The sequence below is a fragment of the Rhinatrema bivittatum genome, chromosome 16, assembly GCF_901001135.1.
Source record: "Rhinatrema bivittatum chromosome 16, aRhiBiv1.1, whole genome shotgun sequence".
In the NCBI taxonomy this organism is placed as follows: Eukaryota; Metazoa; Chordata; class Amphibia; order Gymnophiona; family Rhinatrematidae; genus Rhinatrema; species Rhinatrema bivittatum.
The window spans coordinates 33,836,852-33,900,147 of NC_042630.1; the positions used below are offsets into that span (position 1 = coordinate 33,836,852).

A 63,296-nucleotide genomic window follows, 5' to 3' on the forward strand; every position below is an offset into this window, starting at 1 on the left:
GCAAAGGATTTATTTAGGGCTAAATCTTGTGATCCAGATTTATGGGCCAGTGAAAAAAACCCCAAAAACCCTACAATGCCAAACGGCCTTCTGAAAAGTTCCAGATTATGAAAGCCACGGCCAGAGGATGCGCCCTTACAAAATGTGCCAATTATTAGCTCTGATTTTCCCCACTCCCTCAATCTGGCCCTATAGATCTCAAATCATGCTATTCCCAAAACAAGTACAAACATTTATTAAAATATGTCCTTTTTTTTTTTTTTTTACCACAGTTTAACAGAATTTGTGAATCTCTCTCTAATCTACCTAAAATTACATCCATCACTGAAACCTAAAGGTTTCAGTGATGTACGGACTTTGAATCTTTTTCCATTGGAAAGAAAACAATAGAACTAGGGGTCACGAAATGAAACTCCAGGGGGGACGACTCAGAACCAACGTCAGGAAATATTTCTTCATGGAGAGGGTGGTGGGTGCCTGGAATGCCCTTCCGGAGGAGGTGGTGAAGATGAAAACTGTGAAGTAATTCAAGGGGCATGGGATAAACACTGTGGATTAAAGGTTAGAGGATAGAAATGAGATTAGCATGCAGGGAGGTTACTTGCTGGTGCGATGGTTACTGCCCTCTTAACCAATAAGACTTGATACTTTTGATGCAACTGCAACATTGCTCTCTGCTTCAATGGTAGGGGAATAGGAAAATTGGGTTCAGACAGCAATAGAGGGCCCCAACTTTTACAGTCTGGGGAACTGGATCAGCATGGGAGTAACCTGCACAGAGCAGCAGTTACTGCCCTTAACAGAAGGCTTAGGGATTACTACCCTTAACCAATAAGCCTTCATACCATTGATGCATCTCCATCATTGCTCTTCACTTCAGCGGCAGGGGGGAAAGGGAATTGGGTTCAGGCAGCAAGCACCGAGACCCCTGCATGTACGATCTGGGGAGCTGATCAGCATGGGGGTAACCTGCACAGAGCAGCAGTTACTGCCCTTAACAGAAGGCTTAGGGATTACTACCCTTAACCAATAAGCCTTGATGCTTTGATGCAACTCCAACCTCGCTCTCCGCTTTGACGGAGGGGGTTGGGGGTGACTGGAAGAGGAATTGGATTCAGAGACAGCCAACACGAGCCATGACCTTTTTACAGTCTGGGGCACTGCTGCTCAGACATTAAAGAAAAAAACACAGGACGGCTTCTGCGGCCAAGTCCATAAGCAAAGCCTGTCAAGCAGCACTGACTGATACATGGGGGGTAACCTGCACGGCGCGGCAGATCCTACCATGGGCAGACTGGATGGACCATCGGTCCTTTTCTGTCATCATTTCTATGTTAATATGTTCTCCCTCTTGAGACTAGCAACGTGTCGAAATGCAAATAAGGAGCTTCGTGAGCACTTCATGACACCTCATTTCCTTCTTTGGTACACAAATTTGCATATGGTTATGAAAACGTCCATTATATTCATTCCCGTGTAATAAGTACATCACTAAAACGTTCGAGATGGTTTTCCCCCTAGGGGCATCTAGGCAAGAAATGGAGTCAGCTGCTGACCACGGGCACTAACCAATGGCAGGGAAGCTTTAGAAATGGTCGACGTCAACCAATGGCAGGGCAGTTTTAGAAATGCTCTGTGACATCACAGTGTGCTCTGCCTTCCCTGAGATTTCGCGTGAACTGAACCGAGCCCACACGTAACCCAATATGAAATGTAAAAAAGGGGATGGATTTTAAGTGTTGGGGGCATCCAGGGCACAGAAAAAGCATGAACTGGGGGGGGGGGGTTTGTCACTGGGCGCTCTGAATGAAATTGGCTGAATGATTCACAGGTTCCTAGAGGGGGGGGGGGCAGATAGGGTTATTGAGGGGGAGGGGAGGCGAGGAAGACATACAGTAGACATAGACGTGGTTGCCTTATAAGACCAGTTCCCCTACCAAAAATTAGGTAGGAAAAAAAAAAAAAGAGAGAGAGAAGGTCATTGAGGTCAGCTTGTCTCCTGGAGAGAGAGAGAGAAAACTCAGCAGACACGAGCAGAGCTGAAGTGCTTTAGCAGGCGCAGCTTTCCCAAGACAAACAGAGGCTCTCATTCAAGGGCCTTCGCCTCCTTCCACCTCGCTCCTCAGCGTTCGCCGGGCGAGATTTACCGCGTTACCTCATCGCAGGGACGTCGCTCGCCAAAGGGGCCGGAGCCATCGCTGAAATAAACGGATGGGGAGGGGGGAATGACAGCGCTTCAAAGACGCCAAGGAAAAGGATTTGTACATTTATCATAACCTTGGGTGCTTTTTTTTTTTTTTCCCAATACAGAAGAAAATGACATTGTTATCTTGCCAGTATTTCCTTTTCCATTCATTTGTCCATATAGGGGCAGGCAACGGAGTATGAAAATACTCTGCCAGCAGCTGTCTCTGCGCTGGTTTCCTCTCACCTTCCTGAGATGCTCGGAAGACGAGCCAGGAGCAGCTTGGAGGCAGGGAAAGGAGCAGGAAGCTCAGGTCCATGGCTAGGGCTGTGCCATTGTAGGCTGGCTTCCTGGTGAGCCGAGAGAAAAGGGCCGCATATCCCAGCTTCTTCAGATCTCAGCCGACCCTGCATGAGCTCAAAACTATGGTTGGACAACCGGTTCCATTTTTTTTTTTTTCAGGACTGGCTAATCCAGTCCTGGTGTTCCCCCTCACCCCTCACTCCCGTTCCAGCAGGCCTAGTTCCCTTGGGAAAAACAGGAACTACAAGTCCCTACATGCTCTTGGGGGGGAGGAAAGAGAAAAACCAGGACTGAACCAGCCTGTCTCGAAAACAAATGGAGCCCGCTGACATCCCCAACTCAATTCAAGTCTTCCAAGGCCCCCCCTTATCTAGAATGACGCTCCCTCATTTTTAGCTGAAGGCTCAATCCTTGGCTTGGTCCACTCCAACAAAGGGACTGCATATCACAATTAACATTACATCTCGCTTGCATGAAATCACCAAGAGTCGCTCCACAGATTTAGCTGATAAAAGTTGCCACAGTTATGAGCCGAAGAGAACCGGGAACCTGGGAAGGATTATCTTCTTTGATCTAGCAATTTGTAACTGATCGCTTTTCAAGGTTATTTTGAAAGCCTTTATTGTCTGTAAGTCATTCAGCGGCAGGGCCAGTGCGTGAGTAGGCAAGCCTTTGGTCATACAACCCCCTCCCCCTATCTATTGTTGGCAGCTCCAGCACAGAGCCTCCCTCCTACCAGGCCACAGTGGCTTCAGCACAGCACTTTCTTCTTTGGTTGAATTGGCTTTGGCACAGCATCCCTCTATGCCTCCTGCTGGCAGGGTTTTTCCACCTCTAAAATGTTGGTGTTCTAGCTGACGGGCCTAGTTTGCCTAATGGAAGCACTGGCCCTGTTCAGCAGGCTATCGGGTAGTGCGCTCCGACGGAGTGCACTGTTAACCCGCCATTGGACGCGCATTTTCGACGCGCTAGTGTTACCCCTTATTCAGTAAGGGGCCGAAAACGCCCATCCAACCCCCCCGAACCTAATAGCGCCCGCAACATGCAAATGCATGTTGATGGCCCTATTAGGTATTCCTGCGCGATTCAGAAAACAAAATGTGCAGCCAAGCCGCACATTTTGCTTTCAGAAATTAGCGCCTACCCAAAGGTAAGTGCTAATTTCTTCGGGCACTGGGAAAGTGCACAGAAAAGCAGTAAAAACTGCTTTTCTGTGCAACCTCCGACTTAATATCATGACGATATTAAGTCGGAGGTCCAGAAAGTTTCCAAAAGTAAAAAAAAAAAATTGAAGTCGGCCCGTGGCTGTCGGGTCGAAAACCGGACGCTCAATTTTGCTGGCGTCCGGTTTCCGAGCCCGTGGCTGTCAGTGGGCTCGAGAACCGATGCCAGCAAAATTGAGCGTTGACTGTCAAACCCGCTGACAGCCGCCGCTCCGGTCCAAAAGGAGGCGCTAAGGACGCGCTAGTGTCCCTAGTGCCTCCTTTTGCCTGTTTTTACCCTCGGGTCTCATTTGAATAGAGAATCGCGTGCACAGGAGAGCGGGCGTTCGCCCGCTGTCCCGCAGACTTTACTGTATCGGCCCGTATGTGATCTGAGTTAGTGAGCTTTGCCCAGCTGCCAAGGGACAAGTGTGTAGGTTATTAACCTCCCCCCCCACAAAAAACCCCCAAAACATATATTTATTGGTTCCAAAGTTAGCTGTCAGGAGAGAGGTCATCAGGAAATCTCAATTACCCTCATAACCAAGATGGGATGGGAGGGAGAGAGTGTCTTACCTAAGAAAGGCAGTGTTGAGAAGAAGGTTGCATTGCTTCTTAAATTCATCAGAAAGCTTTAGCATAAATTTCAAGTAATCTAAGACAAATAAGTGTGTGCTTGCTGCGTTGGTTAACCTGATGCAGGGAGATCAGCTCCTGACAGCCAGTTGAGAAATGTATTCATGGTCCAATGAAAATGTACATGATTTATTTTTTTGTTGACCATTAATTCCATGCTATGTAATCTTATCAATTCTGAATATGATACACCATTCATACAATCCTGGGGGAGCACTTTCGTTTGTTGAAACCTGACTGGGGTTCTCTATAGTAAAGCATGTGCACTGAAAGATAGGGGCCGCCATGCTTGGGTCACATCAAGGGTCCATCACGCCCAGTATCCCGTCACCAAAGGTGGCCAATCCAGGTCACGCGTGCCTGGCAGGATCCCAGACAGTACACACAGACTCCATGCTGCTTGTGACCAGGGATAAGCAGAGGCTTTCCCCCCCAGACCTATCTGGTTAATAACGGTTGATGGACTTTTCCTCCATGCAAGAACTTGGCCAAATCCTTTTTTAAAAGAGACTCTGCCCATTCTCTCTTTGTTGCCCTTGTGGCACCAGAGTCGCAGCGGCATGAAATAAATCTTAATTTCTCCTGCTTACTAAAATACATTCCAGCTGGTGCCGTGTCTGCGGGTTGCATCAGCCAAGGTCATGTGGCACATTGTTTAGGCAACCCCCTTCGTAGCTTAAAATAATCCCACCCCCCACCCCCCCGAGTCAGCTGCATTCTGCTCCCTCACAGCTAAACATACACCGTCATGGTATTCCAAAAATGCACAGCAGTTGTGTTGGATAACTCGAGCTCAGGGTTTCCAATAAACGAATCCTAAGACGGTAAAACTCTGAAACAGCCGCGCGGGCGCAGATGTGCGCACATTCGCCGTCTCGCGCCCAGGGACGCGACCAGTTTATAACATCAGCGCGTATACACGCGCACGGCGTAAAATAGACCGTAACACGCGCATGGGCGCACAATTTTACACGGACGCACCCAAATGCTGCTTCTAATGTGTAAGGGGGGGGGGGTTTAGTTGACGCGCACGCTGATACCTGATCCCAGTTCGCGCAGGTAAGGGCCAGGACTTCCTAAACCCCCCCAAACCCAGTTAAATATATTCCATTTTACCCTGTTAACCCCGATCTTTAAAACCCCGGTCACCTCTTTGCTTTTGTTTTCTAACTTACATGGTCTTCCCCCCCAAAAGCCTACACCCCACCGACCACACCCGCACCCCGCCTCCTTCAAAACACGTTTGTCTTGTGCCCCTAGCGGGAGTTTCGCATGTACACGGGCGGCTTATAAAATCCACTCGGCAAGCGCCTTGTGCGTGTATCTCCAGGCTTTTAAAATTCACCTTTAAGTGATGGGCAAGAATCTCTTCCGAACTGTCATCTGCCACAGCCTCATATCTGGGTGCTTTGCCTTGGCTTCTTGTGAGTACCCCCAAAATGTCCTCTAGCAGCCTTGTACCTCCAGCGTACAGACATCGCTGCTGTTTGTGTCTTTTAGGTCATTTTTTTTCCTTTATAACGCTCCCTTGTAGTGCAGAAGTGTGCTAGTAATATTGGTCCTTGGGGGAAAAAAACCAGAGTTCTCTGCAGGTTGTGACACTATTTATTGGATTAATATAAGAATTCTCCAGTGAACCTGATGTGCATTACCACAGAAGCACCGTCTTCTGATGTGATGTCCGAAACACACTATGGTATAGTATTCTTATAGATCACTTCATTTCTTCTTGAACTGCTTTACAGATAGGTTATTAAACAACCATGCATTTGCTGAACCTGGAAAGAGACTTCTGATGACCCCCAAGGTAGCAAAAACTGCACGATAAGGTGGCAGCCAGAGCCAGAGGGAGGCTAGGGATAGGCATAACTAGTAGAGAAAAAATAAGAATGCCTGGCCTCAGGTTGCTGGTGAGTGCCCGATTCTGCAGTCCGTACCTTCACAGGGATGGTGAAAGGGTGGAGGCGGTCCAGAGAGGAGCTGTCAAAATGGTGCAGGGTCTACACTAATAGCCCTATGAGATGAAACTTAAGGACCAAAATATGCATACTGCAGAGGAGAGGGAAGGATTTGTGTGCTGTTATTTACATTGTTTATACAGAAATCACCCTTGTGAGAGGGATTATGGATCTATACCGCTTAAAACAGACTAATAATCAGTGGTAGCAGTACATAAGACTGTCATAATAAATACCTCAAAGATATGAATAAGACACAAGAATGGAACAAATAAGAAGCAACAAATAAGGGTCCTGGGGGTAAACTCAGGAGCAACATTAGAAGGTATTACTTTAGGGAAAGGGTAGTAGATGCATGGAATGGCCTGCCAGGGTAGGTGGTGGAAACCAAAAAAGGTAGCAGGATTAAGAAAGCCTGGGATGAGCCCAGAAGACCCCCTGATTGTGAAAAGGCAAGAGGAAAGGTAGAGATCAGCTGGGGTCGTCTACGGCGTTGCATCAGGAGTGAAAGCGGATAGAGATTGGGATGGGCTTCAACAGGCCTTATCTGCAGTCAGATTCTCTGGTTTCTATACTGCAATTGGTCCTCCTCAGTTTCAGAAAGGAGGATGACTGCTACATCCACTATGCTGGCTTCCATAGAAAGAGGATGACAGATAAGGATGTTAAGGCCCCTACAGTCTACACAACACACATATATAAGGGGTCCAATAACATCAATCTGAGAGTTCTAATACATCATATCCTCATATAACAATTTATTCTTAATTTATTCTTAATTATCTCACTCAATTAAAGAGCAATATTGATACAATACATATACAGAATTTTCATAAATGTATCCATTAATACATACATTAACATTGATGCAAAGACTTGTGCAACCTGATATACATCCCACCATAACATCAATAACCCAAGTACATTAGCAGCAACATCTTAAAATACCCCATTCCAGCCATTCATCCACACACACTCTCCCCCCCCCCCCCCCCCCACGTGGAGGATCGCTCCCACACAAACTGTATTTGAGGTTGAGCAGAATCAAATGAAGAGAATCTCAACTGACAAGTAGTGGTGATCTTAGACAGGAGGTGGTTTTTAAAAAAAAAAAGGGGGGGAGTGTGTGTGGATGAATGGCTGAAATGGGGTATTTTAAGATGTTGCTGCTAATGTACTTGGGTTATTGATGTTATGGTGGGATGTATATCAGGTTGCACAGGTCTTTGCATCAATGTTAACGTATGTATTAATGGATACATTTATGAAAATTCTGTATATGTATTGTATCAATATTGCTCTTTAATTGAGTGAGATAATTAAGAATAAATTGTTATATGAGGATATGATGTATTAGAACTCTCAGACTGGTGTTATTGGACTCCCTATATATGCGTGTTGTGGTGTAATAAGGAGGGGGGTCTGTGCTCTCTTATTTTGTGACTACCCTACAGTCTGCCCCAGTTTACTTCCTGATTCAGTGTCATAGACCAAAGTTGATCTCTGGCTTTCACGTCTTCACCACTAGGACTCCTCTATGCCTCTCCCAGGCTCTCTTGAATTCCATTCTTGGTTTTGTCGCCACCATATCCACCCTTTCTGTGAAGGAATATTTCCTGATGTTGCGGCCTTTGGAACCTCATACTGTGCCCTCTTGTTCTAGAATATTCTATCTGCTGAAAAAGGTTTGGAATCTCCAGCCCGCACCCATATAAGGCTGGTGCCTGGCCTAGACAGCAAAGAAACCTGTCTTACTATAAACCTAAGAGGGTGCTGCAAGAATGCTAGGAGGAAATACCATTCCCTGGTTCACAGAGAAGCTAGCGATGGACGGTGACCATGTCTAGGGAACACCAAACCACACTAAAGGGACATTAAGAGAGGGCAAATCAAACCAGAAAGGGTCTCTCCCATTCAACAGTTCCAAAAGGAAAGGCCTGCTGGCTCCCAGTAAAATCTTTTCTTTGCAGCCTTCCTATAACCTGATGGGTCAAAATTGTCATAATGCAACTTGCCACTGAAGGGTTGATGATGGTTCTTAGGGACCTTCATTTCCAGTTTTTATTTTATTTCACGAGGGAATTTCAATATTATAACAAAAAAAATTACTTTTCCCACTGAGATTTCTCCTGTGCGTTAGAACAAAGTCATTTTTCCGCTGATTTAAAGTATAACATTGAAATTCCCAGATAAAACAAAACATAAACTGAAAACGAAGATCCTAATGATCCTTTTAAATTTTTCCTTTTATTTTTTTTATCTTTCAGAATGAACTCATTAATCACTTGTCATATTTTTGTTTTTTATCTTGCTTTTGGAAGTAAATATAAAATACTTGAAAAATGCCAGTAAGCTTGCGCCAAAACCACAGCCTCTCTGAAAGGGCAGGAAAACCCTATTTTCCAATGGGCTCCCTTACTGGGATGAGTGCCAGGTCCCTGTGATAGGCCGTTCGACTTTTAATCTCTTCATTCCGGGGGCCCCAAGGCTGTGACCAATGTCTTCCGTTGCCCGGGATCATCTTACTGAGAAAGTAGAGCTGTCCCCCACCTCTAAACTCTGAATCCCCCCCCCCCAGATTGTACATACCAGCTCTTCAGAAGGGCCTACCGTCTATCCCTGGCACTTGAAAATCAGACCTGAAGATATAATAGCCAACTTGGTGGTCCAAAGCAGAGGAAACGCTGATTTGATTTGGAACAACTCGGTGACAACAATCTTATCTCAACGTTTCTCGACTGCATGCTCTTTCATGTATCCAAGCTCAGTACTGAAGTAAAAAAAAAAAAAATCATTTGCATCTCTGAGAAAGAGATTAACTAAATTCCCATTTTAATCTTTGTTGACTTGACTAAATTTTAAGAGGGATGACATCATTGGCATTTTAGTCACACTATGTTGTATTATCTATCCAAATTCCAAGTATCTATTTCTAGCTCTCTTTGTCTAGTAGTGTAATGAGTTTTACACCTCAGCTTTGTTGCCCATGGACCCAACCACTATGCTGCTTACCAGAATGATAATTGACCCCGCTCCCATTCCCACATAAAGGGCACAAAATCGAGCCCTGTTCTATCTAGAAAGGGCAATAACAAACATTGAAAAAAAACCTACATCACAGCTGCATTCTTCAAATAAGCCTCCAACAGTAAGGAAAAATACTAACTAAACTATAGCTGGATGCCAGAGCTGCCTACTGAAAGGGCATGATAGCCGTTCCTAAAAAATAGATGTCTGAATCAGAAAACAATATTAAATTCAAAATCTACCCCCATGAACTAAGAGTGCAAGACAAGTGGAAAGCTGGAATCCAAAAAATGGAAATGAACAGAACAGAAGCTCCCAGTTATGACTTAGGGCACCATGAAATAAAAGGGAAGAACACATAATGATTTCAGACACTGAGGCATTTTTAGATAGGACATTGATTGCTTTATTCCATCATGTTCAAGGCACAGAATACATGATACAGTATATATCAGCTGGCGCAGTCCATCTGTCTATTTGCTGGCAAATGGGTTAAAAATACTGCTGAAGTATATAATAGTCCATGCCGACGATGAATATCTGAGCTACTCGATGGAAATTACAGTGTCTCTGTCAATTGCAAATGATAACTGACATCAGCGGGTAAGAAAAATTGGTTAATCTTTGGGTTACACGTTTTCATTCCAATGCTCTTCCTGTTGCTTACAGCAGACCTGTAGCCCTGCTAGGGCTCAACAAAACAAGGCTCATAATGTAAATGCGTACTGTTGCCCAGCTGACGTCAACGAAAAAGCAAACTGGTCTACAAATAGCAAATCAATGCAGTAACCTCCAATTGTATGCCCTACCGCTAAATATACACGTTGCCAATCATGGTAGTTCCCTCTCACATCCTAGGCATCTTCTTTTGCTTGTGTGCACAAAATTTGATGAACTGTGAACTCATCAACTGAATACATGTTGGATATGTGTGCTTATTGGGTAGCTGGGTACCCTTCCAAGGTACCAGGAGAATGCATAAAAGAATAATACTTTGATTTTTGTATTAGTAGCTCAACAGTGCAGGGGTTACTACTCTTAAACTCATTTGGTAATAAAGAAGGCAACTTGGTACAAAAGGCAAAGAGATTTATTTAACCACTGCTACAGTGTACGGGCAGCTGTGCACATGTCAACATCCGAGCAGGCATTCTCTCTAGAAATAGCCCCAGGAAACAGCTGACAGAAGACTAGCCAGCAGAAAAGGCATCACTCTACTCCTTGTTTTGTCTTTCATTGGTTTTAAAGTAACAGCTGGTGAATTCTAAACTACATCTGAAGTTAAAAAAGTAAAAAGGACAGATGCCATATCTTCTTTCATAAAAGATCTAACTCAAATACTCTAAACAAAATAAATATATTTAAAATAAGCATATCTGCTTATGGTCTAAATGCGAAAGGTGTAACCCAATCAACTTCATGCAGGTATAAAATTTCATTTTGCACTAAATGGTTCAATTGCAGTAAAAGAAAAACTGCTTAGTCCTAAGTAGCAAATATAAAATACAATATCTGTACCTCAGAAATTGGGCTGGTCCGGTGGTAGTGCTATGCACTGCCATGTGTGGGGACCCGGGTTCCACGCCCGGGTCAGCTCTCCTGTGCCTCGAGTTAGGGATGCTGCAGAGGCAGCACTCATAGCCCCCTGGGGTAGGAGGGTGTCCCAGTCATCACGCAACGATAACACTTGGTGGTGGGATTTAGGGCTGGCGATTACAGGGCTTCTGGTGCATGGCCCCCTGGCTGAGGATTGTCACTGCAATGACTGGACTACATGAGTTGGGAAGGGATATAAAATGAGGGAATTAAATCCGAGATAGTTGGGAATGAAGGCTCATGGTGCCCTAGCCCAAAGGTCAATTCCAATTGAGCTTGAAGTCCATACATCAGGAGGAAACTGTGGGGCAACCCTTCCCCCAACATCCCTCCATTAAAAAAAAAAAACGACAGTACCTCAGCAATAAAATATAACCTTACCTATCAGGGTAGAGTTTATTTGTAAAGAAATGATCAAGGGGTCAAAAACAAAATGGAGGCTACCCACTGTGTTCTACAAATATCTTTTCTCAAATAAAAGGAAATCCTTTAACCTAAATCCTTAGTCCCTCTGTTTTGTAAATATTGAGGCAATTTTTTTTATATTTCAAAAGTGTAAAAAATTCTTTACTGTGTAAGTACACAGCTTCTTGCATCTTCACAAACTGTGTACAAAAATGGAGATGGTAAGAAACTGTTACAACAAATAACAGGAATCAATATCTGGTTAAGAGTTTGAGAATTCTGCTTCCGATTGTCATTAAACTGGGCTAATAAACTTTCAGGTGAACCGATTGCTAGATCAATAATATAATAACACCTCATCCCACACGTGTAATTTTAGGTTAAACAAGAACACAAAACTGAAAATATGGAGTAAGCCTCAGTCGTCTTCCGATGACCACGAATCTTCATTCTCCTGATGAAACCTTGTGCCTGGCCTTCCAAGTGTCTCATCTCCTTGATGATTTGTCCCTGTTCTGTGATGCTGATCATAAACATATTTTCCTTTGACATATGGGGTTTCAATTATGTTGGAGAGATCATCTTCTGTTCCTTCAATTTCAGGACACCTATGACCTTCGGGACCATACTGGGTTTCCTCATCATCTGAGGCCAAGAAGAGGGCCTCTTCTACCTTTTTCTCTTCTTTGTCTGATGTTTCAAACAGTGTCTGGAAAAGACCATCACTCTTTACTTCTGATGTGGGAAATGGAAGAATGTTGTCTTCCTGTAGTTCTTGGGTTAATATGGTCTTTGCAAATACCTCTTCCCTAGAAGTATTTATGTCACCGTCAAGTTTTTCAGTGCTTCCCTGATCATCCACTACTGTTTTTTGATTTTGCTCCAGGTACGAATAGCCATTCAGTATTTCAGTATGCAGTATACTTGGCTCTTTAGAGTTATTCTTTTCCTCAAAATTATTTTCCATTGTAAACTCCATTTCACTCAACAAAGCTTTCTCAGTGGGTTGGACAACTAGTTGCTCCAGAATTGTCCCCGTTTCCAATGTATTGAATAAAGAGTCTCTCAGAACCTCCTCTTGTTTTGTAGCAATGTCTTCAGTTTGTGTTGGATGTTCAGTTTCATCAGATTGGTTCAAAATATCAGAACTTGACAATAAGTCTGCATGGATGCCGACCGCTTGCTCTTCTGTTGGTAATGGGTCACAGTCTTCCACATTTTCTGAGGTTTTATCTTCCAGCTCATGGGAAGGGCTTGAAGCATGATTATCATCACAATGACTTACTTCATCAAGACCAGTTTTTCCATCTGGGTGACCTCTTTTGCTGACGTCTAGCTCTGAACTGTAATCGATTCTTGTCACATTTTGTGACTCCTCTTCCTCGTCATCAGAGCAAACTAAGCCTTCATAGTCTGGGTTTACAGCCTCATTTTTTTCGTTCAGTTGAAGTGTTTCACTTCTGTGCAAGACATCTTCTAAGGTGTTTGGTGCAGACACACTCTGGGTGTTTTCAGCTTCAACATAACTAGCATAGCTTAAATCTAAAGTGCTTTCTTTTTCAACCTCCACATCATCTGTTCCACTGTACATGGAATCATGTTCTTCTTTGGAAAAATCATCTTGTTTGGATTCCAATCCAAAACTTAGGTCATCTTGCTTACTCTTTTCTGAATATGATTCTTTCACCTTGCTTGCTTCACTGTCTTCAGTTTCTTCAAGGATCTTCTCAATATCGTCATCAGATTTATCAGCCAGAACATCAGACTGCTCCCCATTCTGCTTACACACAATTACTTTACTGGAGGATACTTCAGACACAAGTCTCTCTGTCATTGTTTCTGAAAAATCAAGCTCACTGTCTTTTTTAAGGTCATCTTTTACAGTCGATGGTTCATCCCTTACTAATGAAGCATCTGAGGCTTCAGTATCATCTGAATAATGCATTCCTTGGTGGTGATCAAATGTCAGGTTATCTTCTGCAAGCTCTGTTTTCTTGTTTGAAATCAAGTCAAGTTCATCCTCTAAGTCTTCATCAACTCTGAAAGTTGTCTGGCTAGATGCATTATCTATCTGGAGTTGGGTATCCTTCAATGAAAATGAAAGTTCCTCTGCTGTGGAAACAGAATCCACTGTACCTTTTGTATGAAGATATGCATCATCATCATCATCATCTTTCTTATCTTCGGTCACTGTCAAAGCTTGGTTTGCTTCTATATCTATATCCATTTTCTCATCATCAAAACTAGGGAGGGATGTAGTATCTGGCAAAGTTTGCTCCGATATGTATTCTTTACTGATTTCTAATTCTTGCTCTTTTATTTCGCTTTCATGAAATTCATTTAGTGATAGTTCATCTTGAAATTCAACTGAGTCTTCCATTTCTGAATATCCACTTTTCATCTGATACGCAATGGAGGTTAAGGCACTGCCACCTAATTTCTCCTGTTCTTCATGGAGATCCTCCTGAAACTCCAAGCCTATGGGCATTTCTTTATTCTGCTCTATTATTTGAGAGTCATCCAGTGCCACAGTCTGTTCCTCACTGGCTCTGTGGTCTGAGGTTTCTTTAATGTGTGGTGCACTTTCCTCTTCCTTGTACTGTCTTGTGATATCCATATATTCCTCTAATTGGACTTCTTGAACAAGGCTGGCACTGGTTTCCATTTCCTGCACTGGTTTTCTGTACTCTGTTGTTGGTGTGTCTTCAACATTGTCTTTTGCATCCTCTTTATCAGCAATTACACTCAGTTCTGGACCCAAGCTGTCCAGCCTATCAGTAGCGTTCTCTTTCCTTCTTTCACTTGCTACAAAATGATCTCCCCATGTTGTCTCATGGGGAAAGTTAACATTTGTAGCCTCTTCACTTTCTAAATGGTCTGCTCTACTCTCTTCAGTCTTTGAGTCACTTTCTATTGGCAGCCATCTCTGACACTTATCTTCCTCATCACTTCCAATGGTTTCCGGTTTCAAGGCACTCTCCTTCACTACTATACTCTCATTGCTCAAGATATCCTGCTCAAAGGAACTTTCTATCACATCTGTGTACTCTTTTTCTAAAACAGTCTCATCTGTTTTCAAGGTCTCATGTCCCAAAGCATTACTTGTCTCAGTCTGATTATTTTGTCCCAATACATCATCTTCTAGATCCACATTTTCATGTACTTCAGTACCATCTTTAGTTACGTCTAAGGCCTCTTGAGCCAAAGCATTTTCTCTTCTGCTTTGTACCTTCTGCTCTGAGATCATTTCTATTATGTCTGCTGCACTCTCTACATCAATGTCCTTTTGATCCACCAACATTTCCTGCCTCTGATTTTTATCTTGCTCTGCTACTACATGGAGTGTTTTTTCTTGTGTATCTGCAAGGAATATTTCATGATGTTTGTCAGCTTCATCTGCTTGGATCCCTGCCATCAACAATTCACTTTCTAGTATTTCTTTTTGTACTTCATAGGCATAATCTTCATTTCCCCCTAAAATAGTTGCCTGCTCATCTGTTCTCTCACCTTCTAACACTCCTTTACTTGAATGCTCAAAATCCAACTCTTGCCCATCAAACTTTTCTAAATCTACTTCTGCATTACTTGGACTGTTTTGATCACTCCTGCTCGTATTGGGACTGTCCAGTTCAGTTTCTGCTGATGTCCTGGGGTCTTTGCTCAAAGTTTCCACCACACATTGGCTTATCACTTCGGACTCTGCGTAATTTCCAGTGCTTGACAAGCTAGGCTCTTCCTCATCAAATGCACCTTGCTGAAGGGATCTGACATCCTCGCGGAGATCAGCGAATGGAATGTTTGATGCCACTTCTTTTTGCTCAGAGATATTTTGTGCCTTCGTGCTTTTTTCTATTTTCTCTGGGTAAGTACTTTCCACATCCATGGATTTCTCTGGGTCTGCTTCTTGAGCCCGATTCTCAAAACAGTACCCTTGGTCGCTGGGAACATGCTTGGAAGTCTCGGCTTCTTTAGCCGGCTCTGTTTTTGATTCTGGCATGCTTGTTGCCCTTTGACTCTCCTGCCCTTCCACCTGTTCTTCTTCTCGAGTCATTTCTGTGTGTGTGGGAAATAGATCATGAGTTTCTACTGAATGAGAATCGTAGGCAAATAGCTCATTAAAGGCCTCCTTTGCTATAAGCAAACTAGGTTCAGTCTCGGGCACAAAAGAATTAAGCTGATTAAATTCTTCGTCCCTTTCTTTTTCTCCCTTCAACGTCTCCTCCAGTGGCTCACCGGCTAAACGTGCAGCAGAGGGTGAATCTGGCATCATCTCCCCATTAAGCTGCTCCTCCTTACCACATGGTATCTGATCTTCTTTGCTGCCTCCTTTTGTTTCCTCATGGAATTCCTCCATTAGAGTTTGATGCACCGTTGCTTCTAAAACACTTTCTGCGCTTTCCATTGTGGGGTAAGGAGCTGTGTCAGAGCTTGGCAAGACGCCCATCTCTGTCGCTCCTGGCGGCACCCCATCTGGTGCCGACAAATCCTGGGAGAGTGGCTTGGAAATCATTTCCACTTTAGCCTCGGTGATTGCCTCGTCCGACCCGGCGGCCCCCCGCCCTTTCTCCGTTTTTATGGGGGTATCTTTTCCAAGGCCGGAGGCGCCAGTGGGTTTAAGGCCGTGAGACTGGAGGACAGAGTTCACCTTCTGGAACTCTCGTGTGACTGCGCTTCCGCCCTTCGGCGAAATGGCGGCTCTTATGCTCAGGAAGTCACTCGGGGCTCTCTTAGGCGGCGCTCTCCTTTCTTCCCTCTGGAAGGTGGTGGAGTTCGGTCTGCACTCCCTGGAGACCGCTCTTCTGGCTTTGGGACTCACAGCCGGCAACTTGCTGTAGTTCAGCTCCTGCTTGGCCTCTGAAAATGCACGAAAAGAAAACAAGGACGTTCAGTATCCATTTTACTAGCATTATTTGCATGAATTTAAACTAATAACTCTACATACTGCACATAGATGCAATGCCCATATACTTTATGCAGGACTGGATTTAAGATTATGGCGTCCATAGCAGAAGACTAGAGGTGAAGGTTTTCATCCCCAGAAATCAAAGAGCAGCAGAGATGAGTCCCAGGTTTTGGACACCTTCAGAATTTGGCACCCTAGGTGTTTGACTATGCTAATTATGCCTAAATCCAGCCCTGACTTCATAGGGGCAATTCTGAATCACTCGCACAGGTTGAATTTTCATCCCTTGCACCTACAATGTCTGTGCACTTTTCCTTTCTGTCAAACTATTTCCCCCACCCCCCACCCCCCTCCCAAGATGATCCATTTTTCTCATGGCTATGACTAGATTTAGTGGCTGAGTTGGGTGCAGTATTTCACCCCAGTCCATATAGCTGGGGAATGCCTTAGTTATCTGGCTGGATCCCGTTGAAAACTCATCTCTTTGTGCTTCTCTATACAAATATAGCTCCTCGCTGTAGCTTTTGGCTACATTCAGTTTCTGAACAGGCAAATCATACGACAAACTGAGACCTGATAAAATGCAAATTAGCTGGAAGGGGCATAATTTTGTCTGTTCTGCTCTTTCTTTAAACAGAACACCTAATTTTTGGCTTAAAAATGCCTCATCCATGGAGAAACGGTGAACCTCCAAGTATAAATATCTTATTACTTGAAACTGAGTTTGTTATCAAGGCAAATATTTAGGTGGATGCGAAAGGTGCAACCACAGCAGGCCCCCCCCTCCCCCCCCACCGTGGCAGTCCCACCGCTCAGGCGGCCTACAGCCAGGCCCCGCAGCATGGGCCAGCAGCAAGGGGAGGGAGATGGGTCAGATGTGCAGGCCCCGCCGTTTCCCTACTTCAGCTCTCTGCCACAGAAGCCGGGCGGGGGGGGAGGACAGGCTGGCTGGGGCCATTTGTGGACTGGGCTGCTACGACAGCAGGGTGTCCATAAGCATGGGGGCCTATCAAAGGTTCTGCACTTCAGTAGTTGGACCCAGCCTTTTTTTTCCTATTATTTCCAATACATAAGTTACAATATCACTTCACGTCAGCTGGAGACTCAGCTAGCCTTCTTCTTCCTATCCGCTGCCCACGGGGCCAGTTTTAGGGGGGGGGGGGGGGCAAGCACCTCAATTGCCTGGGACCCAACTGGCAAAGCCGCACTGAGGTGGGACTGGCTGGGCTCATTTCTTAGTTTCCTGCCCTAGGACCCAGTATGTCTACCAGCCCTGGTTACCCAGCTTAGGCAACATTCCAGCATTAAAAGTCCCCTTCCGCAAATGAACATTTAAGTGTGCAAAAAGCAACCACGAACCGGCCAGATCACCAGGCAGAGATCAGTGCTTGCCTGAGGACTCCCACACATAGAGCAAGCATAATGTTTTCAGGGCGGTTCGCCTCATGGAGCAGCTGTGACATTAATTTTACCTCTGAAGGTGGTTGCTAGCTTGTAGTCCGTCAAAGGCATTTTCAGTCTTGTGCTCTCAGCCTCCAAGAGTGTCCTGAAAGTGGGAGACAGGATGAATGATTACTCTGTGGTGACTGACCAGCTACCCTATTGTCACAGTGCAGCTTCTATTCATTGGCAAACAGCTGAAGTTGCTCCTGTCTTGCCTCAGTCAAAGTTTTCTTTTCTTCATTTTGTTTTTTTTTCCATGAGCGGGGATAGAGTTAAGAACTTGCGTCACAGTGTACAGTGCACTTTGTCCCTTTGAATTTTAAAAGTGAGATCGTGCTCGGAAGATCAAACCCTTAACCCATGGACACCACCTCAAGCCTCCCAGAGGAAAGGCAGGAAGACGCCGAGCAAACACTGTGCTGAATCCACTGTTCTCCATGATTGCAAAGCCACCATGACGTCTTTATGGGCACAGGTGAGCAGGGAGCACACAATATGGTTATTATTATTTTTTTTTTTTTACAAACTTATTTCTGGTTATTCTTCTATCTTAGAACTTACTATGCAACCTGAGCGGATCTCATCATCTACCAAGCTATTTGGGAGCCTGCACCAACACCAGTGCATAAATAATAAAATCCATTAAAGAAGGCCAATAAACTAGGTGGCGTTATTTTGTGTGAAGAACTGCAATCTCCACATTAAGCTCTATGAGGTAGATTTTAAAAGGCCAGCGAGCGCACAAATTAGGGGATGAGCGAATAAGTCGGAGCTTGCACCCGCCGAGCGGATTTTAAAAGCCTCCCGGATACTTGCGTATCTCCCGCAGGACGCTCATCTCCAAAGACTGCAACAAGTGGGCGTGGCCATGGGCGGGAACCAGAGATGTGAGCGTAAATACTTACGCGCCCCTGTACACGCCGAGGTCCCCTGCTGCTACGGATGGCATGCAAGTTAAAAAAAACAAAAAAAACACTAAGCAAATCCGTGGGGTTTCCAGGGTCGGAGTTAACCGTGGAAGCAAAAGCTATTAAACCAGGCGGGGTTTGGAGGACTCTCTCCTGACTGGGTGAACTGGGGACAAACTGGTAAAATTGGAAATGGCTTCAGCGTGGGCTCCTTTTAAAATCCCCGATTTATGGAGCAGAAGTGGGATTGGCTTGCAGATGGGCGCGCCCGCTTAAAATGTGGCGCACACTCGTGTGCGCAGCCAGGCTGTTTTATAACATTCGTGCACATTGGTTGTAAAATGGCCGCGTACGCACGCAAACATGCACCGGTTGGAAAGTTACTAAGTGTCTATATAGCTCTGCATTTGTCCAGTAGCACTACAAAAATGAGCCATTGCTATTAAATGTACCACAGCGAATCAGGACCTCAGCACTGGACTGCAGTCACTTCGAGGTCCCTGCAGTGAACTGCAGTCACCAGTTTTGGGACAGGCTAAGCCAAGGAAAGGAGACAGTACAATAGGAGGGAGTCAGCAGGGCCCATCCCACTGGCGAGGGTGCTCCTGCTCTAGAAGACTGGAGGGTGACCAACGTGATGCCAATCTTTTTAAGAAAGGCTCCAAGGGAAAACTGGGAAATTACAGAGCAATACTGGGTAAGGTTGTGGAGACAATTTTCAAGGTTAAAATTGCTAAACACATAGGAAGAAACAGTACAATGAGTATGAATTTCATGAAGGCATGTCATGTTTCACCAATCTATTAGAATTCTCTTTAAAATTGTAACTAGATACATGGATGCTGATGAAGCAGTCGACATTGTGTATTTAGACTTTCAAAAGGCATTCGACAAAGCATCACACGCTGATAGGCTATGGGATGGGGCAACATGCGTTAAAGGGAAGGAGCGAGCGAGTGGGAGGACAGGGTAACACAGCAGGGTGCCCAGAGGGTCAGCACTAGGCCCAGGTCTCTTCGGTTTGTTTAAAAAAGATCTAGAAGACGGGATGACAAGTGAGGGTGATAAATCTGCAGACAATGCTAAACTATACAAAGTATTTAAAGCACAAGATGATTGCGTGAAACTGCAGGAGGATCTAGAAAGGCTGGGAGCTCGGGCATCCAAGTGGCAAATGGAATTTAATATAAGCAAAATACAAAGTGATGGAATAAAAAATCCAAGCTACCAGTACACACTCCTGGGGTACAGTTTATGAAACCTGCATCGCGGGAGAGACCTAAAATTACGGTGGGCTACACACTGAAACCATCGACACAGCTAACTGATAGCAAATCTGACGATGCTATCATGCCAGTGTATAGAGGTCTGGGAGGGACAACCGCACCTGGAGTATTGTGTGCAGTTCTGGTCGCCCCATTTCAAAAGGAACGCGGCCGAGCTCAAGAAGGTACTGAGAAGGGCAACCAAAACGGTAAGAGGACTGGGGGTTACCTCTCTTGCAAAGAAAGGCTAAAAACATTAGGGCTTTTCTAGCTGCCAAAGACACGACTAAGAGGGGACATGACAGAGGCCCACAAATCATGAGTGGAAAAGAACACATTACCAGCAGGCAGATGTTTACCCTGTCCAAAAAGAGATATCCAGTGAAACCGCATGTTAATTTCAAGATAAACACCAAAAGCAAATAGTTCTTAGCAGCTAGTTAAATTGTGGAATCTGCTGCCATGAGCTGTGGACACAGCAGGCCGCACAGCAGGGTTCAAGATGAGCTCCCAGAAGACAAGGAGAAAAACAGGCCTTAGAGACTGGGTGCAGGCTGGATTGCTACACACAAACATCTGCAGGAGCACACAGAGGAGTTTTGGTTTGGGTCTGTTGGGTACTTCTAAAGGCTGTGGGGTCACTATCGGAGACAGGCTGCTGGGTTAGATGGATGACTGGCTATTCCACGTAAAGCAAGTCAGAACTGGGGCACCTTGAGGTGGACGATGAGCCAGGAAGTGAGCCTTGTGGGGAGAGGAAGAGAAGATGGAGACAGGAACGAAGGAGAGAGGACTGTGCTGAGAAGGGGGAGTTACCTTGTGTAGGGAAGAAGCTGCCAATCAAAGGAGCACAGAAAATTCAGAATACTACAAAAGAGGCCCACCGAAGTATCCTGGCTCCCTTATCAGAACAGCTCTGTGAGAAAGAGCAGCCTGTACTGGTGGTCTTGCCTAATTACTGTTAATTGATCACTGAGGAACACTGTTAGGGTTGCCACTTCACCCTAGGTCAAGCCAACGAGGTTGATTGATCTAGTCCTGGACTTTTCTCCCACTGCATGCATAGGGATGGAGTTCTGGCTTTTCTTAGGGGAAAATCAGAACTACAACTCCATACATGCAATGGGGAGGAGGCGGGCAGGCAAAACCAGGACGCCCTTTGGGTTGAACTGGGTGAGCTGGGCTCTGCATACCTTCGTACCTGACAGTGCCTTCAGTCTTTGCTCGGCAATGGCTTCGGCCTGGGAACACATGCCTGACTAGGCCTTGGCGTTATTTTTAATCTGATTCCCATTTTGTGACAATGAAGGGGGAAAAAAAATCCCCACAGGTATCAGGCTAGTTTCAGGTTTCCTTGCTGCGCTAATCAAGACAAACAAAAACAAAACAAACAAAAAAAACTTGCTAGATGCCAAAGTTAAGAAAAGAAATGTTTGCATGGCGTTTTTCCTGATGTGTCGGTGCATTTTACTAGCTCTGCATGCTCCAAAGGGACCATGCAGAAAACCATTCCTCACACATAGCTGGGACGAGCTCCCCCTGCTCTTCGCGCATGGCCCTTTCTTCTCCCACACAGACACAGGCAGGCTCTCTTAGGTTCCTCACATATGTCACTGCATTCAGTTTTTGTTCTTTCAAGGAATGAATATTCGTCCAGTGACTCCCGATGACATAATGAGTAGTCTGAGGGCTGGGGGTGATGGCGGTTGGGGGGGGGGGGGGTGTTCGAAGGGAAGGGTACGCGCTCAGCTCAGCCTTATTTTCAACAGGCTCCGTTCTCATGCTAATCACCTTTGTGTGGTGCCATCTGGAAGGGGGCCGCTGCTGCCCCACACCAGAGGATAAAAGAGGGGGGGGTCCTTGACACTGGAGTAATGCAGGTTTCCCAGTACGTTCCCATGGAGGGGATGGAGAGCCTCTTCTGAAAGGGAGGGGTGAGGAGGTGGTAGGAGCAGGGGGGGGGGTGCCTTCAGACAAAAGATGCTAAACTTAGCCCAATGGATGGATTCAAACTTTCATTTTGATTTTTTTTTTTTTTTTACTTAGAAAAAAAAAGTTTCCTTTTTGAGACTGCTAAAAAAAAAAAAAGATTTAATGATCCAACTGAAAGTTCTGGATGGATAGCGGTGGATTTGAAATCTTTTTATTCCTCACAGTTAAGACTTTCCACCTCCCGTCTCCACCCCTCCCCCAAAGCCGCTCTTCTCCTCTCTCTGAATAGGCCATCTGGGAGCCTTTTCTGTTTCTCTTTCAGGATCCTTTGGAGGTTAGAGGAAGAGAAAGCTTCTCACAGAATAAAATTACGTCACTCGCGCTGCCTTTGCTCCTTGTTGTGTGTGTGTGGGTATTCAGATTATTTCCAGCGACTGCCGATACCAAGGCTTGCATCACACCGGCTGAGGCCGCCAGACCGTGCGCAGGCCCGAAAGCGGCCGGGCACTTAACGCCTGAGAAAATTCAGGTTTCCCGTGGGGCGAACGACTGCTGGGGCAGGTCCTCAAAAACCGGTTCCACTTTAGAAAGAAACATGATTGCTTGAAATGAACTATAAGAACCAGGGAAGAGGGGAGCGGGGCCGTCGGGCCTAGAATCTGCCTTTTTCGCTTTGTCATGCCCAGAGCCCCCAGCAATTTGAAAATGTAGCTAATTTATCAAAGGGCTGTCTCACAGGCACACAACGGTTAGGGGGACCTTTGTTAAATCAGGCCCTAAGGGCCAATTCAGTCCAGAGTTTTGTAGATAGTTGTAGAAAACTAAAACCAATACTACTACAAACCCTTCCATCCCTTCCCCAGTCACATTAGAATTATAGAACTAACTATCATCCACCCTCCCTGTAGCCAGCAAATGTAATGTATTGCTCTCGGTGCTAATTCCAGTATGTACCTTGATAGATGCCTAAAAGGGTAACTTTCAAAGCAGCGTGTGCCCAGGGACTCGTGGATTTTATAACTTGTGTATGCACACATCTTATGAAACAGCCCGAGCGTGCACACCTGTGCACCTAATTTTAAGCGGGCGCACGCCTAGGCACATAAATCCCATTTCCACCACGTGAGTCGGGGGATTTTAAAACCGGTGCACGTCCATGCCATGACCAGTTTCAGCTGTTCCTCCACCAGTTCACCCAGTGTTGAGCTTTGACCTGCAAACCCTCCTGGTTTAATAGCCTGCACTCCCCCCATTACCCCAGACCCTTTAAAGCCCTCCAAAATGGGTTTTTTGTTGTTTTTTTTTACAACTTACGCCTCCTCCATAGCAGAAGTAAACTTGCAACGGCGGCGGATCTGGGTGTGTGCCGGGGCACATAAGTATTTTACGCATGCATTTCTTGGCCACACCCTGAAACACCCATGCTGAGATCACCCCCCACCACGCCTTTTCAAAATCGAGTGAGATGTGTGTGCAGTGGGAGATAACGCGCGCCATCCGGGCGACTTTTAAAATTCAGTGGGCGCACGTGAGCGCATGTCTCAATTTTGGCACGCGCCAGGCTTTTAAAATTCACCTTTAAGTCTCCTGCAGCTCTGTTCTTCCTCCTCGATCATTTGACGGCTGCTCAATCTAGTTCTCCTAAGCCCTTTTAGATAGCCACGCTTTAATTATGTGCCTGACTGCACGACAGTTAGATCCTTACATATTTCTGAAGGGATTCCAGAGCAGAGGCCCTTGGAAGCTAAAAAAAAGGGGGAATTTTAAAAAGCCCTGCGAGCCAAATTCAGAAGAAGAGCACCCAAGTCAGGCTGGCGCACGCCCACTGTATTTTAAAAGCCACCTAGATGTGTGCGCGTGGTCTCCCGTCTGCACACAGCTCACGCCCGTTCAGAAAGGGGCGTGGTGTGAGTGCGGTTCAGGCAGGGAATGGGCATTTTGGGTCGGGACAAGGGCGTGGCAAAGAAGTGTGTGCATACATACGTACATGCCCGGGCGTATGCCCCGGTCCAGTACCACGCAACGTTCCTTCTGCTAGGGACGAGGTGTAAGTTTTAAAAAATAAAAATCTAGCCATGCCTGGGGGGGGGGGGGGTTAAGGGTCTGGGGTAACTGGGGGGGGGGAGTGTAAGCTATTCAACCAGGGGAGTTTGGAGGATCTAGCTTTTAACTGGGGGAACTGGTGAAACTGGTAATGGCCTAGGCGCGTGAAGCTTTTAAAATCTCCCAACTTACGCGGTAGACGCGGGACTTGCACGCCCAGACGCACGCCTATGTAAAATTAGGCCCACGTGTACGCGCGTCCAGGCTATTTTATGTTCTACAATTGCCGTGTCCCTGGGCACGCCCCAATGTGCGCCTGGGTGCCGGTCTGAAAGTCACCGTCCCCGCGAAGTGTGTGCAATCAAATCAACCGTTCGACCAGAGATGGCAGCCCGGGAAGATCTTGATTTGACGATCTGCGTGTCCTTCCCAAATTGCAGGGTGGCATTTTGCTCAGCACTGACCTCATACTCAACAATCTATAGTTTCCCGGATAACGCCCGGAATCCTTTTTACAGATTACCAGTAACCAGTCTGCAATTTCATGTTTGAGGTCTTCAGTGATTTGTTGCTCTTGAGTTTGTCAGGTTGATCTATTACAGCTTCCATTATTACAGAAATTCGTTTTAGTTGCTCAGAATCATTACCCGCAAAGAATGTTTTGGGGTGGGTATGTCCCCAACCTCCTCCTCACTAAAGACCGAGACAGAGAACCAGTTTCTCTGCTTTCCTGGTCATCTAGTGGCCCAACTGATTCCCTCACAGGCTTTTTGCTTCAAATGTAACTTCAAAGAGTTGTTCTTATGAGTGTTTGCCTCTATGGCAAGCTTTTTCTCAAATTATTTCCTTGGCCTGCCTCATTACTGTTTTACGTTTAGCTTGCCATTATTTATTCAGGGTGCACATTTATTTTGAAACGAATGGCATACCTGAGCAGAAAAAAAAAGGCCATTTTCAGTTTGTTCCAAACAGAACAAACATTGGCCTTGCATAAAAATGCCCCCAAAATTTTGAGGAATTTTTATTTTGTTAAAAAAAATGGCCTCCCTGAGGCTATCCAACCTCCTCCTGCCCTCCATGGGACCCAGGCCTACTCAATTAAGCTGAGCCGAGCACAACTAGGACCCTCCCCCCCCCCAACTCCCCGGGGTCCTTTGATCCACCTCCCAATCCTCGTGGGGGTTCCCCGAGATGAAAGGGGCAGAAGCGATGCCTACTGGCTCCTGCCTCAACTCGCAGTCCTTTTAAAAATGGCTCCAGGAACCCTGAGGTCAGCGCCAAAGTAATGTCACTTTGGCACTGGTCTCAGGCCAGCTGACACCATTAAGTTATATGGCTGGGGGTTTGAAGAGGCCTCAAGGAAGCCTGTTTTGGAATTTTTTTTGTTAAGGTATTTTTTTTTTGTTTGTTTTTTTAATGCTTATTTTGGTCCAGGAAATGAACCAAACTGAAATAAACATTAAATAAACAAAAAATGAAAAATAAAATCCCACTAAATGAAAAAAAAAAAAAGAAACTGAAATAAAAAGATTTTGCCTGCACATCACTAGTACTTAAGCTCTTGCCTATTTTCCTCATTAGGGTTTTCTCTCAATTTTTTGAAAGATGCTCTTTTGACTTTAACTGTCTCTTTCACCTCACCGTTAAACCATGCTGGCAGTCGTCTGGTCTTCTTTCAACCTTTTGTAACGCATGGAATACATTTGATTTGGGCTTCCAAGATGGCATTTTTAAATAATGTCCATGCTTCATGCAAACATTTAAATGCTCCTTTTAGTTTCTTTCTAACTCACTGCACTATGCACTTTGTTTTCTAAAGTATTATGCATTTTATTGACTGAATTGCAGCTACTTGCCTGAGCTTCCTGGAGGGACTGCTGTCTGCAGATATTATTCCCACCCCCCCCCAATGTCAGTGCTAGGTTTAGGGCTGTAGCATCGCCCTTAATATCATCTATCTGGGTGATTTAAACACTGCCGCTGCCATTAAGTAGCTCACCTAAGGGGGTCATCCCTCAGAGTGTCTGTTGGAAGCCTATGAAAGTTGTAGGTCTTTGCTGGAGTGGGATTATCAACAGGTTGTTTTCTATTTATTTTATTTTCATACTTTATTTTATATTGAATTTAATTTTAGATTTCATTTAGAGTGTGGCTGGGCCGTCAGCAAGTGACATTTTGTGGTTGAGGTTTATTTTGTGTTCGTAGATTGCTAGCATCAGTTTTTGTGGGATGGGAGGTGTGCAGTCTAAAGGAATAGGGGTGGTGATCAGGAAGGGTCACCCTGCTATTTTGGCTTCTTCCTCTTTCTATAACTGGGCTGGGTTGGGCCTTTAATTTCCAATCTTCAGTTAGATGGATTAATGTTTGTTCAATCAGAAATCAGATTACTATAATTTATGATCTCTTAGTTGATGGGAAGGTGGATTTGGCCTTTATTATGGAGACCTAATATCCCTGTCATTAAGCAGATCTATCCACCAGGCTTTTCTTACTTTTCACAAACTAAAGAAGAGGGGTGGCAGAGATTTTCATACATTGTCTAATTAATCAAATTCAAATATCCCAACTTTAAGGGACAGAATATTTATTAGTTACCGGTATGTTCATATAAGATTAACATCTCATTGGTGTGTTGTGCACCAAGCGTTCAGTTGCAGTCTTTACATGCTTTGAGTGAGCAGATTACCGATTTGTCGATATACGCAAGTTCCTGGTATTCGGTGATTTAAATATTCAATTCAGCTGCTGACGTTTTAATATCAATGCAAGATTTGGGTTTTTCTTAAATCATTGATACTTCCACTCTTTCACCAGAGTAACAGCCTGAGTTCAGCTGCAGTTTAGAACATTTTCAATGGGGGCACCTACACTTTGGAAGCTGTAACCAGTGGATATGAGGTCAGAAAGAAATGACCTTATTTTTTGAAAAAAGTTAAGACTCGGTTCTTTGCTGTGGGTTTTTAAATAATTTTTATTTTTGATTGGATTGTCAGGTCTTTTCATGCTTTTTAAGATCTTTTGCAGGGAAGGTGCGTTGACTGTGCTTTTAAGTTGGCATCTTAAGGTATTTTGGGTAGGAGGGTTATATCTCTTAAATTAAGATTTTGGATAAAAGTATATTTTGTGGTATTTTGATGTTCTTTTACAAAATGTGTAAGTAGCATATTTATTATGATTGTTTTGTATTTGATTGATATGTTAAATGTTGATTATGCATGTTCACTTTTGTACACACTTTGGACGACTATTTTGAGTCAGGCAAGAGGTTAATAAGATATTTTAAATAAATACAATAAATATTTTACATGTTATTTTTTTTTTTATTAACTTGATGTTTTATATTTAAAGTTCAAGGTTAAATCTATATGCCAAATCTCTAGTCTGATCATTTTATGGTCAAATGGCAACTGCTGATTTTATTCATCAGAAAAACTGTAGAAAATTCAGGTCAAAACCAAACATTTCCCCTGCCAATCTTACAAAGGAATCCATAGATTATCCTGTTTAGGTGTGACGACTGCCTGTAACTGCAGTGGTGGCCCTTTGGGATTCGATTGCTACTATCTGAACTCACTCTATTTTAGCAAATAGAAATGCATCTGGCTATACATCTCAGTTGAGAGAGAAAAAGTCCTTGGTAAGGAAACAGAATGAAAATGGCAGAGATTTTAGAGGTCCTATAATTTGGCTATTATAGCAGTAGAAATTAAGCGTTATGTACTTGCATAATCTGGCTGTTGCTAGAAATAAGTCAAAGGAGCTTTTTAAGGCTCGGTCGTATGATCCAATCGCTATTGATTATGAAAAATTCCCTGCATTTTTTTTTTCAGATAAGATCTTAAAGATTAGGTCATAGTTAGATGTAAAGGATGGTGATACCCCTTCACCTTGTTTTACTGTTTCAGAAGACTCTGTACTGAATACTGTTCAATGCATTGAATTTGGATTTAGTAGTTCAAGTTCTAAGGAAGGCATGACCAACTTCATGCCAGCTAGACCCATGTCTCGTGATTAGTGAAATCACTGGAGATGATGTAATGTTATCACTAACATAATTAATCTATCACTGATGGAGGGCATTTTCCTAAACCTTTTTAAGGAATCCTTATTCGTCCACTTCTGAAGAAACTCTCCTTTGATATCATTACCTCTCAAACTACCGTCCAGTATCTAATTTCCCTTTTTTGAGGAAATTAATCAAAAGAGCAGTGGCATTAGTGTTAAATCATTTTCTGGAGAGCCATAAGGTTTTGGACATTGCTTAGTTTGGCTTTCAGCCAGTCCACAAAACTGAAATGATCCTACTGGCTCTTACAGATAGCCTTCGTAAGTCTCTGGATAGAGGGTTCTTTCAGTGGTAATTCTGGTGGAATTATCTGTGGTTTTTGATATAGCGGGCCACCAGATTTTGGAATAGGAGAATCTTGCTTAAGAAGGTTGCATGATAGATACCAACACATTGTTATGGGGACTCAACCTCCTTCTCTTGACCGTTTAAAGTTTGGTGTCCCATAGGGCTCAATAATATCACCCATTCTTTTTAATTTATATATATATATATATATATCCCATCTTTGGGATGGCTGATCCATGGTTTTCAGTTGACTCCTTTCATTTATGTGGATTGTATTCAAATAGTTTGACCTGTTGGCCAAGGGAAGGAGAAGGCAATAAAAAAATAAAAGGTTAATAGGTATTTGCAGGAATTAGCTGTTTGGCTGCAGGTCCATAAAGACTAAAGTTTTATGTTTTCAGCCACCAGTGACTGAGATGGAAGGAATAAATTTGTCTCTCTCATATCTCTGGGGGCGACTGTTGATGCCTCTTTAAAGATGGATAAACAAATTTCATCAGTGTTGAAAGCTTCTTGTTTTCATCGTCATCTTTTGAAATATCTTCCTTCTTAACGTTGCAAGAGGATCTACTAATGATTGTACATTCAGCAATCACATCTAAGACTTTTTATTGTAATGGATTCTATTTTGGCTCACTAGGAAAAGAGGTTGAAAGGTTATGAGGGGTTCAGAATAATGTGCCCCGAACGGTGGAAGGTCTTAACGGCAGGAATCATATCTTACCCAGCCTGCAAACTGTGCCCTGGTTACTCATGGTTAGGCGTATCAGTTTTAAAATTCTTGTGGTACATAAATATGTTCAGGGGGGTAGGATCCTGCTTATTTCAAAGAGGCTGTACTACCTTATTAACCAAAAAGGTTATTAAGGTCATTATATGGTTCACGTCTCTGTCTCCCCTCTTTGAAAGAGATAAAGCTTCAAACTGCTCGGAAGAGGGCCTTTTCTTATTCTGGAACTCATTGCCCAAATCATGACGGGAAATAACTGATCTTGTTACATTTAAGGTGTTGAAGACTTGGTTCTTCTAGATGGCAGGGAGTCAGGTTTCATGACTTTCGATTAACTGCTGTGTTTTATAGATTGTAAAATCTATTTCTTTGATTTGGTATTTTAGTGTGTTTTTGATTGTATTTTGGTTTATTTTTATTTGTTATTCTTTTTTTTAGGGTAATTGGCTGTTATATGATTTGTTATTAAAGTTTGTTTTGACTGTAATTTAAGTTTGATTATATTTGTCATTCTTTGTTTGTTCTGATTGTTATTGGAGAAATGATTGTTGGGCAGTATATAAAAGGAAATGATTAATATCCTCTTCCTATTGAAGTAGTTTTACTTAATGTCCTCCTTCCAGTGATTATGTCAAATTATGATCACTATTACGCTACACCACAATAACCACTTGCACCAGTTCTGCACTCCACTGAGATCTAAAGTAGTTAACCCCCTCTTGTCAGTTCCAGGACCTGCTGCTTCATACAGCAGTCATTTATGCCATCTAAAAATTTAACCTCTCTAGCATGTCCTGATGAGATACTGAACTAATCAATATTGGGGTAACTGAAATCTCCCGTTATTACTGTTTTGCCAATATGATTTGCCTTTCTAATTTCTGCTAGCATTTCACAGTCTGTTTCTTCATATTGGCCAGGTGGTTGGTAGATATCCCCACTGCTATACTTTTACCATCTTAAATGGAATTTCTATCCATAACGATTACACAGTGCATTTTGCAATCCTGCTTGACTGTATGCCATCCTTTATACAAAGTGCTGCCACTCCATCAAAAAATGCTGTCTGTGTAGAGTCAAATATATGTAGGTATTTGACCATTTGCATGGCTCTCACAACTTTGCAGTTCTGAGGCCTTAGCAAATGTAAACTCTAAGAAGTACAATTTTGGTTCCAAACCATGCACCCAAATGTCATCTCTGCCTGATGTCTCCCATTCTATCTCTTTCACCCACGCACAACCTTCTGATTCATACCACATACCCTGCTAGGGGTCAAAGTTTAGCAAAGCAAGTTTTCCCTCAGCCAATTTAGTTAATGCTTTGTTTGCATGGAGTCACTGGTATTAAGGCCAAATTTGAAAATACAGCAGAAAAGAAACTGGGTTTAGCACTGCCCATGTGCTGGAAACAGCAGAGCGAAACAAACACAGGACTGAAAGCAAAACTTTTAAGATGGCAACATACAAAAAAAAAAAAAAAAGTACTGTTTAGCTTTCAAATTTGTTCATATAAACTAATAAATCGTTACAGATTTAAAGCTTAAATGAAGAGCATTTACAGAGTGCTAGGGGAGAAAACAAGAAAATACTTGGCTTTATTCTCAGATGGCCGTGGCTTCAATGCTACACTGCACACAATGACCTTTCCTTTATCGTCCGTTTGGTTTATCCTGAACATTCCCGTGCGACATTTATTCCCAGGGGCTGTAAAGGAGGGGAGGCGATCCTTCTGAAAGTCTGGGTCCAATCCGAAAGGGTCTGTTCAATCACCGATCAAACAGGAGCAGCCTGACAGCCCCCCTTGTAGTGTGCTGTCTGCTGCCATTTGGGAAATCCAGGTTCCATCTCCGGGCCTAATCAGGGTTGCAGAGGTAACATTTGCCCCCTCCCTGGGATAGTGGGGGGGGGGGAGGGAATCCCGGTCGCCCACAGGACAGCAGCACCAATGCAAAGGAAATCAGGAGGAGTTCTGAAAGGAGCCACAGTCTGTTGCTCTCCTCCCTCCCCTCCACCCCCCTCCCCCTCCCCAACAAGGACTGTCATCCTGATGGATGCATTCTGAGGGAGGGGAGAGGGGGAGAGAACAGAAAGCGGAGAACTCCCCGGGGGAATTGTAAATGAAGGCTCATGGCACAGTTGCCCTAGTAGGGGCCAGTTCTCATTGATCTGGAAACCAAAGGAAGCAGGAGGAAAAGCACAAGAGAAATTTGTTTCCTGTTAAACAAAGGTGCCACAATCGGAGGACTTCCAAGGAAATATCAAAATAACTTTTATTATCCCTTATCATGTCAAGGTAAAATGTGTAACTTCTATGAGGCCCATATTTAAAAGATATGGCTTATACCCATATAAATCTGGCCCTTTAAAAATATATCCCCTTTGCCCGGGTAACTTCGTTCACACAAATATTTTTTACTCTGACCAAAAAAAAAAAAAGGGCGTGGTTCCGGTGAGGCGAGGGCAGGCTAACATATTTAGCCAGACAGCACCACAGTGAACATTATCTGGCTAGATTTTTGCTGACAAGCTGGTCCGCGCAAACAGCAGGTCCTCGGTTATTTGCGTACCTTCACCCAGATAGTCAGTGGGAAATGTATCCAGGTTAAGTTCTGCCGACTATCCGGATAACTTACCCACTCGCCGGCTTATTGAATATGGACCTCTGTGTTAGTACGGAACAATTCAAGGTATCACATCCTTTAAAGAATCAGCCCTGTGACACTGCAGGCCAAAGCAGTAACTGGGTTAGAATCAGCAAGATTCCAGCTCCCCAGAGATTAACCAGGTAGATGCCGGCAGGCTGGTGGTGGCCTTGTACTGTACAGCAAGGTAATAAGGGGGAAAGAAAACAAAAGGCGGAAAAAGAAAACACGAGTTAGTGACACACCAGGCCAGTCAGGCTGATACAAGAAGGCTACAACTCCCTAGAAACAAACTGGATCAGTGCTGGCAGGCCGGTGGTGGTCAGGGAACCATCCAACAAGGCCACACAAGTTTAGGAGGCCAGGTATTCAGGCAACAGTTTTAGTGGCTGTTTAAAATTATTTAAAAACGTACTTGGGAGTGGGGAGAGCCTTGGTATTGGATTAAGATTGGGAACGTCTATGATCATTTACCCAGGAAAGTGGAGAACCAGTAAGGAAGACAACAAAAACTGGATTTAGATAAGGAGCGATATCCTACAAGTGGTCAAACGTCTGCAGCTGGTGGCTGGGATATATCCTTAGCAGTGCAGACAGGAAGAACTAGCCAACTGGTCTTTATACTGTGTACAGAAGGGTAGCACAACACCTAGCAGATTGGTTTCTTTGAGCCAAAGACTGAGACATGAAATGTAGACTACAGGAATGAAGAGATGCAGACTAGGTGTGTCAAAGTGGGCAAAGGAACAGCAGATTTTAGTTTAAAATAGGAATTTGGAGAACCTTTTATTCAAATGATATAAAAGGAACAAGCGAGTGGAAAAAATGCTTCCTTTAACATAAAGACAAAGCTTCTGATTTTGGAAATATCTGGACTTCCACAATAATAATTTAACCCCTGCTTTTAGAGACGTTCGAGCGACTGGAAATCCCAGAAGCTGTTATTTCGAGTGGGAGACCTTTGAGCTAAGTATTTATTTTAGTCCATTGGCTGCCCTATGATTTTCCAGGAATGCTCAGGCAGAAATCTGGGTCATGGCCCGGCAAAGTGTCTTACCTGTAAGTAGCCACCTCAAGGCTCAGGGACATCTTTAAGTGCATCAGCTGTTGTCTGTCTTCCAGGACCTGTGCTATCTGGGTCCTGAGGTTCTGTTTTTCCTGCTCAAGTGACTCAATTTCCAACTAGAAATACACAAAGAAAAAAAAAATCACGATTAATACTTGTAGATGAGAAAGCATAGTAATCTAACTCGGCAGTCATCTGGGCTGGCACAACGTGTGTTCAGAAAGGCAACAGAGTCTTCAAAGTATTACTGTTGCCCAAAAGGCACAACTGGTTAGCAACAATTTCCGCCCAACACCAGGAAGAAGTGAAGGGGACATAGAAAAGAGTGGTAGAGCATTTCTGTGGCAAGCTGGTATCTTCTGAGTTCATTTTCAAAGGAGTTATGTGCCTAAAATTAGCACATATGCAAGTAGCCTTAGGTGATCGCGTATATGCTATTTCATATGTAGCAAAATATACTCCCAAACAGAAAATATTATTGACAGACGATCATAACAGGCATCATCAGGTCTTTGCATTTGCATGTCTTATCCACCCGCCTCATATATAATCATAGGTCTTTTTTACCCATGGGTCTTTTTAATCCCCCAAAAACGTTTATATTTTTGATTTGCACTAAAAATATGCCTTCATAAAACTGAATTGCAGTTGGAAAATCTTTGTGCTTATCTTTTGTGCATTATCGCTGCCAGTGTGCAATTAAGTCATCTGCCTTCCTAATGCCCCTTGACAATAGCCTGACACGGGACCATGCTTCCAACCGTTGATGCTGGCTCTTCTTCAGAGGTTTATCCAGTCATCAGTTTCCATCGTTATCGGTGTCTCTCACGGCGTCATCATGGTGGTGGCAGGAAACGACGTGAAGGATATCTCCCAAGTGTTAGTCATGCAGACTTGCCAGCCTACACTATTCTAGCTCTGGTTATCACCTTTCCTAGCCCTTTCCACCACCTGCTATGCTAAGGGTCCGCTGTACAAGCTTGACTCTCTGCAGGATATCCCTCCTCATCCAAGTCAGTTCTGATGCCCCCTCTTTGGTGTTCTGCTATTCTGGGTAGATAAGCCTACTTGTTCCTGTATTTAAACCAACCTGCCCCCATGACTTTTACCCAACCTCTCAAACTTATATTACCAATGCTCTCTGCATTTGTCCTCAGTACGTTTTAATTCTGTCTCAGCTTTGGTCTCCACCACCTCTGCTGATCAGCTATTCTAGGTATCTACCACTCCCTCGGGAAAGAATCATTTCCTCGTATTTCCTCTAACCTTTCTTCCTCCAAATTTATATCATGACCCCTTATCCTTGAATTTTTTTCTTCTATGCAAAATTGTACCTGCTTGTGCTTTACTGAAGCTGGAGAATCAGATTTTGTTGTAACATTTTCCTGTGCATTCGTTTACATGTACTGTGACGTTAGACCTTGTGTCACCTCTAACCTGCCACTACCGAAGTGGGAAGGGAAGATGATGATACCAAGGATTTTGCCAAGGCATCATTGCACCGATGGATACCTTGAGATCTGTCATTTTAGGGTAGATTTGCAAGAAGGTATCTAATTGCCAAAATACCTGCATGTGTTTGAGCCTGCACAAAGCAACTTTCAAATACACAACACTCACCCAGTCTGTGTTTGAGAATTGGGTTTTCATGAAGATAAAAATTGTGCGCGTACTTTAAGTTGCTTCAAATGAAGACAAATAGTAAAACTCATCAGGGTCCCAGGTACAGTTTGGAAAATTAAATGTACACCCAGCCTAACTTTCAAACCTATTCATTGTACAGCATTTGCGCACGGAAATGGACACCCTGAGATTTATCCTAGTATTTGACAAACTTTGCAGCGGGAGCTGTGCCTTCTCTGCCTCTCATAACACAGTAACATAGTGGTGACCGCAGAAAAGGACCAAATGGTCCATCCAGTCTGCCCAGCAAGCTTAAGGTAGTAACTGTCACTCTGTGCAGTTATCCCCAAACCTTATGATACCCATAGACATTTCAGCTAGTAACATTTTTTACTGGGCTTTCTGGAAAATTCATAGTGTTGCTTGACGTGCTTTGCTTAAGGACTTGTCCTGTGCTTTTCCCCCTTATGTCTGCGCAGCAGTCCCCCAGACCGTAGAAGTCGAGGCCCTCTTGGTTGTTGTCTGAATCCAATTCCCCCTTTTCCCCCCTCCTTTCTCTTCCCAGTAAGCCAAATGCCATTTTGTGCAGCCAGTTTCATGATTTTCTGGCAGCAGAGGGGCAGACCGAAAGGCCTGCAGGTTCCTCACAGGCAGCTCCACCTATTTATGTAGAACTACCCCATGCACTGATCCCAGTCAGCTTTCTAATAAAAGGGGCCGATTCAGTAAAATGAGCGGGAGAGCCGGCGCACCGAGGCAAGCGCCCGCTCTCCCGACGCGCGCCCAGGCCACTCCCCTGGGCGCGCGATTTTGTATTCAAATGAGGGCCCGCACTAATAAGGAGGTGCTAGGGACACTAGCGCGTCCCTAGCGCCTCCTTATTGGCAGAAGCGGCGGCTGTCAGCGGGTTTGACAGCCAACGCTTAATTTTACCGGCGTCGGTTGTCAAACCCGCTGACAGCCACAGGTTCGGAAAACGGAAGCCGGCAAAATTGAGCGTCCATCTTCCAACCCGCGAGCCGCGGGATGATTTTATTTTTATTATTATTTTTGGGGCCTCCGACTTAATATCACTATGATATTAAGTCGGAGGGTGTACAGAAAAGCAGTTTTTTCTGCTTTTCTGTACACTTTCCTGGTGCCGGCCGAAATTAACTCCTGCCTTTGGGCAGGCATTCATTTCTTTTTGGCGTAGGAATAACTAATAGGCTCATCAACATGCATTTGCATGTTGCGAGCGCTATTAGTTTTTGGGGGGTTGGACACGCGTTTTCCTCACGCTATTACCCCTTACTGTATAAGGGGTAATAATACTATATAAGGGGTAGTAATAGCGTGTCGAAAACACGTGTCCAGACGGGGGGCTAACGGTGCGCTCGGCCTGAGCGCACCGTACTGAATCGGCCTGATAGTTTGGATCATGACAGCCACCTTTTCATAGTAATTGGAGGTGCTAAACTCAAACACAAATAACCCCTCCCTGGACACAGTGAAGGAGTTTACTCATTATTGGGGGAGCTCAAACACCCACAGAGCTGGCACTAATAGTTTGGATGCCCAATCCAACGGGATCTGGGAAATGTGGCTGCATTAAACTTGGGTACCCGCTTTGACTTAGGGACAACAATAATGGATTCAACTTTTTTTTTCAACCAGTCCTATGCCAGCCTGGGGTCCTAGATCACTTGATGATTTAGCCAAAAACAGAAAATAATAAAAATTTAAAAAACATGAAGGTCCACAGCTCATGCAAGACCCCTTTTAAGATTGACCTGAATGGAACGACAACACGTGTGGAGCATAGATGTTTTCCAGAAGTGAATTGAATTAAACGGGTAATCGCATTAACCCCATGGAAGCAGTGTAGCTCAAGGATTGTCTCCTCAGGCTGCATGAGCATCAGATTAACCAAGGCCCCTTCTGAGAACAAAAAGGTACAAGACCCAGCATCCAACAACAGGAAATGCGTTAACAACACCTCCGAAGGGGAGCCTGCCTGCCGGTGCTCATAATCTCCCACCTTCATCCAGTAACCGACACCACACAGGAAGAGAGAGAAAACAGCTGGATCAGCAGTCGACCCTTTTCATGTGGCAGCATTAAATAAAGTCTGCAAAAGAGACTGGAGACCCCGAGAGCTGTGATATACTCCATGCCGCAGAACTCGTAAAGGAAATAATATACCCACTGTAAAAAAAAGAAAAAAAAATATATATATATATCCCCCCATAAACATGTGGATAGGGGTATGCCTGGGGAACAGCCAGGAAAGTGTTAATCGATGCAATCTCCTGCAGCAGACAATCCATCAAAAGGCTTCAATTAGATTGCGGACATTAGAACATCAGCCATATGGTAGAGGCTTCTACAGTTCAAGGGAGGGACACAACCTTTAAAAAAAAAAAATCAAAAAACGTTGCAATGCTAAGGATCATATTAGCATCTGAATTGGAGCCACCAAGTAAAAAAGATGAAAAAGTCAGGGCAATTCTTTTCTGGTTTGGTTTTGTTTTAAACCAAAGAAACAAGAGACTCAAACAATGCCGAGGGATAAAAAAAAAACTCCCCAAAATCTGACCCCGGAGCGATGGCTCCTGCGAGCTGGCTCCATTGGTTCTGCTCTGTGAGGCTCCCTGTCCTCCTTCGCCTCCTCTTTTGTCTGCCTGCCGCCTGTTTTTTGTCTTGCTGGAGGGTCTGCCACATCTCTCTTCCAGTCGAGCAGCTCCCCTACCCCCTTCGCCAACCTTTTAATGGTCTTTATGTCCCTGTGCCTTTCCCCCCCCCCCCCCCCCCCCATTTTCATGTATTTTCCTCTACTTGGTGTTTTCTGGCGATGGCTCCCTCCCAGCACAAAGGCAAACTCTCCTTACTGCAAGTCTTCCCAAAAGTTGCTTCTTCAGACACAATATGGGTGAAGCCGGCCATCCCAGAGACAGACCCTAATGGGAAGCTGGCAGCTAATTCATGCGCCATACGATACCTTTCCTGGCAATCTGTTTGGTTTGCTTCTCTTTTGCCACAGCTCTGGGAAAGAAATGGGCCTCGCTGGCTTCCCCATAACTTCCCCACCATTTTAGAGACACTCTCCGCACTCTCCCCACTGGCTGTGGTTATAAGTTAACAGCAAGGCGCCTGGGGTGGATTTTTATAAAGCTGCTCAGCGGCCAGGCAGCAAGACTTATCTTAGCCGCCAGCTAAATGTAAGCCAGCGGACCCTGCTAAGGCTGGCAATGTGCACCCACCCTTAAGCAGGCCTCTGGGAGCGCCCACCTTTTCAGCAGCTATAGCCGCCCGGTGTACACAGGTGGCCACAGCTAGCCGCTCAGGTGGGAGGGGGACGTTTTCAAAACCTCGGGTCTAGTTGCTTAACTCCCACATGTTTTCCTTGCGCTATTACCCCTTACTGTATAAGGGGTAATAATAGCGCGTCGAAAATGCGCGTCCAAACGCGGGTTAACAGTGTGCTCCGGTGGAGCGCACTGTACTGTATCGGCCTGAAAATTAGCCTTTGGAAATCCACCTCTTAATCAGGCCGATACAGGTGGAGCGCACTGTTAACCCGCGTTTGGATGCGCTAGCTTTACCCCTTATTCAGTAAGGGGTAATAGCACGTCGAAAACGCGTGTCCAACCCCCCCCCCCCGAACCCAATAGTGCCCGCAACATGCAAATGCATGTTGATGGCCCTATTAGGTATTCCCGCGCGATTTAGAAAGCAAAATGTGCAGCCAAGCCGCACATTTTACTTTCAGAAATTACGTTAATTTCTGCCGGCGCCGGGGAAGTGCACAGAAAAGCAGTAAAAACTGCTTTTCTGTGCACCCTCCGACTTAATATCATGGTGATATTAAGTCGGAGGTACCGAAAGTTAAAAAAAAGTTTAAAAAAAAAAATTGAAATCGGCCTGCGGCTCGCGGGTTGAAAACCAGATGCTTAATTTTGCAAAATTGAGCGTCGGCTGTCAAACCCACTGACAGCTGCCGCTCCTGTCCAAAAAGTGCGCGCGATTCAGAAAAAAAATTATTCAAATTAGGGCCGGCGGTAAAAAGAGGAGCTAGGGACACTAGCGTGTCCCTAGCGCCTCTTTTTAGATAGAAGTGGCGGCTGTCAGCGGGTTTGACAGCCGATGCTCAATTTTGCCGGCGTCGGTTCTCGAGCCCGCTGACAGCCACGGACTTGGAAACCGGATGCCGGCAAAATTGAGCGTCCGGTTTTCAACCCGCGAGCTGTGGGCTGATTTTAAATTTTTAAATTTTTTTTATTTTTGATTATTTTTAACTTTTGGGACCTCTGACTTAATATCGCCATCCCAGTGCCGAGAGAAATTAGCGCCTACCTTTGGGTAGGCGCTAATTTCTGAAAGTAAAATGTGCGGCTTGGCTGCACATTTTACTTTCTGTATCGCGCGAGAATACCTAATAGGGTCATCAACATGCATTTTCATGTTGCGGGCGCTATTAGTTTCAGGGGCGTTGGATGCGCATTTTTGACGCTCTATTACCCCTTACTGAATAAGGGGTAAAGCTAGCGCGTCGAAAACGCGCATCCAATCGCGGGTTAACAGGAGCGCACTGTACTGTATCGGCCTGATAGGTTGTGTCGACTATGCGGTGGAACACTCTGCTATACAATGCATTCTCCTTGCAAAGGGATATCTGGCTGAATGCTGCATGCCATTTATCACAGGCCGGTAAGCTGTTCAGTGCCCTCCTCTTATAATGAACAAATGGACACTTGATTGATTATGCAGTACATTCCAAGACCATGCTGAGTGCATTCTACTTCAGACACAGATAATTATAAAAAGAAATAAGGGGATATAACATGCTATCAGCCCGCTACATGGGAAGGGAGGGATCAACTGTACAGGGAGTTGGAGGTATCAGAGTGAGGAGCTGGCAGGATTATCAGTGGTACACAACTGCCAGTAGACCATGGAGGTCCGATCATGTCCCAGCTTTTCTCCAGAAGATCGGACCTTGCAAACTAAAACCCTTTCTGGTGATAATAGCTGTTTTTGAAGTTTAACCTACAATTTATTTGAAGATATTTAGAGACCAGATCCACTGGGGATCTGCTAGGATATTCAGTATTTAGAGGGACATGTCCTAGTGACGTGGTAGATGACGGCAGAAAAAGACCAAATGACCCATCCTGTCCGCCTAGCTATTATTTCTGTCCATACTACTAAGGATTTATCATTCCTTATCCAAGAAAGGTTTTTGGCCAAACTCCTCCTCTGTACTCCACCCTCCCGAATCCCGCCCTTCCTGCCTAACGACTTACGGTTTCAGGCTGCTTTTAAATCTTAAACCCTGACTTTTCCTGATCATGGTTAACCATCTTCACTCTAATAAATAAATTCTTTGTCTCGCAGGGACTGTTTCCTATTTGCACCTCTGTAGTCACGCCTCGCCGGGACGTCTAGAAATGCTAAACAGTAGCAGGGGAAACAATGTTTTTTGTTTTCCCCTCATCAAATTCAGCCCCCAGAAGACTTCGGGCGGACTTGCATGCGGCTGTCTTCTGGACTGCTGCCACCCGCAACGAAACCAAATAATGTAAAAAAAAAAAAGTGACTGACCATCAGAGGCCAATTTTCAAAAGCCATCACTCGGGCGAATACGGATCTCCCCTGGTAAAAGGGTCGCTCAGAACTGTCCGCCTCTAACCCGGCCGCCTGCAGGCGCACAAACCTTTAGCAGGGATGAGGGGGAGGGGGAGGGGGCGGGCGGAGGGCGTTTCCTGGGGTGTAGTGGGCAGGCTCGGGAACGAGTGCGCATGCGCTGCAGTTTTCAAATGCGCGGGCAAATTCGGCTCGCACGAAACAGCAGGTGCGAATAAGTCTCTGCACTCCAGCTGTACCCCTGAGCCATTTTTGAAGGGTAAGGAGGCGTGGGCTTTGCCTTTGAGGGGGTTGTACAAAGTCTGCGGGTGCAGAGTAGCCACGGATCGTGCGCCTGGGTGGGTCCGTTTTGAAAATCCCCCCCTCCCCCCACCACCATCAGATCCCATATATTAGCACAGATCAACTTTCACTAAACTATTCCGGGATTCGCAGAAGGAGTTGACCCCCTTTGCTCTGCCTCGCGAACATTATAAAATAATAACTGAAGCAAGCTGCATGGAATAATCTGCATGTGTAGGGATTCAATGCCTGCCTCTTTCCTCTTTTTGACCTGGAAGCTACTCCTGCTCCTCAGGGCTTCCAGATCAATCAGAATCGGTCACTATAAGCCTTCATTCGGAACTCCCTGGGGAGCCTTCACCTCTGTGATATCCCCACTCCCACTCGCTTGGCTCTAGTCAGCACAGGGGAGCACACACCAAGGCTTCCCACAGTCCTGAGCCTTATAGCTGGCCATTAGGTGTGGCTGCCTGCCCCGTGGCTGGAACTGCCCCCCACCCTGAGGGGTAGGGAAGGCTGCCTCTGCAGCATCCCCAGCCCTGGCAAACCCGGGGAGTGGGAGGCTGGACTCAGGACTCTAACCCGGGTCCTCTGCACGGTAGTGGTGGGAGCCAGCAGGCTGGCTCTGAATCCTGTATGGTGCAGATCAGAGTTAGTCAACATTTCTAAACAGAGGGAAAAACAGGATGGAAAAGCTTTGCTTTAAATGACCCATAAAACAGCCTGTGCTGGCCAGATTGTAATGCTGATTTTTTTTTTTCTTTCCAATCGAAATCCAATAGGGAGAATGACTGTTAAAATGAGCCGTCTGAATTACAACCTGTTCAGCGTGAAGTGCAAGGGAGCCTCACCAGGCCTCTTTCCAAAGGAGAAAGCTAGAGATTGTAGCATGCTTCTTCTCCTTACCATCAATACTTGGGGTTCCTCGTTCTAATTTAGGCTCACGTTGTTTTTGGCATGGCGTTCTTTCACTTACCACGACCACCAATCCTTTAGACATATTTATCATTACTATCTCCTTGCCCCGCCCCGCCCCAGTACAACTGAAGATGCACCACCCTAGCCTTACAGAATCCAGCAAGCTTTGAATGAAACTACCTGGGATTAATATCCGGGTCCGACTGCCGATATGATTCCCACGCTTGCGCTGATGGAAAACTAGTTTCGGGATACTGTCCCCTGAAATTTAAATTGTGTACAGTGTTCCACAGACATTGCCTGGCTGACAGACATTTAGATCAGGGGAAGCAATGTTCTCTGGGGCTAGGAGAAAAAGGGTATTGTGGCCAGAGAAATCTTATATATATATATATATATATATATATATATATATATATATATATATATGTATATCTGCTGTGCCACCTAATTCCAGCGACATAAATACTACTTTTTTGGCCAGAAAGGGATATAAAGCATTACACGGTTTTCTGCTTTCTTTCATTGCACTGGTTTTCCCCCTCACCTGGAACTTGTCTGCCTCTTGCTGCTGGCCCTGCCACTCCTTGGAAAGATGCTCCTCCAGCATTTCTTTCTGCATCTTCAGGCTCTGCAGCTCCTTCTCCAGGCTCTGCAGCTGGAGCTGGTTCTGCCTGTTCTCCTCCACCACCCTCCAGAGATTCTCCTTGGCCTCGGAAAGATTGACTTCCAGCGCGGACACCTCACTCTTGTACGTCTCCACCGCCCCCTTCCAGATCTCTGAAAGCTGCCTGGAATAGTCCTCCACGTCCACGGGCTGAAAAGCCACCGGGGCTACCCTGAAGTTCTCTAGGTTTTGTGAGAAGCTAAGCATCTCTTGTTCTAACCCTGTTTTCTCTTGCTCATGAACTTCAAGAAGGGTTTCCAGCTCCTTCTCCAACTGGATGGCTTTTTCTCTCAACCAAATCTGAGCCCTTCTTTCTTCCTCTAGCAATTTTTTGCTCTCTGACAGCTGTTTCTTCGCCTCTTCTTGAGCTAACCTCTCCTTCTGACACCTGCTCTTCACAAACTGTATCTCTTCATAAAGGCTGTCCCTGGCCAGCTCCACTTGGCCCTTCTTACTGAAACTCTCGTCCAAGGTAGACCTCAAAAGGCTTATCTCTTCCTCATATTGCCTCCTCCAAGAGCTCTCGGTCTGACTGCCCTTCAGGCTTTGGACCTCTGCTCTAAGCAACTCGTTTTCCTCTTCCAAAGACTTGACCCTGGTAAGGTACACTTCCAGACGCTTGTTGAGGTCCCACATCTGCAGGGACTCTTCTCGCATGGCCATCGATCCCAAGTAGCTTTCCATACCGAGCATTAGCTTGGATCTCGATAAACTCAGCGTCTGAGTCGCTGTGGGTGCTGGAAGAGCAGACTGAGAGAGAATGGCTTGAGAGGGAGAAAGGCAGATGTATTCATACCCTGCCGCTAGCTGGAAGTGGGAGGCACTTCAGGCTAAAAAAAAAAAGAAAAAGCCATGAGCTTTAACCCTTGAAAGCACAAAAGGTATTCACTCCAAGTAATTTGTTAAAAGCAAAAGCATCAGATTCATACATAGAGGGAAAACACTTTAATATACTTCAAAAGCAACATTGCCTTGGTTGTTCATAATTCAGCATGTCATTTTTTTTTAATTGCCCTTCTCCAATTCACCTTTGCATACATGAAACTCACAGATAACTAATACAATAAACATGCAACATTATCAACAGATCTTGGGCAAACAAATTTTAACACATAAATAGAAACACTTGAAAAGCAGTAGCCAGAAGGGCCAGCCCCAGTGGCAGTGCTGTGCGTTTGATGCCTGGCTCTGCTGTCCAGGTCAGCCGGGGCTGGGGAAGGCAATGGAGGCAGCGTTCATGGCTCCTCATGGGGAGGGAGCCCCCTAAGCCATTGCTCACGGGCAACCCCTAGCAGGCAAGCTTAGGGCCCTCCTCACTACGTTCCAGAGAGGAGCCACAAGCTGTGGTTCCAGGCCATGAACTGTCCTTGCAATGGCTGGGCTAAGTGAATCGGGATGGGAAGAAAATCCGAGGTGGTTGCAGGTTCACAGCGCTGGGTCCAAAAGGAGGCTGGTTCCAATTATGGTTTCAATCCGTATCATCAGGTTACTGTCTACCTAATGAGGTTAGCATAGTCCTTCCCAATGTAAGTTCCCTGCTTTCGCCCAAGTTATGTCTAACCATGTTTCTATAACTGCTCTCACCCTAGTTATGTTCAAAGTTATGCTCAATATTATGTTCAATGTTATGTTCAATATCTACCGTATTCAATGTAAGACAAGACTATGTCACTGTTGTTTTTTGCTGGTTGTAATGTAAACCGAAGTGATAATTAATCCTGTTAATTGAACCTCGGTATATAAAAGCTATAAATAAATAAATAAAATAAATACATTAAGCTGAAAGCTTAAAGGAGCAGGAGGGAAACCCCAGGCACATTTTTTTTTTAAAGCAGGGGCCAGTAAAAGATAGTGCAATTCTATAGGGTTAAATCTACACAGATGTTTCTGTTATTTTATATGCCTGTGAAAAAAGCTTAGTGCATCTAGTCCTAAAAGCTTTACAAAAAAAAAAAAAAGCCAAGAGCAACATATGTGTGTATTTATTTATTGTATCCTATCTTTCCTATGCCATCCAAGGCAGCCTACATAGTTACAAAATTCCACTAGAAATAAATATGGCAATTACAAATGTTATAGCTACTGTTATCTTGGAAATTCCAGCAGCCTCTCAAACCTCCCTGGAAAAATGTGTTGCACGTTTTGGTGACCGACACCAAAAGGGGTTGAATTAGGAAAGTTGGAAACTTGTGAACGGTAGCGCCAGTGGTCAAAGTATCAACCCTAGGTACTGTCCGTTCGGACATTTTTTTTGTGTGTCTCTTATCGTGTATCCAATATATGCACAAATATTCTTCTGTATGATTACACGCAGGGTCGTCTCCGGACATAATAGTGCCCCAGGCAGCCGGGACGGAGGACAGGGGGGAAAGTCCCTCTAACGACTTGGTTGGCCCATTGGCTATCTGGGATGTATTTCCACCACTGGTCTGATGCTAGCAGCAGTGATGACTACTCTGATGCAGACAGTAGCGTGACATTCTCCGACCCCCCCGTCTGGCGCCCCAGGTGGACACCCATTTTGCTCACTCGTTGCTCATGTTTCCCACTACACCGACCAAGCCTGTCATCAAGAATTAGGAAGGGACAGATAACCACAAAAATGTTTTAAATTGTACAGTCACCAATTAGATGAAGGCCAAATACTTAGAACTTCTCCCGTTCTTTCCGAATTTCATATCATTCCCGTATCTGAGCATTTTTTCCCATAGACACAGAATGAGGGAAAAGCTTTAATAAATCCCCCCCATTTAAGATCAAAATTAATAGGAGTGGCAAGCCCGCTGGTCGAGTGGCAGCACTGCGCATCACCCTGTGCGTCAGCCTGGATTTGATTCCAAGCTCGGGTCTTCTTTTTCCCAGCTTGGCTCTACCTGAGGATGCAGCAGAAGTTGCGCTCACAGCCCTTGAGAGGGAGGGAGTCCCAGTCATCGCTCAATGGGGACTCTTAGTGGTGGGATTTGGGGCCTTTGATTGTAGGATTCCGGAAGAAACTCTGGTGCACGGGCCCCCCAGCTGAGGACCGTGGCCGAGATCATTGGACTGAAGTAGGCTGAGGGGGGGATAGAAAATGGAGGAAAAAATTCCTGGGCAATTACACACGAAGGTACCAGATCTCAGCCCTGGCTTCCAGTGAGCTGAAGCCCCAAAGAGCAAGATCAAAAACAGGGGCGCTGCTGTACTGGTCTTCCTCCTCTTCTATGCATGTTTCCCACTCGAGGAGGTCTACAATCGTAGCCTCTGTCTGCCGTGCTACTCGGTCAAGGAAGTTCTCTTACTTGGGCCGCAGGCCTCAATGTCCTGATGAACGGTATTGATCCCGATCTTTCTTTTTATCTTCCTCTGGGTCTTTTCCTCTCTGCCTGCGTTTCCAGTTCCTTCTTGGTAACATAGTAAATGATGGCAGAAAAAGTTCCAAGTGGTCCGTCCAGTCTGCCCAGCAAGGTGTTTGGGTTGTAACTGCCATTCTGTGCGGGTTACCCCCTTATCTTCACTTCCATCCTTTTAGCCTCTGGGGATCCTCTGCGTTTATCCCGAGCTCCTTTGAATTCCATTACAGTTCTCGTCTTACCTCCCTCTACCGGGAGGGCATTCCGTGCATCCACCACCCTTTCCATGAAGAAATACTTCCTGAGTCTACCCCCTTGGAGCTTCATATTATAATCCCTAGTTCTAAAGCTTTCCTTCTATTGGGAAAGACTTGATTCCCATACATCATTTATACCTTTTAAGTATTTGAATGTCTGCATCATATCTCCCCCTTGTCCCTTCTCTCTTCCAGGGTATTCATATTTAGTTCTTCAGTCTCATCTCATCTGGCTTTTGATACAGACCCCACACCATTTTGGTTGCCTTTCTTTGGACTGCTTCAATACCGTTTCTATCCTTTTTAAGAAACGGTCTCCAGAACTGTACTCCAGATGAGGCCTAACCAATGACCTCTCCAGGGGCATTATCACCTCCTTTTTCCTGCTGTTTATGTCTTTTTCAATGCAGCCCAGCATTCTTCTGGACTTAGCCACCACCTCATCACATTGCTTTGCTGCTTTCAGATCAGCCAACACTATCATCCCGAGATCTCTTACTCGGTCCATGCACATCAGTCTCTCAACCCCTTCACATAATAGCTCCTGTGGATTTCTGCATTCCAGATAAATGGCTTTGCACTTCTTGGCATTGAACCCCAGCTGCCAAACCTTTGACCATTCCTCAAGTTTTCAAAGATCACTTTTCATTCTCTCCACTCCTTCATAAGAACATGATATGCCACACTGGATGAGATCAAGGGTCTATCAAGCCCAGTATCCTGTCTCCAACAGTGGCCAAACCAAGTCACAAGGACCTGGTAAGTACCCCAACATTAAATAGATCCCAAGCTACTAATGCCGTCAACAAGCAGTGGCTTTCCCTTTTAATTGATTGCAGTTTATGGACTTCTCCTCCAGGAACGTATCCGAACCTTTTAAATCCAGCTACACTAACTGCTTTAACCACATCCTCTGGCAACGAATTCCAGGTATGTTCGCTCTGTGGCAGACCTTAGTGTCATCCGCAAACAGACAGACCTTTCCTTTTGCTATGTTGCTGACAAAGATTTTTTACAAAACTGGCCCCAGAACCAATCCTTGAGGCTTAATCTCTCCTCATAATGAGGTGAATTTTAAAAGCTTGCGCGCGCCAAAATCTGGAGGTTCATTTACAAGAGGGACTCGCCCACACGCCCACCACATTTTAAAGGTCACCCAGATACACAGATATCTCCTGCTGTTCGCACATCCCAAACGTTTTCAGAAAGGGGCGGGGTGTGGTGTGGTTGGGGGGGGGGGGGGGGAGAGACATAGGCGATTTGAGGCATGGCCAGGATATTTGCATGTAAATACTTACGTGGCTGGGCACATGCCCAGATCGCCTGCCACGTAGGAGGTGTAAGTTTAAAAATAAAAAGAACCATTTCTCAAGGATTTAAAGGGTCTGGGGTTACTGGGGGAGAGGGGGAGGGTGCAGACAATCAAACCAGGGGGGGCTTGGAGGACCTAACTGGGCAAACTGGTGGATGAACTGGTGAAACCGGCAATGGCGTGGACGCACGCTCCTTTTAAAATTCCCTGACTTGCGCAGAAGCGGGATTTAAGAGCACAGGCATGTGCCCACTTAAAACTGGGCGCTCACACCTGCGCATATACGCACGCAAGTTATAAAATGGCCACGGCGCCCACAGGTGTGCAAACGTGTGCCAGTGTGAAAGTTACCATCAATAGGTTCCCTTTACCCCCATTCTCTGTCATCTGTCAGTCTTGCTCTTACCCACGCATATCCAAAGTATGAATACAGAATAAACTGCTGAAGAGAGACCCCCAGGAATATTTGTAATGGGAAGATGGGTGGATAAAACCAAAGGTGACACATTTCAGATATAAACATATAAGCAAAACAGGGATTGTTTTCCTTATATGTTTATAAAATGTATTTCTTTTTTGATCCATGACACTGTGACAGGACACACATCTGGAGTTAGTCTCTGTCATTTGAGGGTACAATCTCCGTTATTGACCTGATTCCTGTCAAGGAAATCTCACACTCAAACATTAGCAGTGAAATAATCTAATTTAATCTTTTGGTTTATAACCTGCATCTCAGCCGTGTGGGCTCTCAGGCATTAGCAGAGCACTATATTCTCTTGGAAGCACCTGCACTATCCTATCTCTGACACAGGAACCAAAGTGTTGCTACACAGAACCAGATTAAAAGAAAAAAAAAAGCCAACTTAGTGATAACTTTTTTTTTGCACCAATATATATTTTATTACACAGAGAGCCTAACTTTCAAACTTAGCCATGGTCCAGCATTTATGCATGTAAGTGGACCGGTGGAGATTTATGCTAGAATTTTATAAACTGTGTGGCAGGTGCTAGAATTTATAAAATATTGCTTAGTTTGGCTCCAAAATTACGCACGTATGTTTCAGGGCATGCAAATATTTCCATTGCAAGAAAGTGTTGACTTTTTCTACCTATTTTATAAACTTACGTGCAAATATTCTAAATGCGTACAAAAAAAATCACATGTACGCATAACAACCTCAACTTATATATGGAAGCAGGAATCGTCTAAGGTATGCCCATATACCATTTTGAAAATACTTGCACATGTATTTGAAATCATCAGTTCGCTGATACCTCCACCACTTCATCCTGTCTGTCACCAGTTCACCTAGACCCTCTAGCATTTCACCCTGAATCTACACCATTTCATCCATAAAATGCAGCCAAGTCCGATTTCACTAGCACCAGTCAATTAGCAGGTATAAAAGTACATGAATATGTTCAGTAATACATACACATATCTCTTACTCGTACTTCTGAAACCCGCTCCAGAACACCTCTAGCCCACCCCTTGTCAGTAAAATGCATACATGAAATGGAAAATACACGCATACTCTCAACATTTATAAAAAAAAAAAAAACAAAAAAACCAGCATATCCACGAGTACATGCTACTTATGCACATATATGCTATTTTTACGTGTGAAACCCCTTTGAAAATTTACTCCATAGATTTTGGAATAAGAGCCAGTGCTCAACCACTACCATCGCTGTGATAACATACAGAAAGAGACAGCAATTTGAAAACTAAATATTAGATCACGGCACCATCTGGTGGCTCGGTGGAGGACAAATTTAAGACTGAGAAGAATTGTGGTAGAGTATTCATAAATAAATTATGTACTAACCAGCAATTTTCGATAGAGACATAATTAGAGAAACATCTTAGTACATCTGGCCCCATGCTATAAAAGCGTATTTGGATTTGTGGAAAAAAATAAAGCATATGTTTAACGTGGACATTGAAATGCATTGGATTGGATTAACTTTATGGTGGAACCAAACATTCAGGCCAATACAGTACAGTGCGCTCCAACGGAGCGTCCAATGACAGGTTAACAGTGCGCTCCTTTGGAGCGCACTGTTAACCTGTCATTGGACGCGCGTTTTCCCTTACCCCTTATTCAGTAAGGGGCGGAAAACGCACGTCCAACCCGCCAAACCTAATAGCGCCCTCGACATGAAAATGCATGTTGACGGCCCTATTAGGTATTCCCGCGCAATTCAGTAAGTAAAATGTGCAGCCAAGCCGCACATTTTACTTTCAGAAATTAGCGCCTACCCAAAGGTAGGCGCTAATTTCTTCAGGCACCGGGAAAGTGCACAGAAAAGCAGTAAAAACTGCTTTTCTGTGCACCCTCCGACTTAATATCATGGCGATATTAAGTCGAAGGTCCCGAAGGGTAAAAAAAGTAAAAAAAAAAAAGAAAAAAAAATTTGAAGTCGGCCGGCAGCTGTTGGGTCAAAAACCGGATGCTCAATTTTGCCGGTGTCCGGTTTCCAAACCCGTAGATGTCAGCGGGCTCGAGAACCGACGCCGGCAAAATTGAGCGAAGGCTGTCAAACCCGCTGACAGCCGCTGCTCCAGGCAAAAAGGAGGCGCTAGGGACGCGCTAGTGTCCCTAGCAACTCCTTTTGCCCGTTTCTACCGCCGGACCTAATTTAAATACTGCATCGCGCGCACAGGCGAGTGGCCTGTTCGCCCGCTCTCCCGCAGACTTTACTGAATCGGCCTGAAAATAATTAGGTATTGAAATTCATTTATTATGCACTCCCTGGGGATGTGGTTGTAAGATTTACTTGCCCGGGTACTCTACATTTGTCTTTCCATGGCAGAAACAAAGGGAGAGGAGTTAAGGAGAAAACATGAGGCAGATAAAATAAGCATGGCTTAGCAACACCATAGGCCATGAGGGTAGCCGAGCTGGAACCAGTACGGTGCTGTGTTGCGACCAAACCGATGCTGGCATGTACCGTCCACAAGGGCCACAGAGATGTAGGCGGCCAGATGTTTGGGCAACAGCCTCACTCGTTTTGGTAGCTGTTTTGATTATTGCAAAGCTTGATAGCAAGAAATGGGGTGGGGGAGGGGGGAGGGTAGCTGAATGTTGGATTAAGTATGGGACCTTGTATTCTCATCTACCCAGGGTAATAATAAAGAAGAGAACAAAAACAGGCTTGGATAAAGAGCAATAAGGAGCTTCTATGGCTGACAACTTTCTGGTCTCCTCCCATGCCATCCAGGTTGCTTACCATTCTGTGCAAAACAGTATCGAAAGTCTTGCTGAAGTCCAGACAGGTAACATCCACTGCACCTCCCTGATCCACCACATTTGCCACCTCAGCAGGATCTTCCCTTTGTGAAACTATATTGCCTGAGGTCTTGTACTCTGTTTGATTCAAGACGCTACACTATCTGTTGCCTGCTCTATTATTTTTCCACTCTGCCTGGCAACTTCTTGATACGTTAATTTTATTTTATTGTCATGCTTGATATTCCTCTTCATATAGACATTCTTATTTCCAATTGTAATTTCTGGCTGATCTGTTTTAGGTATGTGAATTTTAGGGTTGCATTTCATTTATGATGTGTAATTGTTGTTTCATAAGATGTGATGTGGTTTGTTGTTTTTTTTATTGTAATTTGTGTTTTATTGTTATAATCCGCTGAGGATAGCTGATGTTAAGATCAGCAAAATATAAATGCTTTTAAATTAGTAGCATTTCCATAATTTTACCCACGACTGATGTTAGACTAGTAGGTCTCTTCTTTGCTCCTCCATTTGGGGAGCAGAATCACCTCCACTCACTTTCAGCCTTTGTAACGTCCCCTGTCTTCAAGAACAAGGTTGGATAGAGCCCCAAGGTATGCTCTCAGCACATTCGTGAGTCTGCGTGGCATCCTAAGGTGCACCCCACTGGGTCCCCAGGACTATAGCCATTCTTTTTCATAAGAACTTCAAGTACCTCCTTCCTCGGGAATTTTGTTTATAATAATTTTGACATTTATAAATGCCATGGGATCCATCGCTTTCCCCTTCTTCTGTGAATAAGCAACAAAAATACTTATTTAGATATCTAACTAACTTTTGCAGGTCCTCCTCTTCACAGATTGCACTTTCTCCCTACTCCTCCTCTGTTTTTTTACCTCTCCCTTATATATCTAAGAAGGATTTATTTAGTCTTTTTATTGAATGGGCAATATCCTTCTCCACTTGGGCTTTTGCTCTTTTCATTTACCTTATTGCTGACCATTGTTTTCTTGATCATTCAGTTTATCCTCTGCCTGTTTTTTGGGGGGCTTTTTTGTATGTTTCTTTTAATATTAACTTCTTTGTTCTTACCCTTTCTTCCATTACCTCTTTAGAAAATCATACTGGTCTCTTTCTCCTTCTACTCTTATTAATTTGTCTAAGACACAGGCCGATACAGTACAGTGTGCTCCGGTGGACCGCACTGTTAACCCGCAATTGGACGCGCGTTTTGGACAAGCTAGCTTTACCCCTTATTCAGTAAGGGATAATAGCGCATCGAAAACGCGTGTCCAACCCCCCCAAACCTAATAGCGCCCGCAACATGCAAATGCATGTTGATGGCCCTGTTAGGTATTCCCGCGCGATACAGAAAGTAAAATGTGCAGCTAAGTCGCACATTTTACTTTCAGAACTTAGCGCCTACCCAAAGGTAGGCGCTAATTTCTCCGGACACCGGGAAAGTGCACAGAAAAGCAGTTTTTACTGCTTTTCTGTGCATCCTCTGACTTAATATCATGGCGATATTAAGTCGGAGGTCCCGAAAGTTAAAAAAGTAAAAAAAAAAGAAAAAAAAATTGAAATAGACCCGCGGCTCGCAAACCGGACGCTCAATTTTGCCGGCGTCCAGTTTCCGAACCCATGGCTGTCAGCGGGCTCGAGAACCAATGCCGGGAAATTGAGCATTGGCTGTCAAACCCGCTGACAGCCGCCGCTCCTGTCAAGGTAAAAGGCCTCCAGGCCTAATTTAAATAAATTAAAATACTGTATCGTGCACACAGGAGAGTGGCCTGTGCGTGCGCCGGGAGAGCAGGCGCTCGCCCGCTCTCCCGCGATTTTACTGTATCGGCCCGACAGCTTGTTGCCTTCCTAATGCTCCCATTTATCACCCAAGCAAGGCCCCTCTGTATCCATTAGCTTTCAGAATCCCTGAACGGCCTCCTCAATATTTATTTTATTACATTTTTGGACTGCCCTACTGAACCAGGGATCACTCAGGGCAGTGATCCCTGGTAAAAGGCCTGGAGGCCTTTTACCTTGTTAGCCCCAACCCTTAAGGGTTGGGGCTAACAAGGTAAAAGGTAGGCTAGTTAACTAGGGGGATTAGTAAGTCCTATCCTTTACCTGGGGGAATTGGGAATGAACTGGGGAAACTGGTAATTGCATCGGCGCGCATCTACTAAAATCCCATTTACGTGGTAGAGATGGCATTTGCGCGTACATGCTCATGTCCATATAAAATCGGGCACTCGTGTACGTGCGTAAGGCCTATTTTATACCATGCGTGCATATACGCGCATGTATTTTAAAATGGTCACGTCGATGTGCACCCACGCAGCTGTTTAAAAGTTATCATCTCAATTAGAGGCTCTTGAGAATGCAGCTATTTAAGAGCTTGCAATTCTTCAGTTTTCCTAGGTCAAGGCTTCTGTCCCTCCCCCGAATATCTGAAAATCAGGGAGACACCAGTATCAAACAACAAACCAGCTGGTGTTACTAATAAATTGATGTTGCTACTATTTAGATTCTCATAATGTTGACTGGTATTCAATCATGTTTATATTTGATTTATACATATTTTTATTTATGAGAGAGGAAAAGACCTCGGCACTGATTCTAAGTATTTCATCAAGTCTAACACCAGTCGTTGTAATCATGGGTCAAGAAAAACCTCTCTCCTTTTTATAAAATTTTAAATAAAATCTATTTTATTCAATTGATTCTTTTAAAAAAAAATTTTCAAGACTCTGTGTTCTCCTTCATGTGTAGCCAAATATATCTTCTTTTATCTAACGGCTATAACAGTCCTTGTAACCACTTGATGCATTCAACTGTTTGGTAACAGAACTATTTTGATCCAGGAAAGCATGAGCTTGAGTGGACCTAGTTCACGACTATGGAAAATATTTGAAGAAGGTTGCTCTTCATGATACATTTTTTAAAAAATGGGGTATGGTTTTTGAATGTATTTTAGAAATTTTTTTCACAAGCATTTTTGAAAAAAATTTTATATAAAAAAAACTGTGGTGTTTCTGTCACATTAAAGGGTGGAAGGTGGTTAGTTAATGATTATAAGATAAAGCTAGACCAGACAGCAACCATAAGGATGGTGCTTTGTTGAGTGATCAATATATGAAACTACCACTTTTCCACTTTATAATGATTGTTTTTTGGTTTAAAGATTTTTGTGAACAGATATATCACATTTTTTTCACAGCTGAATGTGGGGGTTATAAATTACATGTTTTACAGTTTAAAACCTTAGCAAGGTGTGCCTCTGGCCTGCCAGGAGTGTCCACAGCAATTGGTCTCGTTATCTTCTGTCATCTGTTGCGATCTCCATGCTGGTTATTGTGTGTGGTTGATCTCTCTGACTTCTAGGGAACTCCCAATTCATCAGAATATATAGGCCACCTTTCACTGATTATCCAGTGTCAGGCCTACTGTGCTCAGTATAGCCTGCGACCACATGTACAGTTATTTGGGTGCCTCTCCACCCTGCGATGAAGTACTGTCTCAGGTCTGTTTTGCTCGTAGCTGCTCTTTGCCCTCGCTCCACCCTCTCTACCTCTGTGGCGACTCCCTCCGGGTCTGATGGACGACTTGCTGCTGCGGTGTCTCCATGCCACTTCTCCCCGGCGTCCCTGGACCGGCTCAAAGCTGCGGATCTGCCATGTTCCTGATGACATAGAGGTAGATCTTTAAAAAGTACCCCGGATTTTATAAGATACGCGCGTAGCCACGCGCGTCTTATAAAATCCGGGGTCGGCGCACGCAAGGCTGCGCAAAATCGGCAGCCTGCGTGCGCCGAGCCGCGCAGCCTGCCTCCATTCCCTCCACGTCCCCCCACCTTCCCCTACCTAAACCACCCCCCGGCCCTACCTAAATCCCCCCCTACCTTTGTTGGGCAAGTTACGCCTGCTTGAAGCAGGCGTAACTTGCGCGCGCCGTCTCGCATCCCCTGGCACAGGCCGCAGTGCCAGGGGACTCGAGACCGCCCTCCCGGCCCGCCCCCGAACCGTCACCACGCCCCCGAACCGTCACCACGCCCCCGGACCGCCCCTGACCCCCAGACATGCCCCCGGACACGCCCCCTCCCGCCCTTTTTATGAAGCCCCGGGACTTACGCGTGTCCCGGGGTTTTGCGCGCGCCGGCGGCCTATGCAAAATAGGTGCGCCGGTGCGCAGGGCTTTTAAAATCTAGCCCATAGGGCGCGCGCATGCGTGCTCCGAAGTATATACCAGCAAGGGCGCGAACCTCAGGGGTGTCCCCCTGTATTGACGTCATTCACTTCCAACATAAAAGGTCTTCACTTATGCTTACGATTTGAGTTAGCAAGGACTACGAATCGAACTCGGTCAAGGAATACGAATTCGTCCAAGCTACTCTGCCTCCTCGGACTTACCAGAGGTACCCGCTCCTCGGGGGCCTCGCTCGCTCTTCTCTATTTCAGATTGCAGATAGGAACTGGTACTTGCTCCTCGAGGGCCCATGTTCCTGAAGATTCTCTACTGCCTGGAAGCCATTACAGATACAGACAATTGTGAGTTACCATCGCTCTCTCAGAGCTTTCCCTGGAACCAGGTACTCGCTCCTCAAGGGCCTAACTCTTTCCAGCTACTGAGCCTTCTTAAGAATCTATGTGAGTGTGTCATCTACTACTGGCTATGTACACAGCATACCTGTCTACTCACTATCTATAGTCTCTCTACAGCTCAGCAATCCTGGGATCGCAGTTTCAGTATCTGAGGGACTTCAGCCCTGCCGGGCACATCAGCTCACTACTGCCACCTCTGGTGGTTCCACTAACCTATCTAATTAAGAATTGTCTGTGTCTGTCTCCATACTCAAGCCTAGCCGGTGGTCCCTCTCTGGATATCCTGCTGGGGGCGCTGTCATCTACCATCGGCCCAAGGATTCACCTATTTACATTAGAGTGCTCACTCCTCCCACTTCAGGAGCTGAGCACAACAGACTGCTAACTCATCTGCTTGCTCCTCTCATCAGCATAGCAGATCCTAACAGATTGCTAACTCCTCCCCTCTGGCGGAGCATATTATAACAGATTGCTAACTCCTCCCCTCTGGAGGAGCAGATCATCACAGATTGCTAGCTCGTCCCCTCTGGAGAAGCAGATCTGAACAAGGTCTTTGCTCAACAGCATCTCCCACTGGCAATGTACATACAGCCTGCTAATCTCCTTATCTTTTAGGTATCTGGAACAGTTAAACTCAAGTGTAGCGTACACTCCCCCACACCGGTGGTGCAAAGCAAAAGCAAAATCCCTGTTTCAAAAATCTATTCTAGTTCTTTCTATGAAAAAAAATTACTATTTGGGTATCAGATTGACGTACAGATAGCATACTCTGCTGTACCATTAATTATTGCTGTGCAATAAAATTGCATCAATTCAGACTGTATCATTAATGTGAGAATCAAAATAGTAGCATCTGCAAGTAACAATATGACTAAGTATTAGCTAAGTGTATCATAAAAATATTTAATCATGATAATCAGTAATTACACTTCAAAGTGATATAGATATTCATATTGCTTAAAAACAGTGTCTAAGTAAGGCCACCCCTATGAAATAAAAAAAACAAACAAACCATGAAGACAGACATTCTGAGCAGTTCAGTCCATAAAATGAAGGATTCAAGATGCCTTCTGTGGGAAAGGGTGGGATGATTTCAAGTTATGAGGTCAATGACAAATGATGCGTACAAGTCTCACAGCACAGCACTCTGGAAACTGTCCTGGAAGTACAGCCTCTGCGTACTCATCACTAATTCAGATGTCTGAGTTTATGGATTAATACCTGATATGAGATGAATAAAAACTGAAATGAAGTAAATAAGAAACTCTAGAATAAACATCAATAACTTCTTGCATGTAATAATCCCTATATACACTATTCTTATGGATATCCAGTATTGTTTTGTCATAGTTCAAAGAAGCAGCTACGTAATGTCCAGTCCCTTCTTTGATTTCCCACTTTTCTATAAGATAACATACAATATTCAGACAAAAGCAGCCTAGGTACTCCTTCATTTATTCATTCATTCATTCATTCAAACTGTAAATATAATATCAAGATACGCGCATACCCCCCGAAAACCTGCCCCAAGCTACCCCTGCTCACGCCAAGCCTATGTTGAATAGGCTCGGCAGCACGCGCAAGCCCCAGGGCTTTGCTAGGGGGGGTGTGTCGGGGGCGGCACAACGTTTGGGGCGTTCTGGGGGCGTGGTGCCGCCCGGGGGTGTTCCGGGGGCGTGGCCGAGGCCTCCAGACCAGCCCCCGGGTCGGGTGATAGCATGCCAGCAGCCCTCGGGCAGGCGTAACTTTTCAAACAAAGGTGGGGGGGTTTAGATAGGGCTGGGGGGGGGTTAGGGAGGGGAAGGTGCAGGGGGTTGGAAGGAAAGTTCCCTTCAAGGCCGCCCCAATTTCGGAGCGGCCTCGGAGGGAACGGAGGCAGGCTGCGCGGCTCGGCGCGTATCTATTAAAATCCGGTGTACTCTTGTTTGCGCCGGTCGCGCGAACAAAAGTACGCGCGGACGTACTTTTTAAAAATCTGCAGAGAAATTTGAAAATATTCAAAACTTATCTGAAAACCTGGCTTTTTAAACAAGCTTTTTATAAAGATAAAGAAAAGGAGAAAAACAATTGATGGATAAGGACGCACCCAGCTAGAAGTTATTTTTTTAACCTACAAAAGCAAATTAAAGTTAAAATCAAACCTCCTAATATGTTCCTAACAAACAGGCTTAACTTACGCACTTAGTTTATTATTTTAAAATTGTTACAGTACTATGATGGCACATGATTAATTTGTTAGCTATACCACTCATAGTTTTCATTATCGTGCCCCTCCTGTAAACCGTTGTGATGGTTAATTAACTTAACGACGGTATAGAAAAGTTTTTAAATAAAATAACATAAATAAATAAAATAATGTAAACCCCAAAAAGTGGAAGGAGGAAAAGGGGAAGGAGAAAAAAAATTCACAAGTACTTGTAAAAAAAACCAAAAACCCAAAAACCCAGTAGCAATAAAAAAAAAACCCAAAAACCCACCCCACAGTTACTCCTTGCCTGCAGGTTCATGGATTGTGAGTGAATTTAAACAAAAATTAACAGAGGAAAAGAAAAAAAATCAGTTATCATCCCTTAGCATATTAAACTCTAGAACACATTTTGCCCATAAAATTTCCGCACAGTGTCTGTTTTACTTAAATGTCAGAAGCTATTGTTTATTCATTGCACTTTTATGTAAACTCTGATGTCTTCATCTGTAGACAATGGAACATCTACAACATATAATGACACACAAACAGCACCCAAAATGACAGAGAACCACGAACAGGAAACAATTATCCAACATTAGGGCTCAGAAAGTAGGCCTTTTAGAAGCAACAAAAGAATTTCTTTGGATCCAGAATTAAGCAAAAAATCAGAATTTATAAAACAAACTTGTTAAAAAACAAAACAAAAACTAGAAGAGAGAGAGAGAGAGAAAAAAAATACCAAAAACTCAAGTTTTGCACTTTATCCAGCAGAGCAGACTTCATTCTTGTCAATCTGTAAAAACAGAAAATCTCACATATGAAGAGAGGTTAATTTCATCTTTTAAATCACATTCAGGCCGATTCAGTAAAGTCCGCGGGAGAACGGGCGAACGCCAGCTCTCCCGGCGCGCACACAGGCCACTTGCCTGTGCTCGCGATTCAGTATTTAAATGAGGCCCGGCGTTAGAAACGGGCAAAAGGAGGCGCTAGGGACACTAGCGCGTCCCTAGCGCCTCTTTTTTGACAGGAGCGGCGGCTGTCAGCGGGTTTGACAGCCGACGCTCAATTTTGCCGGCATCGGTTCTCAAGCCCGCTGACAGCAATGGGCTCGGAAACCGGACACCGGCAAAATTGAGCGTCCGGTTTTCGACCCGACAGCCGCCGGCCGACTTCCAATTTTTTTTTTTTAACTTTTTTTACTCTTCGGGACCTCCGACTTAATATCGCCATGATATTAAGTCAGAGGGTGCACAGAAAAGTAGTTTTTACTGCTTTTCTGTGCACTTTCCCGGTGCCGGAAGAAATTAGCGCCTACCTTTGGGTAGGCGCTAATTTCTGAAAGTAAAATGTGCGGCTCGGCTGCACATTTTACTTTCTGAATCGCACGCAAATACCTAATAGGGCCCTCAACATGCATTTGCATGTTGAGGGCCCTATTAGGTTCGGCGGGCTGGACGCACGTTTTCGGCCCCTTACTGAATAAGGGGTAAGGGAAAACGTGCGTCCAATGGCAGGTAAACAGTATCGGCCTGATTATGAGGTAAGAACAGCTATAAGCAACTTAAGCTACACAATTAAAGTAGAAACCCACTACTCTGATTAACTTACACAATAAAAAAGGAAATCTCACTCTTTTCTAACTACGTGATTCTCATCGCTTAAACACAAGAACTGAAACAGTTTATATTCCTTTCATGCGAGAAGGAAGGAAGGGGAGAAAAAAGCTTACGAGACAGATTACTACCTATATCTCCTCTCCCTGCTTTACGAAACTTTCGCTAAAACAAGAGCTGCAGAATTAAAATAATGCAAACTTTACATTAGGTGTTAGCACATACAAAAAGCATACACATCTGCTTTGCTAGCAAGTTAAAACCAGTAAAAGATGAAGCGAATTTCCTGGAAAGAAAAAAACAACTCAGCATGTAGAACTATGCACAAAGAGAAACAGAAACTTCAAACATTTCATTTTGGTCTAGCCCTGTATTCTGGCAGTTTCACAAAAATCAAGAAAGAGTTTAGGTTATCAGCTGAGGCCAGACACCCCATTGTTTAAGTAAGTATTGGGTGTGCCACATGGGGGGGGGGGGGGGTGTCAACCAACCCCAACTTAATCTCCAGGCCTGCTGGGAGGAGGAGGTAAATACCGAATGTGAAATCCAAGGTCAGGAACAATTTTTGGCTGTATGTCCTTTTCTCCTACATCAAAAGCAAATGCCATAAAACTTCACTGATGGAGAAGCCGGCTCATGCTTCTGATTAACAGGCCGACTGGACGCGCGTTTTCGACGCGCTAGCTTTACCCCTTATTCAGTTCTCCCGCGACTTTTACTGTATCGGCCCGTAAGTGCAGAGCTACAGGTTAAAGTCCTGTTGTGTGTGTGTGTGTGTGTGGGGGGGGGGGGGGGGTGCATACAGCAATTGCATTCTCGCTTCCTCTCTCTTCTGGATCATTTGCTCTCCTCTCCCCAGTGGTCTCTACATCATCTTATTATTTATTTATTTAGAATTTTTCTATACCGACATTCTTGAAAAAAATATCAAATCATATCAGTTTCCATTTAAACAGAACAGTCGCGGCTATGGCGTTACATTGAGCATTGAACATAGAACAAGTCATCTTCTTTTCCATTCTCATAATCAGAAGGAGATTTGGGTTGAGGTTGACAGTGTTCCCAAAGAATTTCTTTTTCTTCCTCTTTATCAAATAACTGTTTATTTAAACAGGTAATTTCAGACTTTAAAGCCTCATTTCTGGCTACTAGCAATTTTTAGCTTCTCAATTAAATCAGCCTCAGGCCGCTCATAGCACTGTCCATCTTCTGCCAGCTGGGCAGAAGATAACTTCTCCTGCATTAATCTATCACTGTCTTCTTGTTTCAATTTATCTGTCAAAATATTGAGGCGTTGTGACTACACACAGGGGCAGATTTTTAAACAAGTGCGCGCAGGGTAAATTTGTGCCCGCTATCCAGCGCACACAAATGTACACCTGATTTTACAACATGCGCACTGGTGTTGGTGCGCACAAGGGGGTGCACACTTTCTTCCGTTCCCCCCCACCTTCCCCTCCCTTCCCCTATCTAACCCACCCCCCAGCCCTACCTAAATCCCCCCCACCTTGTTTTATTTTTTACGCCTGCCTCTGTCAGGCGTATCTTGCGCGCGCCGGCCAGCTGCCGGCGCGCCATCCCCTGGCACAGCCGCTGTGCCTGAGACCTCGGTCCCGCCCCCGGATTGGCACCACCCCCCTGGCCCCGCCCCCTTTTCAAAGCCCCGGGACATACGCGTGCCGCCAAGCCTATGCAAAATAGGCTCAGCGCGCGCAGGGGCAGGTTTTCGGGGTTGCGCGCATAACCCTTTGAAAATCTACCCCACAATATTCCGTACTCAATAGGTTTTCTTATGCTCTATCCTGTTTTCTGCAGATTACAAGAAAAATTCTTAACACAAACTACATGGTCCCAAAATAAACAAATCTGCCCTTCACAGTAAAAGATCAAGAAATACACAGGCACGCATTAAAGGCTTTTACCTGGAATCCAGCATCCTCATTGCCAACTTTGTTCCAGGTTCAGACCATGCACACTGGCATTCTGCCCAGGGGCTCTGACTTGGGGGGCTAATCTCACCGAGGTCAACACTGGAGGCTACTTGAGGGACTTATCGCCTGCGTGCACACAGGACTATCTCGGGGGCTTACCCAATATAAACACACCCAATTACTGCGATAATACCTGGGGGGCCTGAACCCAGGAGCTTATTCCCTACACAAATAGCCCCACACACACATCACATCACATCACGGTTCCAGGTACCTAGGAAAGTAAGCTTACTTGAACAATAGGAGAGCAGAACAAATAACAGCAGATTATACAAAAGAAGGAATGGCAGATAATAACAATCGCTACATATATATAAAAAGCTTACATGTTTCCAAAGGATCAGCCTGTGCTATCATGTCCAGAAGCACGCTCACTCTCCTCTCTCTCACTGTTATTACTCCTTATACACTAACGGGTAGATTTTATGAAAGATACGAGCGGGGGAAAACGGGGGTTACGCGCACATCTTCAAAGGTCATTTGCCACTGTCCCGGGAAAGGGAAGCCGGCACACGCGAGTTGCTACTGCTCCATCGTTGCAGTACGGAAAAAAACGAAAAAATATAAAGGTAGGAGAAAGGGTTTAGGGGGTGGGGAGGAGAGGGGAAGGGAAGGGAAGGGGAAGGGAGGTTAGGTAGGGGGGTAGGGAAATTCCATCCCAGTCCGCTCCTTAATTGGAGCGGACTGGGAGGGAACTGGGGAAGCCTGAGATGCATCGCCGCACAAAAATTGCTTAATTCCACCCCCCCTTGCGTGCACCGCACACACGGATTATAAAATCCAGCGCGCATGTGCGCGGGGCCCGCCGATTTTATAACATGCGCGCACCTAAAATCACCGCGTCCATGTGTGCGTGCCGGGAAGCTCGTGTACATGGACGCACACGCACGCGAGCGTATTAAAATCTACCCCTGAATGTTTGGGAAAAGCAGCGATGTGCCCTCCCTCTGAGTTCTTATCAATCTCAGGCGCAGTTGTGTGGCCTTCACTGTCTCTCAGGCTTTAGTATTTATTTATTTAAAGCATTTATATACCACCCATCAATGACTGGGTGGTTTACAATAAAAATATTCATAATTATTAAATATAAAAACATCTTAAAAAACATACCTCCATCAAAACAAAACATATAGCCACTTCATTAAACAAACGTTACAGACAGACAAGACATCAGCATTCCAGGCAATCGTAATGCCTTCATCCCAATTGCTACTTTGATAAAGGCAAGAACAACAGAAGACCTATCTCAATCAGCAAATAAACATTTATCATATCCGAGGCGTTAATTGCTTGCCTTCTCATCATAGACCTGCTGGAATAACTATAATAAAACAGACTCTTGGCCTGTTCCTAAGCATTTCACAATGCAAAACAGTAAATAGGAGTTCACTCTGAGGTTGGCCTGTGGCCTTCAAACTAGTCTGTGTCTGGGTGAGAACTCTGAATCCATATGGCCTAACCTCTAATACATCCTCAGCAAAAGGAACAAAGAAATGACTCCAACAATATCCAAGTGGACCAACACAGCAAATGCAATTTTTTTGCAGTTGTTCTAGGTTCTTCATCGAGGGCACAATTCATCATCTTCATGGCTCACACCTCATGCCCCTCCACTCCTGTAACTGGAATCGGGGGTGGTTTCGTATATATTAAAAAGACAAACTAGAGTCCAGCCATTAAAACCACCATTTCGCCTTGGTCCTAGGCTTCGCTAAATGCCTCCCCACTCCCACCCCAATAATAAAACTGGCGACTTATTTGGGCATATTTAGCAGCTTATTTCTAGCTGATTTTATATCACAGAAACATGATGCCTGAAGAAGACATGGGATAGGAGGCAATGTCCTTTTGTGGACTGCAAACTGTTTAAAAGACAAGAAACAGAGAGTAGGAATAAATGCTCAGTTTTCTCAGGGGAAAAATGTAGAGGGGTGTGCCTCCGGGACACTGAGCAGACGAAGGACTGGACCACCAGCCTCGGTCCCCACACCTGGAAGCAATCACGGACTCAGGCTATGCCCAGCACAAGGGGCGAAGCCCCCCTAAGTCCGGCAAGAGCCAGGAGATGGGACCATCTCCTGCACAGCACTGAAACAATTAACTTTAAAACTAATAATTTAATTTTTTTTTATTGGAAAAATCCTACCAGAATCCTTAAGAAATAAGTACTTGCTTGATCCAACGAGAAGGAAAACTAAGGCTGACTAGCCCAAATCAGGAGACCGCAGGGTGAGCTGATCCACCTGCTGGAGACAGCCAAATACTGAAGGGCTGCAGGGTAGGCTCTGTCCTGATATAGGATACCCTTTCAGTTTTGGTCTGTCTCCACCTGCTGGAAAGGAGGCTCAACCCACGGTCTGAACTGATCTGGGTACCTTCAGGGAACAGCTGACTCAGCCATCTCTTCTCCAAGCTGAAGAGTCCTAATCTCTTCAGTCTTTCTTCATAGGGGAATTGTTCTATCCCATTTATCATCTTGGTCGTGTTTCTCTGTACCTTTTCTAATTCTGCTATATCTTTCTTGAGATGTGGTACCAGAACTGAACACAGTACTCAAGATGAGGTCACATTATGGCGCGATACAAAGCCTTATGATATTTTTTATTCTTCATGCCTTTCCTAATAATCCCTAGCATTCTGTTTGGTTTCTTGGCTGCTGCAGCACACTGAGCAGAAGATTTCAATATATTTTCAATGACACCTAGCTCCTTTTCCTGAGAGGTGACTCCTAATGTGGAACCTTGCATGTTATAGCTTTAATTTGGGTTTCTCTTCCCTCATAAATGCATCACTTTGCACTTGTCCACATTAAATCTCATTTGCTGTTTGCATGTCCAGTCTCCCAGTTTTGCAATGTCCTCTTGCAATTTAACAACTTTGAATAATTTTGTGTCATTGGCAAATTTGATCACCTCACTTGTTGTTTCCATTTCCAGGTCATTTATAAATATAATAGAAAGCATTGGTCACTTTACTATTCACCTTTTTCCATTGGGAAAATTTACCAATTAGCCCTACTGTGTTTTCCATCTTTTAACCAGTTGGCAATCCACAATA

The 63,296-nt window shown here is 44.7% G+C and overlaps 1 protein-coding gene across 1 annotated transcript; it reads right to left on the bottom strand.

Annotated features, from left to right (window-relative positions):
- Positions 1–9,699: 9,699 nt before the first annotated feature.
- On the bottom strand, positions 9,700–42,474 carry NES (nestin). Its single transcript, XM_029580748.1, has 4 exons — positions 41,596–42,474; positions 32,592–32,716; positions 17,688–17,761; positions 9,700–16,166 (listed from the first exon to the last, which is right to left on the bottom strand). Exons 1-4 carry the CDS (start codon positions 42,406–42,408, stop codon positions 11,731–11,733), a joined length of 5,448 nt encoding a protein of 1,815 aa, XP_029436608.1. The 5' UTR covers positions 42,409–42,474; the 3' UTR covers positions 9,700–11,730.
- Positions 42,475–63,296: the final 20,822 nt, after the last annotated feature.

Bases quoted from the DNA above. Each gene is read 5' to 3' on its own strand.
- NES (XM_029580748.1), bottom strand. From the start codon at position 42,408: ATGCTCGGTATGGAAAGCTACTTGGGATCGATGGCCATGCGAGAAGAG. The intron at 32,717-41,595 runs GTGAGGGGGAAA...GTGTATTTCTAG, and splicing joins AAGAGGCAGACAAGTTCCAG to TTGGAAATTGAGTCACTTGA. The intron at 17,762-32,591 runs GTAAGACACTTT...TCCCACTTTCAG, and splicing joins CTTGAGGTGGCTACTTACAG to GACACTCTTGGAGGCTGAGA.